Source organism: Asparagus officinalis, chromosome 7, assembly GCF_001876935.1.
Source record: "Asparagus officinalis chromosome 7, Aspof.V1, whole genome shotgun sequence".
Lineage (NCBI taxonomy): Eukaryota > Viridiplantae > Streptophyta > Magnoliopsida > Asparagales > Asparagaceae > Asparagus > Asparagus officinalis.
In genome coordinates, this window is record NC_033800.1 from 2,926,286 (window position 1) to 2,998,374 (window position 72,089).

The following is a 72,089-nucleotide window of genomic DNA, read 5'->3' on the forward strand; positions in this document are numbered from 1 at the left end:
CTGCTCGAATGATACTCTGTAACCGGAGTCAGTCAGTTGTCCGACTGATATAAGATTTCGCCTGAGATCTGGTACATGCCGAACATCATTCAACGTCAAGGTGGTCCCACCCTCCATCTTGAGGGTACAATTTCCCTTTCCGGAAACCTTACAAGGTTGATCGTCGCCAAGATAGACTGTCCCCAAGTCCTTCTTCACGAACGATGAAAGCAGCTTTTGTTGTGAGGTTGCATGAAAAGATGCGCCAGAGTCGATGACCCACGCATCACTTTTGTCTTCTAGGGATAGGAGAAGTGCATCCGAATCCGTCTCGTGCATGAGATTGGCTGCACCGTCAGCCCGATCATCCCCTGCTGATGCTTGATCAGTAACTCTGCAGTCCCGTGCAAAGTGGCCCTTCTTTCCGCATCTGAAGCACTTTCCTTCACCGTAACCATTCGGGTTAGACCCTTTAGACTTCCTTCTGGATTTTGATTGGCCTCGTCGTCCCCTACCCTTCTTCTGTGCACGCCCTCGTGCCTCGACATGCAGAGCACTCCCACTGCTAGAGGCCTCAGCTCCTGAGACTTTGCGGCGAGATTCTTCATCCAGAATTGCCCCAACCACTATGTCGAGCTTCATCTTGTCATTGCCATTAGCGTTGCTCACCGCCATCACCATATTCTCCCATGAATCTGGTAGACAAGAAAGTAGCAGAAGAGCTTGGATCTCGTTGTCGAACTTTAGATCTACTGCAGCAAGCTGTTGCACCACAGCCTGAAATTCGTTCAAGAAGTCCGCCACGCGAGCTCCTTGCTGCATCTTGAGATTGAATAGCTTCTTCATCAGGTACACCTTATTTGAAGCAGACGGCTTCTCATACAGCGCCTCCAAGGCCTCCATCAACTCCTTGGTGGTGGTCGCATGCGAGACGTTGTAAGTCACATGCTGGTGAAGGTTGAGCCTGATGGTGGCAAGTGCTTTACGATCGAGCACCTTCCACTTATCGTCGTCCATCTTCTCAGGTTTCCCCGCCTCTCCTTGGAGGGGTAGGAAGAGATCCTTCTGGTACAAATAGTCTTCTATTTGCATCCTCCAATACCTAAAATTTTGGCCGCCGAACTTCTCAATTCGAAGCCTGTTGTCTTAAACTGTAGAACCCATGACAAAAGATTACGTCTTTCCCGTATTCGTGAATAGTACAGTATTCGTGAATAGTACCGTATCTGTGAATAGTACTGTATCCGTGAATAGTACCGTATCCATAAATAGTACCGTATTCGTGAATGGTACAGTATCCGTGAATAGTACCGTATACGTGAATAGTGCCGTACACGTGAATAGTGCCCAATGCCTTAAAAGAGTAAATATTAATCTAACTTATTTTCTGATGTGGAGGATCCACTTTTAGTGGCAGCCACAGAACATACGATAAGCAGATATATATACTCTAAGTCAGGCTCTGATACCAGTTGTTAGGATACACCCCAATAATAAAGCCTCGAACGGAGACTTAATCACAAAATAAAGGCACAAGATCAACCAGAGTACTCACAGATATACGTGGTTCACTCCTTCGGAGCTACTCCACGGTGCAACGACGACGCCAAATTCTTTTATATCCCAAAAGAATAGATCCAAGAGAACACCCTCTTGATCAGATACACTCCAAGAACTCTCACAAACTCTCTCTGTGTTTTCTCTTACTCTTCTATAAGAGGAGTTGTTTCTGGGATGAGATTTCCTTAAGAGTTTAGGGCCCTATTTATAGTGTTTGGGAAACACTATGCACAAATAAAATATTATCAGTAGGACCCGCCACTAATAATAAAATATTTGTGGGACTCACATCCTTTATAAATTCTCAACAATGGCTGCCACCGAATTTGATTTTTCTTCTTGTGGGGCCCGCCTTTGTAGGCCCCACTTTTGTTTTGTTAGGCTGACAAAGCTGACCGTCATTAATGATAGTCAGCTCATTATGCAATAGGAGGGGGACACCTCACATGTCCCACTGTTGGTCTCATATTTTGGGTTCCTGTAGCAAAACTCATATTAGAATTTCGGGAAGGAGAAAAGACATTTTGAAAGTTGAGGATAAAATCAATGATTTCTAGGGAATTGAAAGACAAAAAATCGAAATCCCCAAGATGCGAAGGATAGTGGATTAAAATGAAATGGTGGAAATAAAGATAATTAGTTATTAAATTTCATAGCTCTTAGAATGTGCCAAGTAATAAAAATATATAACCAGGTTTTTACTTAATGAGTCATGTTACAGAGACCCAAATTCATTGGACAAGAGAGGGGACGGGTGAGGTGTCCCCTCCCAAAATTGCTCCATGCACTGTTCATAAACAGTACATGGAGCAATGGGGAGGGGACACCTCACCCGTCCCCTCCCTTGTCCCATGAATTTGGGTCCTTGGAGAATTTCCCTTACTTTATTAGTATAGTATTGATGAGCTGAAACTATTAAATTGTCTAACAGTGAGGAATTGGTCAATGAAATATGTTTTCGCCAAAAGTTGGTTTCGTTGTCGAATTCATTATATCTTCGGTCGATTACAATAAATTCAAAGAAAACAGCCTTTTTATAAGACTCTTTTACACAACAAAAAGAAAATTACAACTCTTGAGAAAATAAACGCAGGATCGTTGTTTGGATCACTGCTTTCGTGGGATCTTTGCCTGTGCCGGGAGCGCTTTGACTCGTGGACCACCAAATCACAGATTCTGATTGAACCGTGAGGGGTTTATGATTCTGACTTCGTTTATCGAAGTGAGAAATTGAAACGATATCTTATCGATGTAAGATAGTCGTTCTTCTTGAAATCAAGTCAAAGCCTGATTATCAAGGATTGGCCGTAAGATCAGCACCTCTGCTCTCTCTCTGCTCTGGATTGCTCTGGATTGCTCTGAAGTACTCACAATGATCAGCCCCCTGGAAAAATGGCCTTAGGAGGGTATTTATAACCTCCAAGAACAGTTGGCAGAAAACAGGTTCGCGAGACAGCTTTTGCTGTCTCGACGGGCGAGACAGTGTTTGCTGTCTCGGCCCGCGAGACATGTTTGCTGTCTCGCTGGCCGAGACAGTGTTTGCTGTCTCGCCCAGCGAGACAGTAAATTTGCTGTCTCGCCCAGCGAGACAGTAAAATACTGTCTACATTTCTGGCAGTTTTCGATGTAACTGCTTTCCCACGTTTCAAACTCCGTTATTTTGGCAGTTATCCACGTGATTCTCGCCCACGACGTTTTCCACGTTCTTGAACAGTTAGTGGCCACGTGTAGGGCAGTTACAAAGGTAGTTTTGACCATCTGAAAGCTGTCTCACGTGCGAGACAGTAAATTCTGTCTCGCACGGCGAGACAGCAAAGACTGTCTCGCGTGGGCGAGACAGTAAAAGTCTGTCTCGCCCGCGAGACAGTAAAGACTGTCTCGCGCGGCGAGACAGTCAAGTCTGTCTCGCACGGCGAGACAGTCAAGACTTGTGTTTTTTCTGCCTTTTTGGATGATTTCCTCTTGAGCTGTATTTGGATATCTTTCAGCATTTTTTGACGCCTACAGATACCCCCTCCAAAGTATTCCAGACTCAATCTTTTATAGAGGAGTTCTGGGATGCTTTGGATAAGATAGATCTTACTTACGATCCTTTCAATGCTTGGTTGAGTAGATCGTGTAGAGGAACCCGTAGGTGGCTTCAACTTTTGATCTCTTTGTCTCTCAATCTATTCAGTGCTTTGTAGAATAGTTAAGATTCTTCCCGGCATCGCGTTTATCGCTTGTCCATTGTAGAGATCTTGAATTAAAGCTGGAACTTGTATTTGTGAAATCAGCTCTTGTCGTCAAGTTGACACTGCATATACCCGTTTAGGGGTAGTCAGGTTATTCTCAAGAATATTTTAACTGATATTCTCCAGAAACTTCCTGTTGAGGGTGGGAATACAGTTTAGACTCGTGTACCCGTTGGAGTAATATAATCTCTTTTTTGTTGGTGGAGATAAACCCGAAATTGGAGAGGAAGAATTTTATATTCTATCTCCTGATCTCTTGTTTGTTGGTAGAGATAAACCCAGAAATTGGAGAGGAATAATTTTATATTCTATCTCCTGGTCACTTTTTTGTTGGTAGAGATAAACCCAGAAATTGGAGAGGAAGAATTTTATATTCTATCTCCTGGTCTCTTGTTTGTTGGTAGAGATAAACCCGATGATGGAGAGGAAGAATTTTATATTCTATCTCCTGATCTCTTGTTTGTTGGTAGAGATAAACCCGGAATCGGAGAGGAAGAATTTTATATTCTATCTCCTGGTACAAAGGAAATTTAAATTGGGATTTCTATTCAGAGAATCTGAATAAGGTTTGATCAATTGAGATTGGAAGCAATCTTAACTTTTATAGTTTTGATTGCACAAATCGAAGCTGGACCTCTCGTTCATGGAAGGAATCGAAAGGGGATTTTGGTTTTGGTCCTAACTGTAGTAAGGTTTGACCAAGTTGGAGTTTTGAGACGATCCTAACTGTTTAAAGGTTTGATCGTTCAATTTGTGGACCTCTCGTTCATGGAACGAATCGAGAGGGGATTTTGGCTTTGGTCCTAACTGTTTAAAGGTTTGACCAAGATGGGAATTTGAGACGATCCTAACTGTTTAAAGGTTTGATCGTTCAATTTGTGGACCTCTCGTTCATGGAACGAATCGAGAGGGGATTTTGGCTTTGGTCCTAACTGTTTAAAGGTTTGACCAAGATGGGGATTTGAGACGATCCTAACTGTTTAAAGGTTTGATCGTTCAATTTGTGGACCTCTCGTTCATGGAACGAATCGAGAGGGGATTTTGGCTTTGGTCCTAACTGTTTAAAGGTTTGACCAAAGGAGGGTTTGAGAGGGAAGATTGATCCAACGAAGTGATCGAATCTCATCTCAGCAAATGAATATTCGGAAATCACCGTGGGGATGTAGTGTTTAACACTTTGTTTGTAATGATCGGGTTATTCCTAAGAAAATTACATATAGCATTCTTTCGGGAACTTCCGTTACATGAACCATCCACCCCCAGCTTTTTCTTGTGAAACTGAGTTTATCATTATGTTTAGCTATATGATCGGGTTATCCTTAAAAGTACCATGCATGGCATTCTTCAGGAACTTCCCGTGAAAGAAAGGAAATAGTTTAGACTCATATACCTGTTGGAGTATTAAGGAGCAGTTTATACTCGTATACTTTTCGGAGTGAGGGGAAACAGTTTATACTCGTGTACCCAATGGAGTTTTATGGTCGTCTTTACTCGACTTCTTTCGTCGTTATGACGCCGGAGTCAATTAGGGCTTGGATCTTGTTTTTGAGTCCAAAGCAAATCTCAGTGGGATGAAGAACCCTTCTGTGGTACGCACAGTAATTTGGATCCATAATCATTTTAGCACCATCCTGATCTTTAATAGGTGGTAGCTCGATTTTGTCATTAGCGAGGAGGTATTCCAAGATGGCTGGAGCTTCATCATCTTCGAAAGAATATTCCTTTTGAAACCTCGGATCGAGAGTCGCATTCTCAATGATTGCAGATGTCATTGGTTGGCCTCTCTCAGCTTTCTTTCTTTTAAGAAAGTGCTCAGCTTGTTCACCCCGAGATTTTAACTCCTTCCAAGTTGTGGATGGCACGACCCCCAGAGCTTCCAGGACATCGATGGAGAGGTTATTGTGGCATGTTTGCAGGATGAACTCCTCTGTAATAGGATCTCTGCAATTCATCGCCATGTTACGGAAACGCTTGACAAAATTGTCGACTGACTCTCCGTCTTTTTGCTTCTCATCCAAAAGAGTTCCGATTGACACTTCGGTGTCATCATCGAAGAAGTTGCTGAGGAACAAACTTTCCATGTCATCCCAGCAATTGATGCTCCCTGGCTTGAGCCGTCGGTACCAATCGAAGGCGGGCCCACGAAGGGTGCCAACGAATGACCGGATCATTAAGGCCTCGTTTCCAGAGATTATGCCCAAATGAGACTTGAAATAAATCAAGTGTTGAATCGGCGAACTCTTCCCTTCAAACGGTGTGAAGTTAATCAGATTGAATTTGGTCGGGTATGGTATTGAATCCCATTCCCTCGGATAAGGACATGGAATACCCGTCTTCTTAACTTCTTGAGCCGTCATCAAAGCATTGATTTTGTCTTCAAGTTTTTGCATTTTCCCGTCATCGTCTTCATTTCTTTCTGAATGATGTCGAGTAAAGATAATTGGACCACCCCCAGTGAGAGGTGCTATTGAACCACCCCCAATATCGTTATTGGGAGGATCCGTTAAACCACCCCCAGCGTTATTGTCATTGGGAGGTGTATCAGCCATAATGACTTCATCCACCTCTGGATCACTGTCCTCTACAACATTCCGAGTGTGGTGGCTGGATTCAAGTCGCTGATTGGACTCAGGAGGTTGAGGCTGTTGAGTTAACAGTTCTCTCATTTGTTGGATAGCCAACTTCATTTCTGTCTTCACTTCAGCTCTAATTTCTTCACGTTGTTTGGCTAGAGCTTCCTGAAGTATTTGAGTGAACTGATCAGCAGTGATTGTGAATACTTCTCTGATTTGTCCTGTGCTAGACATTGTATCATCAGAAGCGATTGCAGAATAAGTGTCCGAGAATTCATCCTCCGAGGACATTCCTTCTTGCATTCTCTTGTAGTCTCTGCGTCTGATAGCTCCTAATTGGAGTCGAGACATCCTTTGAGCAATTCTTGGATTGACTTTTCCTTTCGGGGAAAAGTCGGGATTTGAGTCACTTGAATGCTGTTTAGACTTTCTTCTATCAGCTACGTTGATGGTGACTTCAGGGAATTCATCATTTTGGGCAGCTGATTTTCTTTTGCGGAAATGTCTCAGCTTAGGCTTTGATAATGCAGAGACTTTTCGTGGGATGATTTCTCGTTTGAAACAGTCACATTCTGATAATGCTGTTTTGACGAGTCGTGCACAGGAACAACGAGAGTTTATCTCTCGAATAACTCTCTTTAGAAAATTATTCACAACCTCAACTTGATAATACGATTCATCGGTATGATTGCCAAAAAATCGTATCGTCTGTTGGTATGATCTCCCAGGTATGACGATATCATTTGGTGAATGCGTCTTCTTCTGGGGGTATAAAACCTTGTTGGCATTCTCAGGACAATTTATTTTTTGTCTTTAAGTGATCCAAGGTTATGTCGGGAGTCGCACGTTTAGAACCACCCCCTTGTGGGTATGGAGTCTTAACGGGCTCCGAATGCTGATTTTGCATAAGTCCAGACTTCAGAATCCAAACTTGGCGGAGTTTTGGTGATTCTTTGGTCACCGTTTCCTTCCTCCTTTCTCGTCTTTGTTGTAGGAGAGTTCGGACATGAGCAGCATTTGCACGATGTTTTTGTATACGTTCTTTGAGGGTCGAACGAGCCCTTTTGACGAGTGTCCATTCCTCCGTTGTGAATTGTGCAGAAACGTGAGTAGTTCGTCGTTGCGTTGAACGAACCACTTGTTGTTTCCTCGACTCTAAGTCCGCATAATAACGAACTCCGTCGGTTTGTTCAAATGCTTTAGCTATTTGACGAGCACGACGCTGACGCTGTCTCTGACGAGCTCTTTTCGTCAATGTCGTCGGGCTTTGATTCGATGACTCTTTAATTAGATAAGAGCCATTTTGAGCAGAGGTGTTGCGAGTGAAATTCTCAGCAATAATCAAGCGAGAGTCTTCATTTTGTGACTTCTTTGGCATGCAACTCTTCCTCAATTGTGAGATCCTCTTGTACTTGCGAGATAATGAAGATCTTGAAGAGGATGATGAGAGATATTCCTCAAACTTGGTCTGGTCGAATTCTGTAAAACCTTGTTGGCATTCTCAGGACAATTTATTTTTTGTCTTTAAGTGATCCAAGGTTATGTCGGGAGTCGCACGTTTAGAACCACCCCCTTGTGGGTATGGAGTCTTAACGGGCTCCGAATGCTGATTTTGCATAAGTCCAGACTTCAGAATCCAAACTTGGCGGAGTTTTGGTGATTCTTTGGTCACCGTTTCCTTACTCCTTTCTCGTCTTTGTTGTAAGAGAGCACGGGCATGAACAACGTTTGCACGACATTTTTGTATACGTTCTTGGAGGGTCGAACGAGCCCTTTTGACGAGTGTCCATTCCTCCGTTGTGAATTGTGCAGAAACGTGAGTAGTTCGTCGTTGCGTTGAACGAACCACTTGTTGTTTCCTCGACTCTAAGTCCGCATAATAACGAACTCCGTCGGTTTGTTCAAATGCCTTAGCTATTTGACGAGCACGACGCTGACGCTGTCTCTGACGAGCTCTTTTCGTCAATGTCGTCGGGCTTTGATTCGATGACTCTTCAATTAGATAAGAGCCATTTTGAGCAGAGGTGTTGCGAGTGAAATTCTCAGCAACAATCAAGCGAGAGTCTTCATTTTGTGCCTTCTTTGGCATGCAACTCTTCCTCAATTGTGAGATCCTCTTGTACTTGCGAGATAATGAAGATCTTGAAGAGGATGATGAGAGATATTCCTCAAACTTGGTCTGGTCGAATTCGTATTCGACCATGGATTCAACTGGAATCTTGATCGGCTGCGACACGACGGTCTCGGCAGCGAGACCGTTGGCTCCCACTGTGGTCGCCAGCTTGTTTGCGTCAAAAGTTGGTTTCGTTGTGGAATTCATTATATCTTCGGTCGATTACAATAAATTCAAAGAAAACAGCCTTTTTATAAGACTCTTTTACACAACAAAAAGAAAATTACAACTCTTGAGAAAATAAACGCAGGATCGTTGTTTGGATCACTGCTTTCGTGGGATCTTTGCCTGTGCCGGGAGCGCTTTGACTCGTGGACCACCAAATCACAGATTCTGATTGAACCGTGAGGGGTTTATGATTCTGACTTCGTTTATCGAAGTGAGAAATTGAAACGATATCTTATCGATGTAAGATAGTCGTTCTTCTTGAAATCAAGTCAAAGCCTGATTATCAAGGATTGGCCGTAAGATCAGCACCTCTGCTCTCTCTCTGCTCTGGATTGCTCTGGATTGCTCTGAAGTACTCACAATGATCAGCCCCCTGGAAAAATGGCCTTTGGAGGGTATTTATAACCTCCAAGAACAGTTGGCAGCTGCATCGCGACAGGGTGTTTGCGTCTCGCCCCAGCGAGACAGTAAATTTTGCTGTCTCGACCCTGAGCGAGACAGTAAATACTTGTCTACAACATTTCTGGGCAGTTTTCGCATGTAACTTCTTTTCCACGTTTCAAACTCCGTTATTTGAGTTCCACGTGTTTATTCTCTGCCCACCCAGGAGTTTTCCACGTTTCTTGAACAGTTAGTGGACCAGGTGCTAGGGCAGTTAACAGGATAGTTTTGACGCAATCTGGAAAGCGTAGCTCACGTGGCGAGATCAGTAAATCTGTCTCGCACATCTCGCCCGCGAGACAGTAAAGACTGTCTCGCACGGCGAGACAGTAAAGACTGTCTCGCACGGCGAGACAGTAAAGACTGTCTTCGCCCGCGAGACAGTAAAGACTGTCTCGCACGGCGAGACAGTCAAGTCTGTCTCGCATGGCAAGACATTCAAGACTTGTGTTCTTCTGCCTTTTTGGATGATTTCCTCTTGAGCTATATTTGGATATCTTTCAGCATTTTTTGACGCCTACAAAATACTAAACAACCATTATTAATCCATGACAGAAGTTTTTGGCGAAGATGCTTATCATGTACTATACAGTATTGTAACAATTTATTTATCATCCATGGTCAATTTATCATCTCAGGCATTTACTATAGTATTGTAACTAAACAACCATATTATTAGAAAAATAATTTTTTTTATCATCCTCGATGTGACTAGCGTGATGGATGGGTCATATAATCACTGTATCTTTTGATAGCTCATTTAGCTAAATAAGTTATCGTGTTAGAATCAATATAAAACTATAATCCCTCATAACTTCAGAGTTTTGATATAATGGTTAGTAGAACTTTCAAATGGTATCAGAGCAATCAAAGTTCAAATCCACGTTTCAACCCATACGGACGCTCAATGTGCGGGAGCTTGTTAGAATCAATGTAATACTATAGCCATTATCAAGAAGCTACATTAATAAATTATATAAAAAAAGGTTGAGAAGCATCATTGGTCATTACACAATTACATTGATAGTTAGAATCAGTTCCTGCAGAAAAACCCTCATCCCCCCCTTGGTCACTACTCGCAGTAGTTCCCTTGAATTTGAGCTTAGTTTCACCGAGCTTCCATTTTCATCATAATATGAATTAGGTGCCTTTTTTAGCATAATCTTGATGATGAACATCGTAGGTAGGACAAGGCCGACAGCATCGATAATTATAATGTTGGCAACAAACATTGCGATGAACACAATGAGGAAAATGATAAGAAGCATAAGCATAATGAGCCATGCTAGTGGCAGTTTTAGGGGCACATAAATGAGTATCGCGACTTTATTTTATTATTATATTGACTCCTGCCTGCTCTCCCTCTCTCATTTATCAGCTAGATAAATAAAATTGGTTATGTTGAAACAGAAGCAGAAAAGCTCCGACGAAAAAAGAACTAGGTACCGTAATCACAATGAACATCTAAGAAATACTAAGAGTTTTTATGAATCCCAAATCAGTTCACTCTTTTTTTTAAATTCAGAGTAAACCCATAAATTAGAATAGAGAGGCCAACATTCTTCAAAGAAGTTTCATACCATCAATTAGCATCATCAGTTTTAGATACTACTTAAGAGTGAACAACTTTTTTCATATTTGGATACAAGATCTATAAAAATTAAGAGCCATTAAACCATCTACAACATTAGCTTTACTGTACACTTTTGCAAACCAAGGCTTCAAAGGTCCGAGCCTTAAACAACAGCAAATGCGTGGTGCAGATAATCGCAACAAGTTCCGACTCTCGCATTTGTACTTCTTGCATACATGCATGTCCCCGGCTGCGAGCACAAAAGCCACCTGCCCTGGAAAACAGTAGGATCAGAAAAATTAGGGATGGCTACAGTACACATCTCATTCTATTCTCAATTACCAAATAACTGCAAAAAAATGCTCAAAACATGAATCACATAGCTACTTGGCCCATTTCATTTGTGATGCAGTACAAGTGAAAAGTGACGGCTAGAACGATGCATGATGGAAGCAAGAATAAAGAAAATACTATAGGATCAGGAAGTAATTTCATTCTCAGGTGAAAAAAAAAAAAAATCTTAACCAGGCTATGATAGATACTAAGGTTCCCAAAGAGCCTTGGTCAACACTAGAATAGAATACTCTTGACTTGAATACAATCTGACAGTTTTCCTGCAATGACTTGAATATAATATCCTCCTTATGAAAGTTAAATACAAGGACAGATGCTTTCCATCTATGCGTTCAGATGCTGTACCACATTTCAGTTCAGTGCCACAATAGTCTTGTAAATTCGTTCAATGAAAACAACCGCATTATGAACTAATACAACACATTTTTCGTACGTTTAGAGCCTCCAAGCAAAACACACGAGTTAGTGAGCAAAGGTACGCCATAGTCGACTTGACCCATGTGTGGCAAGCTCAAATAAGTGTTGAATGTTTGGTACTGCGTGTATGCAACATGCATAGTGGAAGCAATTTGAACATCTAAACAAAATGGTAGGGTTATTATTTTGGGCAGGTTTTAGAAGGAATTTAGGAGGATAATATATGCCAACTAGCCCCAGATTGTACTAAGCCTTCAACATGGGAATCCTTTTTTCCGTGGAAATGGTGGAGTTGTCCTCCTCTGCTTCATTAAAAAGAGTAACGAAAGACAAGCATACTGACAAAGTGCCTTCCTTAGTCCCTAAATAAAAGATCTCTTTTTAGGAGAGTTTTCCATTTTTCACTTCTTGGCTAAAAAGCGAGACTACGAAAAGGTCCTGCTGAGAAGTATCAGGTAAGTTACTGAATATTGAAAGAAATATGACGCATGAATCCCCTTTCTCTCTCTTTTCCTGGTTCTGCCAATCAGTGAGTGGAGGCATGTGGAAAGCCAAAATAAGGCTACAATATGAACAGACAAGACATACTAATAGATACATGCACACTCTATAATGCAAACAAAAAATGGAAGTTAGAATGAATTTGCAGGTTACTCACAATATAAAAACATCAGCAGCAATGAGTTACAGCTCACTGTAGTTGCGCCATACTGCACGGAATTCCTCCCGAAATGTGTTCAGCCGTGCTTTCAGATTTGGTGATCTAAAGCTGGCATGGAGTACCATTGCTGCAAGAGAGATCCTGAAGACCATGAGTCTAGTGAAAAAATTGCCTACGTTAAGAAATGAGCATGGCTTCACCCTACCAAGAAGAGCAATCCCAAGAGCCCACAAAACAGTCAGGAGGCTACAAGAGGTCAGCCACAGGATGCAACTGGCTGTGGAGATAAAATAATGGAAGCAATCAAAACAATGATTTAAAACCATTAGGATCTCCTCAAACAGGGACAAAGTTACAAAAAAAAAATAACCTGATGAGAATGCAAAGACAAACACCCAGCGAGGCCATCCACATATAAAAATTCCTTTTTTCGAAGATGGACGTCCACGGATAACAGGCCTTTGCAGTAGAGCCGAAAGCAACTTTAGTTCATAGCATTACCACAAGATAAAAGTGGCTACGCATAATAAAAACAACTTAAGTGCACTCACGATATAGGTGGCCTCATCTTTGCAGCTAAATGCGGAGAAAATTGTCTAACCATCCTCGTTACTTTTTCGTTAAAAGTAACTGCAAAGCTGCAACAACACGAATATTGTATCATAAACCAAAACATTATGGATCTAGAGCATTGACAAAAAAGTGATGCAAGCTTCAAGTATAATGTACATAGCTGGGTATTGCAAGGTAAATAGACAGAATATAAGTATCAATGACCCAACAGTAATTTAACAATCTGCCACACATATACACCTGTTCAATCTGAAGCTACGTTTGCTAACTAAAGTGGTGCATTAATTCAAATATTTTTAAAAAAAATTGAAATGTATTGTTAAATAGGGAATGGAACATAAATAAACTATTTCCAGGATTCTAAAGAATCAATGATCATCAACCATCTATGAAGCCTTTCCCAGCACAAGGGAATAATTATCGAAGTCACGTCTGCATACTGGAAGGCTCTCAACAAATGTTCAGACCCAACCTGACACCAAATCTTTCAAAGACAGTAGAATAATTATGATTTCTCCCAGTAGATTATTACACTTGTCCTCTTCCAGTTTCTTGGATATCCCTCTACTGCACATTACATGCAATGTACTTCAGGATTAACCTTAGTGGATAAGATTAGCTGAACTTCAACAAAAATAACAAAGCAATATACTAATATCTTTGCAAGGAAGAAGGTTATGATTTTTTGTATTAACCTCCAAATTATAAGTATTTGGAGATTAGATCTCCTCCCTCCCTCCCTCTTCAGCACCCTGGATCAGTAACCAAGATCAATGCAGGGTCTTCAACACTTGTGGATTTTGCAATTTTTTTCAGGGGAAACCTGACCATTCCAGTAAGTGTTAGATAAACTAAATTCTAATTTGATTGATCTTGCCATAGGCTAGTCGGAAAAAATGAAGAACAGAATTGGATGAGACAAGAGGGATGCAGGTTAAGGTTACAATTGGCAAGGGTCTCAATATGTTGAGAAGAGATGGAAATGTAACAAGGAAGTGATTGGGCTTCACGTATAAGTTCACAGAATGATGAAGAAAGGATGAATTAATAATGAGAGGGTTTGAGGGAGAGATATAACCATTGGCAAGGGTCAACTTCATGAGGACAAATAAGCTAACCGGAGACAACGTTCAGACTTAATAGAATACTCTACCTAGTAGTGGGGTCCGTCCAACTTAAAAGAAGGGAAACTTTCAAAAAACATAAAAGACTAGGGATCTAATTTTTAAAACCATGAAGATTTAGGGGTATAATATCAAGATACTTGTAGTTTAGGGATATGATATAAAAAGAAACAAATTATACGCCACCAAAATAACCTATGATTTCTTAAATTGAAACCAGAATGACAAGTGATAATGTAATATCCTAACATTAACTTTTTTATTATAAAATGCTTCGATTGATAAATTAAAGTAGTCAAAAGTTATGTGTATCAGTCTCCCAATATATTGTACTATATCATTAACTAATATATAATCATCCCATAATAATTATTATGCTTACAACAACAAACTCACAAGATTACGGACAAATAGGTCCTGGGTTTGGATCCAGAAGTCCCTCATATTGGGGTGACTAGAATGAAAAGAATTCCTCTCTCTCTCTCTCTCTCTCTCTCTCTCTCTCTCTCTCCCCCTTCTCTCTTTTTCCTATGTTCAAGGTTATAAGGCCATGAAGTAACTTCAAACTGTTTCCTACTAGTTTTTATCTAGATTACGGGAAGCCTTTACAAATGAAGCAAAGTAGAACACGATTGTTCTAACTCAAGACTACCCTCAGATCAGATCTGAACTTGTATGCCAATCCCAAAGAACTATCTTTCTAGTAAGACTTGATCTTAGAAGAGTGAATAATACTTGTCTCAATTACAATAACAAGAACAGCAACAAATCAGCCTAATAGATGGGGGGAATATATACTAACTTACATCATAATAATACAAGAACACAATACATTTCCCAATGCCTTGATATATATATATCAATGCATTCTACATTAAAACACTTCCCGCGAGGATATTACATTATCACTTCTCATAGTTCCGGTTCCAATCGTAGAGTAATCATAGATTATTTTGGTGATATGTAATTTGTTTTCAACTTACATGCATCAAACTTGACCTAACTGCCTCTGTTATTGTGCAATCAAATCGTCCGCAATAAATACATTTTCTTGCAAGGAAAAAAAATACTAACTTGAAGAGGAAACAATGAGGTTCAGAAAATTGGAGACGGAACAATTTGGAAGCTGCGCCGTCGACCGCGAGTGGCGCGGTGGTCAACCACGAACGTGCACAGCACAGGGAAAAGTCACTGGACTTTTGGCGGTCGACCGCGTCAACTGGCGCGGCGGTCGATCGCGAGACACTGTAATTGATTTTTGGGTTCTGTCGTTTGCCACAATCGACCGCGATGGGTTCGACGGTCGACCGCGGGTCGGGTCTGGGTCTGGGCCTGGGCTTGGTTTCCCGTTCTATTTGCGATTGGTGTTTGCTATAAATACAAACACACGTTTTATGGTTTCTTTGGCTTTGATTGGAAATTGTTTTGGGGATATTAGAGCACAGAAAAGAGAGATCTTTCAAAGCTATTGGTTAGGGTTATTGTTTGAGAGATTGAGAGCTTTGTTGGTGAGATTAGGATTGGTGAGATTGAGAGCTTGTTTCGACAGCACTTCTGGTGCACAATAAGAGAGTAAGATCATAACTAAATCCATGTTTCACAAAGGAAACAAGAACCGAAAGTGATATATCTCAACAAAGTGGGATATACACTCTTCCTCTCATCAGTTCAAGGACTGATTTATCGAGGGAACCTAAACAAGCTATTACAAATCACAGCAAGACAAACTATTTTTACGTGGTTCGACAAGTTATCTACGTCCACGGGGTAAGGAGGGGGAAGATCTACTATTAGAGAGAAAGAGAATACAAATAGAGTTTATAAACACACAAAGTCTCACAAATAAAACCCTCAAACAAGCTCTTAATTTCTCTCAAAAGGATGCTCAAACCCTCTCAAAGTCGGCGTTTTTTCTTCACTAAGAACAGCCAAAAAATCTCTGTTGTTTTCCCTTCCGCGCCGCTTTTTCGCCCCTGCTCACAATCCTAGGAGAAAGACGTTCCTATTTATAGCTGGCCCGCACGTGTTGAAAAGACACGTTCAATTCAACGCGCTTATCGGAAGACGCATCGTGGGGTGTGGCCCCCACGCTCCCACGAGAAAACGCGTCTCGTGGGGTATGGTCCTCACGCCCGCGTTTACAATTCTTCACATCGGTGAAGTTTCTCAAAACTGAGCCGACACCAAAACAACCAAATGTCCCACTTGTTGCGTTCAGTATGAAGTGGAATAAATTCCACGACAACGGACTCAATCCACAACAAGTCGGGAACCCGAACGAGAGTCCAAACAATCTCCCCTATCAAAATCTAACAAATCCAACCGGTTGTATTAAACATGACTGCCTATGTATCCTCTTGTCCAAGGAATCAAGTCGAACGTAGTTTACCCAAACGACTTCCAAAGGCCTCAATATCGAAGAATGTTTAAAAGCTTCAAACAATGACCAAACTTGATACGAGTCGCCGTGCGAGCACCTTTGATCGCGGAATTATCAAAGGTGGGTTGAGAAGAGGATGACAGAAACACAAGAATAATTCAGTATGTGGCGAAGGAAAATACCATCTCTAGATTATGAGTATGATAAGATTACAATCCCTCTCTCACAATCTCAATAGAATCGAGAACAAGCTCTTAATTCACTCTAAACCCTAATCTCTCTTGATTAGAATCTCACTTTGATTACATCTGATTTTCTCTCGATTAAAATAGATCTCTCTTAGACCTAATCTCCTTAGATCTACATCTCTAACAATCTCCTCTTCTTAGAAATCCTAAAACAATCCCTATTTATAGGGTTTACAACGTGGTGGTAATCTGGTAAATAATCAAAACCAAACCCAGCTAGGATTCCTTCAAAACAGAAACCACATCTGCCCAGGAAACCTCGACAAGTCGACTCATGATGGTCACATGAGTTGACTCATAACATGTCAAGTCGACTCAAAACGTGCACAAACTATGCTGGACTGCATGAGTCGATTCATGATTTTATGAGTCGACTCAGCAGAACGTTTTGCTATCTGGAGGCGATTTTGCAAGTCGACTCATCAACCCGTCATTCGACTCATCAGGCTGATAACTGAAATCTTCGATTCTTCGTTCTTTCGACTCGCTTCACACTCCATCCTGTGTTTCGTCGTGTCGCTTCACACCACTATTCTTAAGATATCATAAGAATTACCTATCCTCAAGCTCCTATGAGGATCACTAAGCTCCCGAAACAGAGAAGAAGATACACACGTATCAAAACTTAACACCTGAAATAACTTTGATCAATATATCCGTAGGGTTATCCTTTGTGTGGATCTTCTCTAATATGACATCACAGTCATCCAAAACATCACTGATACGGGTGTATCTTCTCTTCGGAACTTAGCGATCCTCATGGGAGCTTGAGGATAGATGATTCTCATGATAGCATGAGAATAGAGGTGTCAAACAGTACAAGAGAACGCAGGAGGAAGCGTGGAACGAGACGACGAGCAAAATCGAAGTATCCAGTTTTCAGCCTGTGAGTCGACTCATAACAGTCATGAGTCGACTCATCAGGTTGAGTCGACTCATGACTGTCATGAGTCGACTCAATGCTGGTTTTTGAGTTTTGTCCACTTTCTGACGAGTCGACTCATCTCAGTCATGAATCGACTCATCGAGGGTTTTCTGGTTCGTTTGGGTTTCTGTTCACACGAATTCCTGTTGGATTTGGGTCTGGTTATTTACCAAATTGTCATCCACGTTTGTACATCTATATAAGGGATTGTTTTAGGGTTTAAAACAATCAGAGAGTTTAATCAAGAGAGATTAAAAATTATAATTGAGATTTGGAGAGCCTGTTCTTCAATTCTAGAGTGAGATTGTGAGAGATTGTAAATTGCATACTCATAATCTAGAGAAGGTATTTTCCTTCGCCCAAAACCTGAGTTATTCTTGTGTTCTTATTGTTTTCTCCTCTACCCACCTTTGATAATTCCGCGATCAAAGGTGCTCGCACGGTAACTCGTATCAAGTTGGTATCAGAACTTCAGATCTGGTAAAGGAGCATCCTGTGTATGGTCCTTACTCGATCACAGTACAAGAAGCTTGGCGAGATCCTTACTTCCTTGGAAGGAGCCTAAGATTTAAGGAATGAGAATATGTCTGAAGCAGATAACTCAACAAGACTTGATGCCATGGAGAAGCAGATCGAGACGATTGGTTCGACGCTCAGTCAGCTCGTAGGTCTCATTAACAAAGGGGACAAAAAGGAGGAATCTTCTTCGAAGGGTAAGAAGAAACTCGTCGAGTCTGATGAAGAGAGCGAGAAGTCTGATTCAGATGGAGGAACTGAGACTGTTAGGACTGCTGGACATCAATGGGGTAAAAATAATTACCAAAATTTAAAGATAGATTTCAAAGTGGAGATTCTTGTCTATGATGGGAGTGTCAATGTGGAGAATCTCGATGATTGGATTGAGCGTATGGAGATGTACTTCACCCTCTACGGATATTCATCTAAGGAGAAGATCGTGTTCGTGACATTGAAGCTTTCAGGGCACGCGTTGACGTGGTGAAAATCCTATTGCAAACAGGAGAAGAAGACAGCGTCGTGGAACAAATTCAAGGAGCTACTTAGGAAATAGTTCTATCCGGTGAGGTTCCTTGAGGAGCGTTGGTACAAGTGGTACGGCTTGCGCCAAAGGTTCAATCAGACCGTTCAATAGTACACGACGGAATTCCAGCAGCAGGCGATGGTCCTAAACATCGTAACGGAGGAATACTCCATCTTCATGAAATACATGGCGGGTCTGAATGAGTACATCCGGAAGGAGATGAAACTGTTCATGGTCGAGACGATTGCAGAGGCGAACGTGAAGGCAATTGCTATTGAGGGCAAACAGAAGAAAGGTAAAGAAACGAAGGGAGATTCCAAACAATCAGGAGACAAGTCTAGTGGCTCTCAACATAAGGAAGAGAAGAAGAAGGGTGATTCAGGAAAGACAGGATTGACATGCAATCACTGCAAACAGACAGGGCACGTGACTGATCGTTGCTGGGAGAAGTACCCTCATCTGAAGCCGAAATTGTTAAAGAAGAAGGAGAAGAAGAAAGCATACGTGATAGCGCAGGGTTCGAAGGAGGTTCCCGAGATGACAGAGCCCAACAGTAGTCTCAACCTTATGACGAAAAAAAAGACCGCGAAAGAAGACGACGACCCGAGGGAGCAACTCTTTGTTTTGAAGTTGTAGATCAAGACTAGCTTAGTGGATACCATTGTAGATACAGGGAGTCAGAAGAACCTGATATCTGAAGTGTTGGTACAGAAGCTGGGATTGAAGACGATGAGACATCCGAAGCCCTATCCATTAAGGTGGATTCAGAAGGAAGCGGGATTGAGTGTGGTGAACCAGTGTACGTTCAGATTTGCACTCCATGAGTCGTATATTGACGAGGTCACATGCGACGTGGTTCCGTTGGATGTTTGCCAAGTCATTTTGGGCAGTCCTTACTTGTGGGATAGACACGCGGTATATGATCGACGGGCCCAAAAATATACGTTCACCAAAGATGGCGCGCAATTTATTTTTCGTTCGGCATCTCTTCCGCAGGAGACGAGTTTGGTGACGATGACTCAGGCTAAGAGGTTGGTGAATGCGGGCAGGAAATTCGTTTTGTTGTTCATTCGGCCTTATGAAGAGCAGCTGAGTAGGATATACTTGTCCACTTTGAGCAAGCTTCAGGAGGGAGATCTTGACAGTTTAAAGGCCAAGTATGCAGACTTGTTTGCGAAAATCACGGGACTACCACCACGGCAAGGCGTAGAGCATGAGATTATGTTGACCGGTGAGAGTTCCTTGCCAAACATAGGCGTACACCGCACATCAGTACAGGAGTCCGATGAGATCAAGAAACAAGTTCAGGAGCTCTTGGAGACGGGAGTGATAGTGCCGAGTTGTTCACCTTACGGGTCGCCGGTGTTATTGGTGCCCAAAAAAGATGGAGGCTGGCTCATGTGCGTGGATTACCGGGCGCTCAACAAGATAACGATCAAGAATCGTTACCCACTACCACGGATTGATGATCTTATGGACCAGTTGGAGGGAGCGAGGTTCTTCACGAAGTTGGATCTGAAGTCTGGCTATCATCAGATGAGGATTCGGGAGGAAGACACTTGGAAGACGACGTTCAAGACCAAACAGGGCCTGTTCGAGTGGTTGGTGATGTCGTTTGGGTTATGCAATGCTCCGGCGACTTTTATGAGGCTTATGAATGATTTGTTGTGACCTTTCATAGAGGATTTTGTGATTGTGTACCTTGATGATATTTTGGTGTATAGCAGGACCTGGGAGGAGCATCTTGTTCATGTGGAGAAAGTGTTTAGAGTGTTGCAGGACGGACAACTGAAGCTTAACGGGAAGAAGTGTGAGTTTGGGAAGGACGAGTTGGTGTATCTCGGCTTCATCGTGGGAAAGGGCCAGAGGAGGATAGACCCGGGTAAGGTGACGGTGATCACGAAGTGGCCGACGCCGAAGACAGTGACTGAGGTGAGAAGCTTCATGGGGGCTTGTCAATATTTGCGCAAGTTCATTCGACATTTTTTAACTTATGCGGCACCGTTACATAGCCTCACAAAGGCTAAGGTTCAGTTCGAGTGGGGGAGGACGCATGAGAAGGCTTTTCAGTTGCTAAAGAGAAAGATCTCGGAAGCACTGGTGTTAGCTTTACCGAATTTACAGCGGACTTTCGAGGTGGAGACTGACGCGTCTAGTTATGCGATGGGCGTAGTGTTGATTCAGGATGGGAAGCCAGTGGAATACCATTCTGCGATGTTTACGGGTGCTATTGCGAACTACCCGACCTATGACAAGGAGTTCTATGCACTTTATCAGGCGATTAAGCATTGGAGGGTGTACTTGTTGGGGAAGGAGGTGGTTGTGCACTCGGATCATAAGCCGTTGGAGTTCTTACATGCTCAGACGAAGCTACAGCAGACGCGGCACATGAAGTGGATGTCTTATTTGATGGCTTTCAACATCATTATTAGGTACAAGAAGGGGGCGACAAACAAGTTGGCCGATATGTTATCTCGTTCGTCGGTAAGGGCTTTATTGGTGACGACGCGTATTCAGCCTTTGGTTCCTTTGGAGTATGTACAGTTGTACGCATCCAGTAGAGACTTCGATAATGTGTTCGAGCAAACGAAGGCTGGTCAAAGGGGGGAGTATGCACTTGGAGAAGATGACTTGTTGTATCGGGGAACATCACTATGTATTTCGGAGGATGGTGATAGGTTACAGTGAATTAGAAAGGCACATACTTCACGTGTGCAAGGACATTTTGGAATTCAAAAGACACTTCTCAATCTACGATGACATGTGTTTTGGCCACGGATGCTTGATGATGTGACCAAGTATGTTGGAGGGTGTAAGTTATGTTGTATTTCGAAACCTTCTAACAGGAAGAGGAGATTGTACCTATCACTACTGGTTCTTTCTAGGCCGTGGGAGAGCATATCGATGGATTTTCTAGGAGGGTTGCCAACTACCAAGTGCGGGCATGACTATTTATGTGTTGTAGTGGACCGGTTTAGTAAGATGGTGTTTTTGATTCCTTGTAAGAAGACCGTGACGGGAGCGGGTGCAGCACAGTTATTCTTCGAGCATGTGTGGAAGCATTTTTGGTTGCCGAGTTCGATAATTTCGGATCGGGATAGCCGTTTTCTCGGTCATTTTTGGGATTCTTTGTGGAGTTTGATGGACACTAAATTGAAGAAGAGCACGACCTTTCATCCATAAACAGACGGACAAACGAAGGTAGTCAACCGGACTATGATGCATATGTTACGGGGGTATAATTCCAGGCATCCCAAAACTTGGGATGAGAGCTTACTATATTTGCAGTTTGCTTTTAATCGGGCGATTCATGGATCTTCGGGAAAGTCATCGTTTAAGACTTGTTATGGATTCTTACCGCCGAGTCCGTTTGATCTTGTGTTTTCGAGTGAAGCTACGACGGACGGCAAGAAGGGGAATGAAAGACAACGTGCTCAGCGATTTCTGGAGAAGATTGCGCATATTCATGCCTCAGTTGAAGCATAATTGAAGAAGTCACAAGCAATGTACAAGGCGAAGCATTGCAACATCGGGTTCCTTATAACTTTGGCGTGGGCGATATGGTGTGGCTAAAATTGAGTAAGGAGAGGCTCAAGGGAGAAGGGAAGAAGTTGAAACCGATACGTTATGGTCCATTTCGGATTCTCGATCAGATTGGCGACAACGCTTTCAAGCTCGATTTACCACCTTACTTAGGCATGTATTCGGTAATCAATGTCGAGTACTTGAAGTTGTTTGAACCTTCATTACTGGATGATGAAGGTGATGACAAGGAGATCTTGTCGCATGTTGAAGACTTGTGGTTTGATAGAGAGGAGCCGCTGAAGGAAGATTGCATTTTGGAGCGAAAAACGACCACGACGAGGCGGGGAATGAAGGAGTCGTTTCTCATTAGACGTCAAGGTCAAGTTCCTAGCAAGGCTAAATGGTTCAACAAAGAAGGAGGGGCTCGCGAATTTCCTCAGCTGAAGTTCTAACTTGAACGGGACTTCAAGTTCCTGAAGGGGGGACCCATGATACGGGTGTATCTTTTTTTCGGAACTTAACGATCCTTATGGGAGCTTGAGGATAGATGATTCTCATAATAGCATGAGAATAGAGGTATCAATCAGTACAAGAGAACGCAGGAGGAAGCGTGGAACGAGACGACGAGCAGAAGAATCGAAGTATCCAGTTTTCAGCCTGTGAGTCGACTCATAACAGTCATGAGTCGACTCATCAGGTTGAGTCGACTCATGACTATCATGAGTCGACTCATTGCTGGTTTTTGAGTTTTGTTCAGTTTCTGACGAGTCGACTCATCTCAGTCATGAGTCGACTCATCGAGGGTTTCCTGGTTCGTTTGGGTTTCTGTTCACACGAATTCCTGTTGGATTTGGGTCTGGTTATTTACCAAATTACCATCCACGTTTGTACATCTATATAAGGGATTGTTTTAGGGTTTAAAACAATCAGAGAGTTTAATCAATAGAGATTAAAAATTTTAATTGAGATTTGGAGAGCCTGTTCTTCAATTCTAGAGTGAGATTGTAAATTGCATACTCATAATCTAGAGAAGGTATTTTCTTTCGCCCAAAACCTGAGTTATTCTTGTGTTTTTATTGTTTTCTCCTCTACTCACCTTTGATAATTTCGCGATCAAAGGTGCTCGCACGGCAACTCGTATCAATCACGAACAAAATACAATCTGACATCAATGTGCTTCATGAGTGCATGATAGACTTGGTTCCTTGCCAAATAGATAGCCGACATGCTATCACAATACACCCGAATGGTCTCCTGTGCAATCCCCAAGTCCTCCAACAATCCATGCAACCACAAAGCCTCCTTCACAACTTTAATCACTGTCATATACTCCGCCTCTGTAGTAGAGAGAACTACTATAGACTGAAATGTACATCTCCAACATACTGGTGCTCCTGCCAATGTGAATACATACCTAGAAGTAGACCGACGCTCGTCAAGATCCCCCGCATAATCTGAATCTACGTAACCAATACAAACATGTCATGTCTTCATATTTTTCTGAAATACCAAACTAACATCCACGGTACCTTTGATATACCGAAAAATTCACTTCACGGCCTCCCAATGACCCTTCCCAAGGTCGTACATGTACATGGATACCATGCTCACGACCTGTGATAAATCTAGCATCATACACACCATAGCATACATCAAGCTACCCACCGTACTGGCATACGAAATCTTCGACATATATTCTCTGTCCTCAAACATGTGACATCTTAGCTGAAAGCTTAAAATAGGGAGCCAATGGAGTGCTCGCTGCCTTTGCATTGCCATCAAAGCTGAATTTCTTCAACATCTTCTGCAGATAACTCCTCTGTGTTAGCTTCAATCTCCCCTTCACTCTCGATCTCTATACCCAATATCTTCTTTGCCTCTCCAAGATCCTTCATCTCAAACTCGGATGACAACTCCTTTTTCAACTTTCAAATAACCGAAGAATTCCTAAAGGCAATAAGCATATCATCAACATATAGTAACAAATAGATGTGCTCACTATCATGTAGCTTGTGCATGTAAACACATGGATCCTATGGGTTCCTCGTGTACTCTCGACCAATCATAAAACCGTCGAATCTCTTGTACTATTGTCGCGATGATTGCTTCAATCCATAAAGAGACTTCTTCAGCTTGCACACTAATTCCTCTTTTCCTGCAGCTTTAAACCTCATAGGTTATGTCATGTAGATCTCATCTAAATCTTCGTGTAGAAAGGCTGTCTTCACATCCATCTGGACCAAATCCAAATCCAGTTGTGTCACCAATGCTAACAAAATCCTAATCGACGAGTGCTTTACAACAGGTGAGAATATCTCGTTGTAATCAACGCCCTTAAGGTGTGCATATCCCTTGGCAACCAATCTGATTTTGTACCGAATGTCCCCAATAGAAGATCTCTCTCTTTTTGCATACACCCACTTGCATCCAATAGCCTTCTTACCCTTCGGTAGCTTTGCAAGTATCCAAGTATCGTTCTTCTGAAAAGAACGCATCTCCTCCTCTATAGCTTCCCTCCACCTGATCGAATCAGAGCTAGACTTTGCCTCCTTAAATGTAGAAGGAACCAAATCAACGACCTCTGCTGATAAGGCATATGCAACCATGACATCATTATATCTAGCTAGTTGACGAATCACTCTTCTGGGTCTGTTTGCTGCAATGAACTCCTGAACATGACCCAGCTCCTGAGTCTCACCATTCACTGTATCCTCTAAATATCCGGCTGTCATCTCATCTCCTTCCAGTGTCACCTCTATAGAAGCCTTAATGGATATAATGTTATCTGGAGTGAGTGGAGTCGCATCATCCTCCACCTGCTGCGATATCCCTCTTGTCTGGTCTCCCTCCACCTGCTGAGGGACTTGAGGCCTCATCATGTACGCCTCATCGAATGTAACATCTCTGCTAATAACTATCTTCTTATCCTGTCGATCCCACAATTTGAAGCCTTTTATTCCTTCTGTAAAGCTCACAAAGACTGATTTCTTCGTCCTCGGATTCAATTTATCATCACTGACATAGTAATAAGCTAGACACCCAAATATTCGAAGCGACTCATAGTCACTAGCTACCGAACCAGACCAACACTCCATAAGAGTCTTTTCCTGTATCGCAGTACACGGTAACCTATTCACGAGATGGCTCGTATAAACCAACACCTCGGTCCAAAATGATCTTAATAATCCACTCTGTGTCATCATACATCGTATCTTCTCCAGTAATGTACGGTTCAACCTTTCAGCCATCCCGTTCTGTTACGGTGTCTCACGAACTGTGAAGTGTCGCCTAATGTCATGATCCCGGTAAAACTACAGAAACAGATCACTCTTATACTCTTCTCCATTGTCCGAACGAAAAGTCTTCACCTTTCTATCTGTCTGCAGCTCCACTTTCTTCTTCCACTCCACAAAAATATCCAGGACCTCATGTTTATGCTTCATAAGGTATACCTAATTTCTCCTGGAATAATCGTCAATGAAAGTGACAAAATAATTAGCCCCACTAAGTGATGTGTGCTTAGAAGTGCCCCAAACATATGTGTGAATGTAATCTAATATACTTTGGGTATTATCAATAGTGGTGCCAAACTTCACTCTCGTCTTCTTCCTAAGTACACAATACTCACACAGCTCCATCTTGCAGGTCTTCGCACCTTTCAATAGCCCATGTTTCGCCAATGCCTGCAGGAAGTTATCACCAGTGTGTTCTAAACGTATGTGCTATAAACTGGTAGTGTCCTCTGTAGTGATAGAAGCTGTCAGACCCCATGTAATTGTCTTGCCCTTCAAGTATATAGACTGTTTTTCCTGACACCTCGCATCACCACCATGGACCCCTTCGTGACCTTCAGAGTGCATTATCCAAAATCACCCGATAGCCAGCTGCCTTCAAAGTTCCAAGTAAAATAATGTTTTTCGTCAACTGCGACACAAACCTTACTTCCTTCAGCTCCCGAGTCACCCTGTCACACATACGGATCCGAACTGTACCAATACCATCAATAGGACATACATGATCATTACCCATAAACACGACACCCCCTCTTTTCAACTCCCCAAAACTGGAGAATCAATCCCTCCTAGGATAAATATGATATGTAGCATCAGAATCCATCATCCACTCCGTAGAGTCAGCATAACAAACTGACGATAATGTTGAGCATGAAAAACCCGAAGAATCCGTATCTGAATTATCGTTACTAGCATTGATAACATTCACTTTCGAAGTTTGTACAGTTTTCCCTTTATTCTTCTCGGCTTTATCTTTTAACTTTGGGCACTCATTCTTCCAATGTCTTTCTTCTTTACAAAAATGACACTGGTTCCTACCAACACTCTTATGACCACTTCTATTCCTCGATTTTTAGCGGTTGGACTGCCAACGGTTTGGAGTACGACCTCAAACTGCTAATGCATCTCTCGATGCCTTCTCGGAAGGTTCACCATCACTCTTTCTCAACTCATAATTTACCAACGCTGAGGTCACCTCCTTATAACTAACAGTAGTTCTTCCATTGATCATAGTGAGAACGAACGTACCATAATTATCCTCCGGTAACGAACACAAAAGTAGCATCGCCTTCTCTTCATCCTCAACCATGATGTCCACATTGACCATATCTGAAAGGAGCTTCGTGAAGTTATTTACATGCTCCCTAATGGAAACTCCCCTCTTTATCTTGAACTGGTAAAATCTCTTCTTCAAGTGAAACTGATTCCTGAAAGGAGCTTCGTGAAGTTGTTTACATGCTCTCTAATAGAAACTCCCCTCTTCATCTTGAACTGGTAAAACCTCTTCTTCAAGTGAAACTGATTCTCAATGCTCTTAGTAAGATACTTTTCATTGAGCGTTTTCCATAATCTCTTCGTCGACGTCTCGTTCATAACATCATAAATAAGATTCAGCATCAAGCATGACCGAATAACTCAACAAACCCTACTGTTCATCTTCTTTCAAACATTGTCCTCCATGTCTACAGGTTTCTCTTGTAACTCAAGAGGTTTCTCTAAATTCTGTGCATCCAAGACATCCATCACCTGGCACCTCCACAAACCAAAATTGATCTTGTCATCGAACTCCGGAACATCACTCTTTGTATTATTAATGTTCAAACTCCGTATCGCCTTCGAAAGAGATGATCCTGATGTGCTTGTTTCACTCATGTTGTCGATCTAACTCTTCAATTAGGAATCCTTCAGAAAATCCTTCAAACAAACTCCAAGCCTAACCTGTAGCTCTGATACCACTTGTGCGCAGCGAAAATTTCGGTAACTTCTGATGCACAACAAGAGAGTAAGATCACAACTAAATCACTGTTTCACAAAGAAAACAAGAACCGAAAGTGATATATCTCAACAAAGTGGGATATACACTCTTCATCTCATCAGTTCAAGGACTAACTTGTCGAGGGAACCTAAACAAGCTATTACAAATCACAACAAGATATTATTTTTACGTGATTCGGCAAGTTGTTTACATCCACGGGGCAAGGAGGGGGAAGATCTACTATTAGAGAGAAAGAGAATACAAATAGAGTTTACAAACACACAAAGTCTCACAAATAAAACCATCAAACAAGCTCTCAATTTTTCTCTCAAAAGGATGCTCAAACCCTCTCAAAGTCGGCGCTTTTTCTTCACCAAGAACAGCCAAAAAATCTCTGCTATTTTCCCTTCCGCGCCGCTTTTTCGCCCCTGCTCACAATCCTAAGAGAAAGACGTTCCTATTTATAGCTGTCTCGCACGCATTGAAAAAACGCGTTCAATCCAACGCGTCTATCTGAAGACGCGTCGTGGGGTGTAGCCCTCACGCTCCCACGAGAAAACATGTCTCGTGGGGTGTGGCCCCCACGCCCGCATTCATAATTAGTTGATTGATTTGAGTGATCTTGTAATCTCAGTTTGTACTTTTCTTCTCTATAGTGAAAAACACATCCCCTTTCTTACCCCGTGGACGTAGGCAACTTGCCGAACTACGTTAAAATTGGTTGTTTGTGTTTTTTGCCATTATTTTTGGTTTATTTGGCCTTCTCTTGACGTTTGTTTTGGTTTTTCGAATCACATCGGTTTGGTTTTGACTTCCGTCGTGCACAAGTAGTATCAGAGCATAACAAGTGGTATCAAAGCTCGGGTTATGCTTGGGCTAATTGGAGGAGTAGATCGCTTTGAAAGTTCGTCTAGGGCTTTAGTTGATGATAAAGGTGGGATTTTTTCCTATTTGTGGATCTCGTTTTCGTCGTGTGGGGTGAGATCTTTCGGAGACTCTTGCTAGGATTTCAATTGGAGGTAAAAAATCTCTCCTTTATCAGTTTGGATCTATTTTTCGTTTGTTCCCCTTTGGTTTGTTGGTGCTTTAAGAATTATGGCTGAGAAAGAAGGATTTGAGGCTGGGATATTTGATTGTTAATACGATGCATTGGATTATTAAGAAGTGCATTGACCTGCATATTGAAGTCCTATGAGCACATTGGTATGAACATGGTTTTAAATATCGGCCGATAATTTGATATCATTGCTGAGTTATCGGATTTAGGAGCTTTCCGCTAGGATAAGTAGGAATTTTAATCGGTTATCGTTTTTTGAGATTTATCAGCGAGTTATCGACGATAAAGACACTAATCGGCCGATAAGTAGGCTCTAAATATCGGCTTTATCGGCTAATAAGTATGATTTGAGAGCTTTTACTTTCTTTTGGATTTGCTCTTTGAATGTTTACAAATTATGAAGTATTTGTTATTTTTGGAACTTGATTGATTGGTGATTAGCTTATATTTGTTTATGGATATTGATAATGGCTCATAACTATTAAATATCAACTTAATAAGTTAGTTTATGAATCTCATGATTAAACAATAATTATGTAGATACGTAGATGGTTCTTCATTCTTGATGTTATCTTATTATTTGCTTGTTTATTATTTCATTTTGACTAACATTAAATTTTTTTTCAAGCTTATGTTTGTTTATTATTTGCTAGTATATTACTCCAATAAATACTACGTATCCCCGATATATCCCCGATTTTCGCTATGCGATAAGAATTTTGACCGTCCGATAAATCCCCGATAATCGATATTTAAAACCTTAGATATGAGCAAGAAAGATCGAGGTGGAGTTTAGCACTTCTATCATTCGATCGAGGGGTCTTTTAGGTGGTGTTCATTCAGACATTTGGGGATCTTCCAAGAAGGCATCATTGAGAGGTAATATATATTTGATTTCCTTAGTTGAAGACTATTCTAGACATGTTTGGGTTGCAACTAAATCCCGTTTGGATAAAGTCCTAGTAGTATCCAACAGTTTGAAGAAGTGTAAGATAGACATAAAACACTGTTATAAATAACGATAAATAGCCCCGTAATAGCGACGCTAATAGTGTTAGCGGTCCCTTCCCGCGACACTATCGTCCGCTACACTATCGCACAATAACGGTGACATATTACGGAATATGTTTGTTCGTAAAAACGGCCAACAGTGTGTCATAACGATAAATAGTAAGCGATTGCATTTGAAATTTGCTTTTTGACTGCTATTTAAAAGCGGTTTGAGGCTTATTTTTTTTTAAATTAAACTCAACCATTGACCATTATATTACACCGTCTCCTGTGATTTTCAGCATACTCCCGCCACCTCTCATAGTCTCTGGCACCTATCTTGATACTTCCTCTCACCTCCTTCATCGTGAACTCCTCTTAGGGCAGTCCTGTCACCGCTAAGCTCTTCTTCTCGAAGACGATGATTTTTTGACTCTTCCGGTCATCTTCGGTATTACGTGGTGGTTACATGTCTATTTCATGTTTAGGATCTCTTTAAATCATCCAATATGTACTTTTAGATTTCTTAGATTTTTCTTTAATTTTTTTTTTAGTATTTATCATATCTAAATTAGACTGCTATTTGGCTATGCGCTTTTTATCGCTATTTTGCCGTAATAGCCCGAAATAGCCTTAACGATACTTCACCACTACGCGACGCTATCCGCTATCGATAACCTTGACATAAAGATGAAGGTACTTTATTCTGTTTTTAGTGGGAGGTACAAAAGGGACTTGTTTCTGCATTTGTGCCGAGCTCACGACAGTTTGAGACACTTCATTGGAGAGGAAACATTAGGACAACGAGATGAGATGATATTTTTGATTGATCGTTCCTTTCTGAAGGAGGATCGACGTTTGATGTCAAGCATTGATTCTGGTATTGAGGCTTCGATATGTTTGGATCATCTTAGTTATAGGTTGCCAACTGCTACGTTTGGAGATTTAGGATCTGGTGGAGCTGCTTCAGATTTTGGGTTGCGTCGGATGTTTGCTTGCCCAGCTTTTGGTCACATCGAAGATATGAGATTTGATCCGATTACACGTTTGGGATTCAGATGCTCATTTGGTTATCAGTTGGGAGCTTCTGATTTTATTCTGAGCAGTAATGTCATATTTGACTCTCGACAAGTGAAGAGTATTGATCAGATCGTTAGGATATCACAGTAGGTGGAGTGTGATGCTACTTCACATTGGGTGGAGATTACTCCACATACTCGAGATCATACTGTATCGTTTGAGATTCCAGCTGATGTGACACAGTTTGGGGGTCATTTGAATTTGGATGCAGATGATGAGTTGATTGATTCGAGTGCAGCTGGTGAACATAGTTTGGATTTGGATACGACCATTGGTTCATCTTAGATGGAGGTATTTGATTTGTTTCATTTTGGGGCCATTGGGAGAGCTATCAGTCACAAATTTGTTGGTGAAGAATTGTGAACTCTTCTATTGGATTGAGTGTCTTTGGAGGCCATTTGGGAAACAATGTGAAGGCTTGATTCCTTGAACAAGAGGATACATAGACAGTCATTTTATGATACAGCCGATTTGGTAAGTTAATACCAACGTTTGGAGAGTGATCACATTCTCATTTGGGTTTCGACTTGTTGTGGATTGAATTCGTTGTCGTGAATTTGTTTACACTTCGTACTGGACGTAATAAGTAAGACATTTATTTTGGTTGGTGTCGGCTCAGTTTTGAAAGAAACTTCGTCGAGGTGGAGAATTAAAGAGGAAACAACGAGGTTCAGAAAATTAGAAACAGAACAATTTGGAAGCTGCGCCGTTGACTGCGAGTGGCGCGGCGGTCGACCGCGAACGTGCATAGCACAGGGAAAAGTCTTCGGACTTTTAGCGGTCAATCACGTCGACTGGCGCGACGGTCGACCGCGATACACTGTAATTGATTTTTGGATTCTGTCGTTTGACACGGTTAACCGGGATGGGTTCGGCGGTCGACCGTGGGTCGGGTCTGGGCCTAGGCTTGGTTTCCTGTTCTGTTTGGAATTGGTGTTTGCTATAAATACAAACACACGTTTTAGGATTTCTTTGGCTTTGATTGAGAATTATTTTGGGATATTGGAGCACAAAAAAGAGAGATCTTTCTGAGCTATTAGTTAGGGTTATTGTTTGAGAGATTGAGAGCTTTGTTGGTGAGATTAGTTGATTGATTTGAGCGATCTTGTAATCTCAGTTTGTACTCTTCTTCTCTATAATGGAAAACGCATCCCCTTTCTTGCCCCGTGGGCGTAGGCAACTTACCGAACCACTTTAAAATTGGTTGTTTGTGTTTTGTGTCGTTATTTTTTGTTTGTTTGGCCTTCTTTTTGTTTTGGTTTCTCGAAACACATCGATTTGGTTTTGTTTGTTTGGCCTTCTCTCGGCGTTTGTTTTGGTTTCTCGAAGCACATCGGTTTGGTTTTGAATTCCCCCGCACACAACATAACTTACATCATAATAGCCGGAATATGCTTTAAACTGGTAAGTTGGTTACAAGGAGCATTAAAAATAATGCAAATTGCCAAGACCGTTACCTATCATTCAAGAATGCGATGCTCAATCCTGTCAAAAGCGCCGCAACAATCGCAAGCGGTTTCCGAAGAAATCCAATCCCTAGAACGAATACGATCATGATGAAGTAATTCGTCCTGTAGCTGAAACAAAAACAAAAGAAATCACAGAATTCAACAACAAAGTTTGAAACTTTACAGTCATTTGAAAGAATTGGGGGTCGATCGTACTAGTAAAGATTGCACTTCAGTCGGCTGTTCCACTTGGAATAAGATCGAGGGACGGTGAATCTCGAGAAGAACTCGGAGAAGGGACGAGGAGGAGACGACCACTCGACCTCTCGAAGGGCGTCGACGAGATCCTCGGCGGTCACGTTTCCCCAATCCATAGCTGGTGATTTGAGGAAGGGGAAACCCTAGAATTTGGGTGCTTTGGCCTTCGTTGAGCTCTGGATTTGCAATACAGAGGAGAGAAAAAAAAGATGAAATTTTTTAGAATTTGGGGGTTGGAACTGGAAAATGTTCTTCGATTGGGATCGTTGATGTTTCTTGTTCGCCCCGTATCGGATCAGAATCTCGTACACGGCGGAGTTCTAGCACACGTGTCCTTGACCTATTACATATTTCATAAAAAAAATAAAGTACGAAATACTTTGCCTGGGTCTATTACATATTTCATAAAAAAAATATAGTCTGTGATTTTGTGTATGATGTGGCAAGTTTAATGCTATCAAAAGATAGCATGATTTAACTCACCCTACTAGTTACATAGAAAAAAGTACACTTCACCGTCTTTTGTCTCTTTAATAGCTTATTTAACTCAACCTGTTGGTAATTTATATGTACATACGTGCGATCATACCTTATGAGGTTACTTGGTATCATGCTGTCATATGAGAAGAATGTTCTTATGTATACAATTATACGGTTGAAGTGTGATTATGAGATATCCATCCTCTTTCTTTGCTCACTTGGTTGAGACTCGTTGACGTCAGTTTATATCGGATATTCCTCTTTCATATGATACATACGGATATCCATTACTATTAGTGGTGATGTCTCTTCATAGTTTAGTTGATGTGGTGTTGATGATATGAATTTTTGACGTTCTTGTTTGTCGAAGTTCTAGATTTGTGTCATATCAGTAGCACATCAGCTACCTCATTGAAGTTTATTTACATATACATGCGCGCGTGTGTACGTCTAGACATGTATGGCTGACAAGTTATTTTTATTTAAATGAGCTTTCAGAAGATATCTAGTGCCAAGACTTATCTTTGTTAGTGCAGCTAAAATTATCACCTTCAAGTGCTTCCGGCAATCCGACGCAGGAGAAAATGATGGTAAATAATTTCGTTCCTTCTCTTACACAAAGATAGAGATGGGAAACAAATTACGGCAAGAAATTAAAAGAAGAGTGAGAGAGAGAGGCTATGTATCCTCTGGTTCTCATGCAACATGATGCATGAGTGGTCTCAATAGCCAAAACGTGTTGGCTTAGCTTAGTCTGGTTAATTTGCTCTTGACCCAACTAGTTCACCTGTACTCCATCCTTTTCCTCTTCTTGTTTGTTGTTGATGTATCGTGATGGCAATATTCAATGAAGGACAAAAATAGCAGCGTGCATACATGTGTGTTCTGTGGGTGTGTGAGAAGGAAGGAAGGGGAGCTTTCCGATCTACGTACACCCTAATTAAAGCCGACCGGATAAAAACCACGTTGTCGTGTTAGAGTAAAAAAAATTACAACCCTGAATCCTTACCACAATTTCAAAGTTTCCGCGCAATTGAAGAGATATTTAACACGTAATCAAATTAATCATTTCATATTCGAATTATAGATCAAATACCCATTAATGATGAGAGGGGTAAATACGGGACACTCCTCAATAAAATCATCACCGTGGAAATTGCGACCGCATTAAAAAGATGGGCGAGTTCAAAGTAATAAGCAAGTAGCGCCGAGGACTTTCCTACGTACGGACATCCAGTTTTATCTGGACGGTGAAGAGTGGGCATCTGTTACTAGCTAGGATCGCAACATGCTAATCCGCACAAAGAAAAGGGAAAACATGCACATCCACTGATCATTATTACATTATTGCCGACCTTCTACATTCACATTAATCATAGGATTCGCATACCATGGCAATGGGCAAAGTGACGTGTGGATATAATTAATTAAAAAGTAAACTTGATCTTAGGAGAGCCCTCCTCGCTTATGATACTTAATAGGATCTAAATAAAAAAAAAAGTAAGAAAAAACGGAAAAAGAAAGACCGAGACGAGGAAAAATTTTTTGTTTAAATAGAGATTTTATATAGTAATTAATCAGGACAAAAAGAGTTTGTGTTTGCTTTGCTTTCCTATGGGTTTACTGGAAAATTAATGAACTTTTATTTTGAAGTAAAAATATGGCAAGACGCCCTATCATTGTATAAAGTAGGAAGTTAAAAGTATTTGTTGGAGAGCGTGAATGGCTGAGAGATTATAAGATCCAGTGGATCTTTTGAGGGGCTATGACTTTGAGCTGGACAAAGCAAAAAGAAAAACCATGTGAAAAGATCAAGTCGGATCTTTTGAGGGGCTATGACTTTGAGCTGGACAAAGCAAAAAGAAAAACCATGTGAAAAGATCAAGTTCTCAAGGAATAATGACAAAGCAAAAAGAAAAACCATGTGAAAAGATCAAGTTCTCAAGGAATAATGTGTGAAGTGATAAGAGCGAGCGGACAAAAGCCACAAAACGTGTGGGAGGCTAAGGCTCTTGAGACGTCTAGTGATAGATCCGCAGACAAAGCCCACCCGATATATCTTTTCACCCTGAGCTATATATATCTTTGTGTGATGACCTAGGTCTTCGTGCAAAAGTGGGGGTGCAAGGCAGCGTGCGAAGGTAGGGGCAAAGGTGCAAGTTGAGGGCTTCTAATTGCGGCTGCAGGCGTGCAAGAGCAGAAGAAAAAGGTGCGGCGGTTGTGCAAGGCAAAGGCGTGCAGTTTGTTCCTATGGTTTGTACTGCTTTAGAGAGATTTTTGTGTGAGGGATTTGAGAGTTTGTTTGAGGGTTTAGGTTATGAAGTTGTAAACCCTAGTTGTATTCTCTCCCTCTAATAGTAGATCTCCCCCCTCCTTGCCCCGTGGACGTAGTGTAAACCCTAGTTGTATTCTCTCCCTCTAATAGTAGATCTCCCCCCTCCTTGCCCCGTGGACGTAGGCGATTTGCCGAACCACATAAAATTGGTTTGTTTGTGTTTGTGGCCATCGTAATAGTTTTTAGGATCCCTCGATAAGTCAGTCCTAGAACTGATGAGAGGAAGAGCCGATATCTCACTTTGTTGAGATATTCGCTTCAGATTCTTGTTTCCTTGGTGAGACGGGAATTCTTATTGATCTTTCTCTCTTATTGTGTACCAGAAACTCTGCTGAAATTTCCGATGTGCACAACAAGTAGTATCAGAGCCAGGTTCCAGATCTAGGGTTTGGTTAGAGGAGTAGATCAATTTGGAGGCTCGCTAGGGCTTCGTTTGATGATAAAGATGGGATATTTTGGTAAAGACTCTATCTTTTCAGTTTTGGATCTATTCTTTGTTCGTTGGTGCGTTGAGTAAGATGTCGGGGAAAGAAGGTGCTTCGGGTGTCGAGGGTGGTACTTCTGGCGCGAAGACCATTCAAAGTCTGAATATCCACTCTATGAAGTTAGATGTGGAGAAGTTTAATTAATGGCACAAATAATTTTGGATTATGGAGATGTGAGGTTTTGGATGCGCTGAACGCGCAGAATTTAGAGGATACCTTGGAGTTAGATAGCAAGCCAGATGACATTGAAGAGAATGTTTGAAAGAAGATGAATCGAACGGCGTGTGGTGTGATTAGGTCTTGTTTGACTCAAGATCTAAAATATGATGCGATGAATGAGACTTCTGCAAAGAAGATTTGGGAGATTCTCGAAAGCAAGTATCTGACAAAGAGTGTTGAGAACCGCTTACATTTGAAGAGGAGACTTTATCGTTTCTAGTTGAAGAAGGGAACCTCAATTAGAGATCACATGAATACCTACACAAAGCTTCTTACGGATTTGACGAATGTGGATGTCATGATTAAAGATGAGGACAATGTGTTGTTGTTGTTGAGTTTCTTGCCCGATGAGAAATATGAGACCTTCGTCCTTACTCTGATTAATGGGAAGACATCTCTTTCTTATATTGAGGTCACTGCTGCACTGGTGAATTATCAGCTTCGGAAGAAGGATAAGGAGACTTCGACTGAGTCAGTAGCAGAGGCGTTGGCCGCAAAGAGGGAAGGGTCCAAATCGAAAGAATTAGAAGTCACAGTCTAGAGTAGGACATCCTACAATTAGAAAAGATCAGTGTGCTTGGTGCAAGGAGACTGGTCATTGGAAGAAAGACTGCCCAAAGCTCGACGAATGGATGAAGAATAAGCAGAAGGGAAAAGGGAAGCAACCATCATCAGAAGCAAACATCGTATCGGATGATAATATTTCTGACTCTTCTATTTAGAAGCAAACATCGTATCGGATGATAATATTTCTGACTCTTCTATTTATTCGCTTTCTATCAGTCCTACATTTGAGCTATTCGGAGGAATCCGAGTGGATGTTGGATAGTGGTGCGACCTATCATGTATGCCCTAAAAGGGAATGATTCTCTAGTTTTGACAAGCTGGATAGTGGTGTGGTGTACATGGCTGATAATCATGCATGCCAGATCCTTAGGATAGGAAGAATTCGCATAAAAATATTTGACGGGACTGTTAGGGAGTTAAATGATGTGAGATATGTTCCTTCTTTGAGAAAGAACTTGATCTCGATTGGAGCTTTGGTTGGAGAGGGTCTGAATGTTCGAATTGAGGACATGGTTCTCAAGATTATGGAAGACTCTCAGATTATAATGAAGGGCGTCATGAGGAATAACATGTATTACTTGACTAGAGGTATAGTGGCAGGTGGAGAAGTGACGACTTCTATTGATTCAACTAGACTGTGGTATTTGGGGCTTGGCCATTCCAGTATTGATTCCTCACATAGATTGAAAGAGGGTGCGAAGACCTGCAGTTTGAAGTCCAGTGAATATGTTGATGTGAGCAAGAAGACCGAGGTAAAGTTTGGCACCTCTATTCACCGTGCTAAGGATCGTTCTAGAGGAGTTCACGTGGATGTTTAGGGGCCTTCCATGGGGGCATCATTGGGAGGTAATAGAAGTTTGGTTTCCTTTGTTAGTGGCTGTTCTAGGCGTGTTTGGGTTGCAACCAAATCCTCTATGGATAAAGTCCTAGTAGTCTCTAACAGTTTGAAGAAGTGTAAGATGGACAGAAAGGTGAATGTACTTCATTCTGATTTTGTTAAGAGGTACAAGATGGACCTATTTCTGTATTAGAGCCGAGCTCACGGCATTGCGAGACACTTCGTTGGAAAGGAAATCTTGGGGCAACCAGATAGGATGGCAAATTTGAAGAACCGTGCCTTGCTGGAGGAGGATCAGTGTTTGTGGTCGAGCAATGGTTTGCAGAAGAGATTCTGGACTGAGGCTTCGATATATTTGAGTCATCCTATTAAAGAGTTGTTAACTGCTGTGATAGGAGGTAAAACTCAATTAGGTGTTTGGTCTGTGTAATACCCCAACCCTTGAGAGGGTGATGTGATTAGTATTGATAGATTTGATTGGAATACTCATACCACCAAGATGCATCTTCTTTTCGGGAACCCAACTCTTAGAAACTCCAAAGTTAAGTGTGCTTGGCCTGGAGAAATTCTAGGATGGGTGACCCCCTGGGAAGTTTTCCAGGGAGCGCGTGAGTGAGGACAAAACGTGCTGAAAAGACATGTGGTGGTTTGTGAGGCCAGTCCATCAGATCTAATAGCGTACCGACTCCGGGATTCCGGGGCGGGGCGTTACAAATAGTATCAGAGTCAAGCCAACCGGAATTGTGAGAGCTAAGTGCTATGCGGCGCAAAGTGCTACGTCAAGAGGGCGAGAGCCACCTCTTGAGGCCGTAGGAGACACCTCTAGAATCTCACACGGATGGTACGGTCTTGGATGATATGGTTTGGCACAATGAGGACGTTGTGAGTTTAAGTAGGGGAGTATGTAATACCCCAACCCTTGAGAGGGTGATGTGATTAGTATTGATAGATTTGATTGGAATACTCATACCACCAAGATGCATCTTCTTTTCGGGAACCCAACTCTTAGAAACTCCAAAGTTAAGCGTGCTTGGCCTGGAGAAATTCTAGGATGGGTGACCCCCTGGGAAGTTTTCCAGAGAGCGCGTGAGTGAGGACAAAACGTGCTGAAAATACATGTAGTGGTTTGTGAAGCCAGTCCATCAGATCTAATAGCGTACCGACTCCGGGATTCCGGGGCGGGGCGTTACAGTCTGGTAGTGTCACTTCGGTTGAGGCTTCGATAAGGGATCTATTTGACTCTCAGCAGGTGGAGAGTTTTGGACAGACCTTATATGTATCGCAGCGGGTGGAGTATGATGTTACTCCACATTAGGTGAAGATTACTCCATATCATACTGTATTGTTTGGGATTCCAGCTGAGGTGACACAGCTTAGGGATCATTTGGATTTGAGTGCAGATGATGAGTTGGATTTTGATTCGAGTGCAGCTAGCAGACATAATTTGGATATGACAATTGGTTCACCTCAGGTGGAGGTGTTCGAGGCCATTGGAGGTGCTATCAGCATCATAATTGATGATATTGGAGAAGGGTTGCGAACTCTTCTATTAGAGTGAGGTCGTTCGTGGCCATTTAGGTAAACTACGTGAAGGCTTGATTCCTTAGGCAAGAGGATACGTAGGCAGTCTTTCAGATGCAGCCGGTTTGGATTAGTTGGTTTTGATGGGGGTGAGACCGATTTAGTAAGTAGATACTAACATTTGGAGAGTGGTCACATTCTTATTTGGGTTCTCGACTTGTTGTGGATTGAGTCTATTGTCATGAATTATTTCACTTCGTACTGGACACAACAAGTGAGGCATTTGTTTTGGTTGGTGTCGGCTCAGTTTTGGAAAAACTTCGCCGAGGTGGAGAATTGTTGGAGAGCGTGAATGACTGAGAGATTATAAGATCCAGTGGATCTTTTGAGGAGCTATGACTTTGAGCTGGACAAAGCAAAAAGAAAAACCATGTGAAAAGATCAAGTTCTCAAGGAATAATGTGTGAAGTGATAAGAGCCAGTGGACAAAAGCCACAAAACGTGTGGGAGGCTAAGGCTCTTGAGACGTCTAGTGATAGATCAGCAGACAAAGCCCACCCGATATGTCTTTTCACCCTGAGCTATATATATCTTTGTGTGATGACCTAGGTCTTCGCACAAAAGTGGGGGTGCAAGGCAGCGTGCGAAGGTAGGGGCAAAGGTGCAAGTTGAGGGCTTCTAATTGCGGCTGCAGGCGTGCAAGAGCAGAAGAAAAAGGTGCGGCAGTTGTGCAAAGCAGAGGCGTGCAGTTTGTTCCTAGGGTTTGTGCTGTTTTAAAGAGAGTTTTGTGTGAGGGATTTGAGAGTTTGTTTGAGGGTTTAAGTTGTAAAATTATAAACCCTAGTTATATTCTCTCCCTCTAATAGTAGATCTCCCCCCTCCTTACCCCGTGGACGTAGGCGATTTGCCAAACCACGTAAAATTGGTTTGTTTGTGTTTATGGTTATTATAATAGTTTTTAGGATCCATCGACAAGTCAGTCCTAGAACTGATAAGAGGAAGAGCCGATATCTCACTTTGTTGAGATATTCGCTTCAGATTCTTGTTTCCTTGGTGAAACGGGAATTCATATTGATCTTTCTCTCTTATTGTGCACCAGAAACTCTGCCAAAATTTTTGCTGCGCACAACAGTATTTACATATATTTATATCTAGTTGTGATTTAACGATAGATCCTGAATTGGTACAGGAGCGGACCTATATCGTCACTCTACACAATAGAGGAACAAAGTAAAATCACCCATAGATATACAAAAGAATATGCAATAATGCGAAGAGTTTACCACCCGCAACCTATAAGTTTAGCACACCAAAAACTTGTTAGTAAGTCCGCTAGGGGACACTATCATGTGCACAGAAATCCCAAAAAAACTCTCAAACATCAAAGCTGCAAACAACCCTACTAGTCAGCTGCTCCCCCGTTGCTGTCTTCACTTGAGGTGACCAGGTCCAAAATCCCCCTTTCCCGAACAATAGCCTTGAGCTTGAGAACTAGTTTGGAAGTCGCCGAACCTGTACAGAAAGTGATGAAATAAGCTATCTTGGATGCCAGTTGATGGTGATTTGGCGTGGCTCCATTGAATATGAGATTATTACGAGCAGTCCATATAACCCAGCAGATGGTAGGAAAGGCAAATCTCTACAGTAGCTTCGCTGCAGGCGCTATGCTTAGTTGATAAACATATCAAAGAATTCGTGTATGGATGTAGGAGGAACTTGGATACCATTGATTGGGAGAAAAATGTCTCAGGTCTGTTTGACCAACTGACAGTGGATGAAGAGATGGTTGTGGGATTCTATGTCACTTAAGCAGAGGGAGCAAAATAGGTTATCGGTCCACCCTTTAGCAGTGAGTCTGTCCTTGGTATTGAGTTTGGCCATAGAGAGAATCCACGTAATGAATTTGACCCTACTAGGGAAAAGGTTGTGCCAAATAATAGAGTGATGAGGGTTGCGGGTGCCTCCATCTGAGATGAAGGTGTAGAAGGAATTCACAGTGAAACTATCCGAGCAATATATCCAGGGGCCAAATAACTTCATCTATAACAGGGGTAGGGGAGAGATTAGTAGATTCTATCCATTGAAGAAGTTCTTGAATTTAGAGTCTGTCATGCTGGCTGGTTAATTGGATACCTCAAATTGGTTTTCAATGCCAGATCCCTCTTATGAATCTTTCTTGGGACTCAATGGAGGCTTTCTTAGAGAATGCCAGATTGTAGGCCAAGGGGAAGAGACTAGCAAGGGAGTTGTTACATGTCAACTTATCCTCCCAGAAGAGAATCCTAAAACCATAACCTAGACGCCATTTTACTATAGCCACAAAAGCAAGGTAAGCAGAGTAGACATCATTTTAAAATTTAGAGTTGTTACCTCTAGGGGGCGTGCTATGAGGGTACGAAGGGTAGGTGGATTGAAGGACCCGAGCAACGTGGTTGTTGTTAGTGAAAATTTTCCATAACCATTTGGCCAGGAGAGAGATGTTGAAATTCTCAAGGTTAGAAATGCCTAGGCCCCCTCCTAATTGACTAGGGATTTACCTCCTGCATTGATGTCTCCTCTCTTCTAAAGGAAGTTACGCCTGATTTTATCCAAGGTCTTGATCAGCTATTTAGAGAGCTTGAAGAAGAACATGTAGTATAAAGATAGAGAGAAGAAGACTGAGTTGATGAGGACTAAGACGACCACCACCGAATGAAAGATGTCCGAAAATTAATGAACTTAAAGCTGACATTATTTGTTGGTGCGCCGAAACGAGCTCATGTGCATGCAGCCGGGAGAAGAGAGTAAAAGACAAATAAAAACAGCCATTCTTAATAATGCAAATAACTCAGTTAATTTATAGCCCTACACCTGTCAAAAGAGTACTTGTCCTATGGTTTCATGAACCAACACAGCATATATGAAAATCTAGCGGTGAACATTAATTAACTTCCAAGTTTACCCAGCATGCGTGTGTGTTTGTCTGACTACAGGGTCCCACAAGATTCAGGTCCTCCCCGTGAAAGAAAACACTGAATTTTACGGTATATAATTGTAATCGTCTGTTATTTCATGTATAGTTACGACTCTGTTGGATAGCAGTATTCCTAATCTATTTTGGTAACATGAAGTTATTAGGATTCCTAATCTATTTGGTAACATGAGGGTGTTAGGATTCCTAATTTGTTTTGTTTTTGGTTTTAGGATTCCTAGTCTGTTTTGGTTTTAGTTTTTCTATATATATGGAGATTAGAATCAATCATCAAAATAGAGGAGAGTTGTAATCAGAGATTAAAGAGACTTTTGAGCATTGTGAGAGGGAGATATTGTGAGCAAGTTGAGAGCTTTGGTTGAGGGTTAGTTTGTGGGTTTTGTGAGATTGTAACCATTTGTACTCTCCTTGATTTAGTGGAATCTCCTCATCCTCTCCCCGTGGACATAGGCAATTTGCCGACTCACGTAAAATTGGTTGTCTCGCTATTTGTGTGATTTGTAATAGTTTATTTAGGTTCTCTCGACAAGCCAGTCCTAGAAATGATGAGAGAAAGAGCTGATATCCTACTTTGTTGAGATATTTTGCTTAATATTCTTGTTTCCTTTATGAAACGAGAATTCCTATTACGACCTGACTCTCTTGTTGTACTGCCGAAGTGCTCCCGAAATTTTTGCTGCGCGCAACAAGTGGTATCAGAGCCCAGATTCCAGATCTAGGGTTTTGGCATTAGGTGGAGGAAGATTCGTCGTGGAAGCTTGGTTCTTGGAGCTCTAGGATTCGGTGGAGATAGGATTTGAAGTTGCCGTTGGAGATTTCGCTTTCCTCGTGTGGACAAGAGATCTATTTGGAATCCGATCTAGGGTTCAATTGGGTAATTCTTAATTTCTATCAAAGTTTGATTTTTTTCTACAACTTGGAGTTAGTTTGCAATGGGAGAAGAAGGTGAAAGCATCAAGTCGATGGCGAGTACAGTTCAAGTTGGTTTTCAGAACACCAAAATTAGTATGATGAAATATGACGATAAAATCAACTTTGGTTTGTGGATGAGCGACATACATGATGCACTTAATGCTCAGAACTTGGAGGAGACCATCATGGTCCACGAGAGACCACTAAAATATGAAGAGGCGATATGAGAAAATATGAATCAGAACGCTTGTGGGGTGATCAGGTCTTGTTTGGAACAGGAGCTGAAATATGATGTGATTAGGGTGACGTTTGCGATGAAGATGTGAGAAATTCTCAACAATAAGTAGCTTACGAAGAGTGTTGAGAACATGTTACATTTATTGCGTAAGTTATTCAGATTTCCGATTTCTAGAGGCACCTCGCTTGCGACTCATGTGAACAACTATACGAAGTTGTTGTCGGACTTGGCGAATGTTGATTAGAGGCACCTCGCTTGCGACTCATGTGAACAACTATACGAAGTTGTTGTCGGACTTGGCGAATGTTGATGAGAAGATATCGGATGAGTACTATACGAAGTTGTTGTCGGACTTGGCGAATGTTGATGAGAAGATATCGGATGAGTACAATGCGATTATCTTATTGGGCTCCTTACCGGATGAGGAGTATGACACATTTGTGCTCACTTTATTGAACGGAAGATCTTCTATCAGCTATAGTGAAGTTACTAATGCATTGACGAATTATGATTTGAGAATGAAGGACAAGGAGACTTCCCGCGCTAGTACTTCAGGAGAGGCATTGTTGACGAGAGGAAGAAGCTCATATCCGAAAGGTGGTAATAGAGGAAGGTTAAAGTCAAGAGATCGTCACCAGCTAAGAAAGAACCAATGTGCATTCTACAAGAAACAGGGACATTAGAAAAGAGATTGTCCAAAGATCAAAGAGAAGGAGAATAGCAAGAAAAAGGGCCCGAAGGCCAATAGGGTGAATATTACGAAAGGCGATGATTCCGATGATTCGAGCTTTTCTCTACTGATTACTCCGGAGGTGAACCACTTGGATGCATCAGATTGGATGTTTGATTCTGTTAGACCCTAAAGGGGGGTGATTAGGGTCTTATGCTAATCTAATCCGATTTTATGCCAATTAAAATTAATAACAAATTATTCTTACAAGAGAGATATACAATATGTTACAAGCAAAAATAATCAATATGAACATAGAGCAATATCCTAGCAATGAGATATACTATGAGATATATTCAAGGATATATAATTAACACAAGGGTAAACAATCTAAACTAGATAGTGGGTAATATAATCAACAAGCAATATACAAAGGCGATATAAGATATGAACATAAAAATAAGTGTGCTAATGCAATCACAAACAAACGATATGATTACGGAGTTCGGTCCCCACGACTTACGTCTCCGCTCCTCACCTCGAGGAGATCTCCAATATCACAACCGGGTTTTATACGTTTACCCGAACAACGTTTACACCTCACACTTGGTTTTCTAGCTAACCGAAAACTTTACAATCACCACTCTTGTAATCCCACTCTACACTCTCTTAAGTGTTGGAACTAGACATATCTCCCTCAAGTGCTCGGATATAACCTCTCCCTAGGTTCGTCAACCGACGCCACTCCTCTTGGGACGATTCCCGACTCACACCACACACTTCTCTCGGTTTACAAGTGTATTACAAAGTGTATCCTCACAATTAGGCTCAATACAATAAATGTTTGTTCTCTACTATGGATGAGAACATAATAAAAGCTCACACTCAATTGTTACAACTCTCACCAACCCAAATATACTATGTATAAAAATACAATAAGCTCAAGTGGGTGTGTGTAGACAATAAGTGAAATAAAATCTAACTCAAATAGCAAACTAGAAATAATAAGAATTTGAAAATCAATAATAAAATTGCTAGAGAAAAGAATTAGAAAACTTCTTTATAAACTCAAAGGAGAGGATGAATAAGATTGAGAATGAATCCTTCAATTTGCAATGTAAGCTTCCTCCTTTGTAAACAAAAACCAAACTTAAAACAAACTGTAAAACCCTCTTAAACTTGTTTAAAACTTTCTCCAATTCTTGTTGGTAGAAGAGGGGTTGAGGGGTTTTTATAGGAAGAGAAATCAACAGCCAAAACCCCAAACAAAACAACAAAAATCCTAAAAAATCAGAAATATGATTCTGTACCTAATAAAGCCGTTAGGCTATCGGCGGTCGACCGTGAAATTCTCGCGGTCGACCGCGAGGTACTTTTGAACCTGAGAAAACTTTCAGAGAGTTCGATGGTAGACCGTGGCGGCCGACCGTGAGAATTTACAGCTTGACGGTCGACCGTGACGGTCGACCGTGACGGTCGACCGCGAAAGTTTCTGCTACCTCCTGAGGAAAAAACAAAGGCGCGGTCGACCGTGGCGGTCGACCGTAAACTGACATATGAGAAAACAAGTTTGAAAGTTAATTTTCTAATTTTAAAACCGTGTTTAAAAATATCAAATAAATTCCAAAAAATATAAAACTTTGAAAAATGATTGTAGACATGATAATAAATATGCTACAAAGACTGGTTTTTAAAAAGAACCTCCCAAATAAAAATATCATCATTTTACAAAATAGTCCAAAACATGAAAATGTAAACATATGAATGTTGACATTTTGGCTAAACCATGTTTTGAAACAATACAAAATGATTTTGTAGACTAAATAGAAGATGTAAACTATTGTTATGAAGTCTATAAATAATGAATATAGTATTTTCACAAATACAATAGAATATGAAACATATGAGTATGAATATGAATATATATTTATTTCATATCAATGAAATTAAACCAAACCAATTTATCCACGTAAAAACCAACATGTTTGAATATAAATATTTATTTATATGCTAGTAAAAACTTTGTTTGTGGATAAACCAAAATCCAAAATGTGTACATATATATATAACTATATATATATATACATAGAAACCAATAAAATGTGTGTATATGATATTGAGCTTAAAGTACTTAACACACATAATATAACACTTAAACTAAATTACTCAAGCTATGATCTTGATTTTCAATAAGCTCTTCTTGGTAATCTTACGGATGAAGCTTGAACTTGGATCTTTAACTTGAATTGTATGGCTTCACTCCATAATTCCGCCAACCTCCATTGGATATGATCGTGAATGCGTAATTCCATCCATCCTCTAACTCGTTATTTGCCTAGAATAAATACGAAAACACAAACACTAGACAAACAACATTAGAAGTAAATTGTTTGTTAAACATCATCAAAACAAGAAGGCTAACAATCTCCTCCTTTTTTATGATGATAAACAATTTACAAAAAGGATATATGCATGAAAAGAAATGAATATACAAAGTATAATATATCATGTATATAAACAAGAAAGAATATACTCACAATATTTCTCCACCTTTGACAACATCAAAAAGGGGAAAACAAAAGAATGAGAGAGCGAAAGCTCCCTCTATTAATATGCATGGGTGAGTATAAAAATAATAATAAAAAAGGGAAGACTCCCCCTATCAAAATACCTTAATGAATATATACAATGAATGCTAAGGCATACATATGTGAGCAAGCAAGAAACATGCTAAACACAACTCACACACAAAAAGATAATGAGAACACATATAAATATGTCAATATAAAAATAGTGTCTCATTAACACAAAAAATATAAAAAACCATATAAAAGAATAGATTTATGAAAACAAAAGAAGAGGAACATGAGAATCATGCAAAAAGTTTTTAAATGAAAACAAATCAACCAAAAGAAATCATAAATCAAAGTTTAAATCCAAAAACGATGTTTGATCAATCAAGAGAATTTTCTTTGTGTGATTTGATCAAACCACATATGGAATACATTATAAGGCACGAATAGATGATCCATAAGAACAAACACATAAATATCATCATATAAGTAAAATATAATGAATTCAAAGCAATAATTCAAAACAAAATCTTTGATAAAAGAATTTTAAGAGAGGCAACAATATATCAAGCTCTTAAGCTTGTTCCAACCCATATAATCATTCTAGCATCCGATAAACATAATTTGGGAATAAACATCCAATAAACCTAGAGGGTTATATAAACACAAACCTCTCATCAAAATCAAAACTAATAATCATGAAAACAAAAGATTTGATAAAAGAAAAATTATTTTCATAACCAAAAGATCTTAAAACATAATTTTCAAAACCAAGAAAAGGAAAAAGAAAAACACTAAAATACTTGGTTTTTACAAATCAAATTTATTTTGGTACCCAAGTAATATTGGTACCAAAAGGTTTAGGGACATGACCCCTATCATTTAAGCTCAAAGCCCTAGGGTTATGAACCCTCTTGGGCGTATGTGATGCATGGGATCGGTCATAGCAATAATCATTCAAATGACCCTTTCGATTGCAATATGTACAACGGAAAGAAAGCATTTGCTTATGTTGACAATTAAAAGGTGCACGTGGAACATTTGCAAACAAAGGTAAATTATTTGAAGCTTTTTGCAAATATAAAACATTATCAAAACAAAACTTTCCTAAGTGGCAAAATCTATCACAAACATTACATTTATAAACATGTGGTCTACTAGAAACAATTGGCAAATGAGATTTATTTTTCAAATTAAAACAATATTTGGCCAAATGACCAAAACGATCACAAATATCACATTTAAACACATGAGCATGCTTATGATGAACATGATGAGTATATGCATGTGTATGTGATGAAGAAGCCTTATGAGATGCACAAGAAATGCTTATGATGAACATGATGAGTATATGCATGTGTATGTGATGAAGAAGCCTTATGAGATGCACAAGAAGCATTAACCTTAGAAGATTTGTGTGAGTCATAACAAAATTTAGCAATGTGGCCTTTATGACCGCAAATTGAGCATTTGTAAATTTTGCTATACAAGTGTGCATAGTGTGTAGGTGATTTTGGAACACTAAGTTTAGCACACTTGTCCATAAGTTTCTTATGGTTAATAATGCATGAATTAAGAGTTGAGTCTAAAGATGAAATACGATTTTTAACAACATTCAACTTATCATTTGGCACATTGTTTGCGGAGAAAATTGTTTGATTCATTGCGGTATTCATTACAAACTTCAGACGTTTACAATAAAAACAAAAATTAGTCTTTTTATAATACCTTTACACAATAAAAACAAAACAAAAATACAATTCTCTTCAAACAGTACAGAGATCGTTTATCAATTTTCTGCTTGTGTGGGATCTTGGCCTGTGACGGGGACGTTGATATCTGTGGACCACCATCGATCTGATCTGATTGCTGAAAAATCAGGCAGAGCTTCGTTGATTCGCGAAGGAATCAAGAAATCGTAGCGCTTATCTCGGCAACAGCGAGATAATTGCTCTTCTTAAGATCACCACAACGGGGTAATCTTAAAGGACGAACACGAGAACTACAGATCTGACGAGCTCTTCTTCTTTATGCCGACAAACTCGATCAGATCTCTACTCCTCCTCCTCTCTGAAATTCGTGCACTTTTGATCTTCAATCTGGCAGGGCTTCGCCAACACTCAAGAATTCCATATCTGAAAAAATAAAGGTCCTCGGGCTGTATTTATAGGCTCCGGGGAAGTCCGGGCGATTAAAACCGCATAACGGCCAGTTTTTAGGGCTGGAGACACCCTTGGGTGTCTCAGCAAGGCCGAGACACCCTTGGGTGTCTCGGCCTTGGCCGAGATACCTTGGAGTGTCTCGGTTGGGCCGAGACACCTCGGGGTGTCTCAACTTAGGCTGAGACGCTTCGTTTTGCACACTTGTCCGTTTCTGCCATAACTTCTTCATCCGAACTCAGATTTGAGTGATTCAAAGTGCGTTGGAAAGCCAGCGAGGAGTTATACAAGCTCCAATGATTAGATTATTATGGATTGAGCTAGGATATGAGCGACATTTAGCCTTTTGTAAGCGACGCGGGGTTCCCGATCAGTTCGTGTCTTCGTTATTCTAAAACTCCATTACTTCACGTAGTTCATCGATTCACTTTAAGCGTTCATCGATGTCAATCAAGCTTCTGTAACTTAGATAGTGATGTTCATCGTATTCTCTTAGCTTTGAGCTGCTCGTGGAAACCTATATGTAATTTTCAACGCCTACAGATACCCCCTCCAAAGCGTTCCAGACTCGTTTCTTTTATAGAAGAGGCTAGAATACTTTGGATGTGATTGGTCCAGCCTTCGGTCGGCGTAGAAGACCTGTAGTTAGCTTCAATTCTTGACTCCTCTGATTTTCAATCTATTCGATGCTTTGACGAACAGCTGAAGTTCTTCCGACGCTGCGTTTATCGTCTGGCCGTCATCAGAGTCAAGAATCTAAAACTGATGAGTTGAGTTTGGCTCGTGTCATTGAGTTGACTTAGAACGGACTATTTCCATCGCATCATGCTGACTTAGGGTTTCAGATCGCCGTACGTTGACTTTTTGTCATAACGCGTTGGCCGGCGTTGACCTAGGGTTTCGGATCGCAACGCGTTGATTGGCGTTGACCTAGGGTTACGTGTTGACAGGCGTTGACCTAGGGTTTCAGGCCGCAACGCGTTGATTGGCGTTGACCTAGGGTTACGCGTTGACCGACGGTAACCTAGGGTTTTGGATCACCCGATGTTGACACAGTTTATACCCGTACGTTTGCTGGAGTATACACAGTTTAAGCTCTTAAGGTATTGGAGCATGACGGTCCCAAGCGTCGGGGCTACAGGACCAACTGTTAAAGCTGATTCATCTGCATGTACGGATCTTATTATGAAGTTGTTGGATACTCAAGTCACGAGACTAACTAACAGAGCTGGTGCGTCAATGACTCGTATTTATAGAATTTTTGGCAAATTCTCAGCCATCAACGGGTTTGATTAGCCTTTATCGACTACCGTTTGAGTGGGGCTAGCATGTAGATTGTTTAAATCCGTTCTACACATAACGTTGTGCTAAAAGAGTTAACTCTTTTAGTGCTACGATATTGAATACGTAGACTTCGTCTTTCTCCTGTGAAAAGACTAAACAGCGACGTGTATCAGACATTGACTTAGGATTTTTGGCAAATCCTCAGCCCTCAACGGATTTGACGTGCTCTTACCGATTACCGTTTGAATCGGGCTTACATGCGGATTGTTTTAAGTCCGTTCCGCATGTGACGTTGTGCTAAAGGAATAAATTCCCTTAGACTTGATGCTACGATATTGAATACGTAGACTTTGTCTTTGTCACGAGAATAGACTACCCGGCAATACGTGTTAGGCGCTGACTCATCCTTATTTAGGATTCAGGATAAAAGTCCCCAGACTAGAATTCTGGTGTCTTCTTCAATCGGTAAAAGACTAAACCGGCAACGCGTGTTAGGCGTTGGCTTATCCCTGCTTAGGATTCAGGATAAAATTCCCCGTGCGTGTGAAGCACGGATTATGGTGTTATTAATAACAACCTGCCATAATGTCGAATATGTGGGCTTTTGTCCTTTTTGCGGTTAAGGACTAACCGACAACGCATGTTAGACGCTGACTTATCCCTTCTTAGGTTTCGGGATAAAATTCCCCAGACTTAGACTCTGGTGTCTTTTTCAATCGGTGAAAGACTAAACTGGCGATGTGTGTTAGACATAGACTTAGGATTTTTTGGCAAACCCCCAGCTTTCAACGGGTTTGATGTGCCTTTACCGACTACCGTTTGAATCGGGCTAGCATACGGGTTATATAAGTCCGTTCCGTATGTAACGTTGTGCTAAGAGAGTTAATGCTCTTAGTGCTACGATATTGAATACGTAGACTTCACCATTTCTTATGGGAAAAAGGTACCCAACAACGCGTATTAGGCGATGACTTATCCCTTCTTAGGCTTCGGGATAAAATTCCCCAGACTTAGACTCTGGTGTCTTTTTCAATCGGCAAAAGACTAAACCGGCAACGCATGTTAGGCGTAGGCTTATCTCTATTTAGGAGTCGAGATAAATTTCTCCGGGCATAAAGTGCGTGGATTTGAAGTTGAGAATTATATCTTTTCTTAGGGTAAAGACAAACCCGATGCTGGAGAGGAAGAATTTTATATTCTATCTCTCAGCACTGAAGAGGAAGAATTTTATATCCTATCTCCAGTTGGAAAAGAAACTCGAAGTGGGATCTCCACCCCCAGAATCCGGAAAGATGAAACTAGGAGTGGGATCTCCACTCCGAGAATCGGAAAGATTCAAGCAACCCTAACTTTTATAGGATTGGTTGCTTGATCCAAGAGAAGAGTTCCTCATTTATTGAGGGAAAATTCCGATTTCGACCCTAACTCTTATAGGTTTGACTGAAAAGGAAAAGATGGAAGTTTTTTTCGTTTATCGAAAGGGATAACTCAATCTTAGTCCTAACTATCTGCAGGTTTGACTAAGTAAGGTCGGAGACAATCCTAACTTTTATAGGTTTGATTGCTCAAATTGGAAGTGGACCTCTCGTTCATGGAAGAAATCGAGAGGGGACTTTGGTTATGGTCCTATCTGTCAGAAAGTTTGATCGAGCTGGAAGTGGTAGTGGGAGTACAAATCATAGCGTGAGTGTTGACTCGTACAAATCACAGTGAGAGTTTTGTGTTTATCACCTAATTTGTAATGATCAGGTTATCCCTAAGAAAATTACATGTAAAATTCTTCTGGGAACTTCCCATTACATGAATTACCCACCCCTAGTTTTTCTTTGCGGAACTGAGTCTAACATTATACTCAGTTACATGACCGGGTTATCCTTAAGAATACCAGGCATGACACTCTCTAGGAACTTCCCGTGAAAGCAAGGAAATAGTTTAGACTCGTATACCTGTTGGAGTATTGAGAAGCAGTTTATACTCGTATACTCTTCGGAGTGTTGCCGTTCTCATTTGGCTTATCCTAGCGTTATGACACCAGCCTCAACCAAGTTTTGGATGCTATTCTTTAAAGTAAAGCAAGCATTGGTGGGATGAAGGATCCTTCTGTGGTACGCGCAGTACTTCGGATCCGTAGTATTGTCAGCTTCCTCCTGATTTGTGATGGGTGGCAGCTTGATCTTGTTGTTTTCAAGAAGGGTCTCGAAGATGGCTAGAACGTCTTCGTCCTTGAATGAGTACTCTTTTTAGAGACTCGAATTCGAAGTCTTCTGTTGTCTTCGGGGCTGCTGTTGCGACGTCTGATTAACATCAACAACTGTTATAGGTGCCTTCCCTTCATCATGGGAAATGAGACTCGGATTCAGAGGGTTAGCCATCGGTTGTCTTCTTTTGACCTTCCTCCTTCTGAGAAAGCATTCGGCCTGCTCTCCGCGCACCTTCAACTCTTTCCAGGTATTGAGCGGCTCTACTCCCATAACGTCCAAGATGTTAATGGACAAGTTGTTATGACAGGTTTGCAAGACAAATTCCTCCGTGACGGGATCCTTGCAGTTCATTGCCTGATTGCGAAAGCGTTTGATGAAGGTATCCACCGACTCTCTGTCTTTTTGTTTCTCATCGAAGAGTGTCCTGATCAACACTTCGGCATCATCATCGAAGAAATGAGCGAGAAACATGCTCTCCAGGTCCTCCTAGCTGTTGATGCTTCCGGGCTTGAGACGATGGTACCAATCGAAGGCAGGCCCGCGAAGGGTGCCAACGAATGACCGCACCATCAAGGGCTCGTTGCCAAAAATTATTCCCAAATGAGACTTAAAATATATTAAGTGCTGAGTAGGGGAACCATTTCCGTCAAACGGCGTGAAGTTGATCAAGTTGAACTTTGCCGGATACGGAATCGAATCCCACTTTCTTGGGTAGGGAGACAGAATACCGGTCCTTTTTATCCCCTGAGCAGACATCAGCGCGTTGATTTTGCTCTCAAGGTCCTTTATTTTCTCGTCCTCATCTGTATCAGATCTTGGACGATTCATGAGAGGAATAACGGGGCCACTCCTAGTATTGTCATCTTCGGTGGGACCACCCCCAGTATTGTTGTCTTCGATGGGACCACCCCCAGTGTTCTGGTCGAAGGGAGGGTTCTCAACATTGAGACGTTCATCCACCTCTGAATCATTACCTGCTTGGTTAGCAAGGTTGCGACGGCTGGATTCACTGAATTGATTGGACAGGACCCGAATTTGTTGATCATGCTCTTCCCTCATTCGCATCATGGCCATTTCCATTTTGAACTTGAAGTTCTCTTTTTGTTTGGCCAAGGCATCCTCAACCATTTTGGCTACTTCCTCGGTGTTAATCACAAACACTTCACGGGATTGTCCCGGACTGGATACCGTATTATCAGAAACGATTGCCGAGTTAGCATCCGATGCTTCATCATCCGAGGATAACCCTCTCTGTATTCTCTGATAATCCCTTTGTCTAATAGTTCCTGATCATAACCGAGTTAGACGATGCGATACAAGCGGATCAGATCTAGAAGGTCGAATCGATTTTCCTTTATCAACCATATTGATGGTAACCTCTGGGGGTTCGTCACCTTGAACGACCGATCGTTTCTTACGGAGACGCTTTGGATTAGACTTAGCCTTTCCGTTGGAGATCCTCTCTAATACCGAGACCCTCTGCGGAGCGGTCTTGGGGCAGCTACACGCTGATAATACTGTCCTGATAATTTTGATACATGGACAGTGAGAGTCCTCTTCCCGGGTACTTCTCTTTCGAGATTTATTCGTACCCCCGGCCCGATAGTACAACTCATCGACGTTGCGGTCAGAGCAACCTATTGGCTGTTTACATGAATTCTCAGGTATAACGCATTCTTCTGTCTGACGCATTTTCATCTGAGTAAACATCGCCTTGTTTGCGTCTACAGGAGTCACACGCTTGGAATCACACCTTTGTGAGGGTGAAACCTTAACGGGCTCCTGATTTCCAAGCGGGCCGTTGTAGAAATTAATTTGTTAGGAGGTCGCGTACGACCCCCAGTCCGGATGTTTGCTCGAAGCTCCTTCAACGGTCTCAAGCTTTCCTTAACAGGCACTTTTCCTCGATCCTCGGGTAGAGAACCGATGCGATCCTTCAATGGGACTCTAGATTTGGGGAGATCCACGCTATCATAGGGCTTCATCGGAGGTGCGGGAGCAATAGGAGCGGGATCTGGAGTTGACAAAGGCTGAAGAGCAGCCTCGGATGCTTTTGCCTTAGGCGCTGATTTGGCCTTTGGCATCCAAACTTGCTTAGATCTTGGCGATCTCTTAACTGTCTCTTCCTTTTGCATTTCCTGTGCTTTTCGCACAAGGGTCTGGGCATGCGCAAGCAAGGCGTGGCGCTTCTGGATTCGTTCCTCGAGAGTTGAACGAGTTCGTTTGACACGAACTCATTCGTTAGTATGTGGTTGGGAGAAGGTTCCCAAAGCTGGTTGCTGGAACACTTTGCGCCTTCTGAGTTTCAGATCCGCATCATAGCAAATCCCGTCAACAGGCTCTAAAGCCTTGGCAAATTGACGCGTGAGATGTTGACGGCGCCTTTGACGAGCCCTCTTCGTCAGCACTGGTGCACTTTCAACGGGCAACTCCTTGACTTTCAAGGAGTTGTCACGAACGTTGGATCTGGTTTCTTTGGAAGCCAGAGAGGAATCTTCCACTGCATTCGGGTTTAGATCATCAGCCTTGGTTTTTGGATCTGAAGTCACGTTCTTCGTAGCACCGGTTTTTCTGCGTTTGCAAGAAGGAGATCTGGAGGAGAAGGAGGAAATATATTCCTCGAATTTCTGCTGGTCGAATTCGTATTTGACCTCTTCGAACACCGGGATCTTGATCGTCGGCTACGGCACGACAGCCTCGGCAGCGAGGCTGTTGGCTCCCACTGTGGTCGCCAGCTTGTTTGCGGAGAAAATTGTTTGATTCATTGCGGTATTCATTACAAACTTTAGACGTTTACAATAAAAACAAAAATTAGTCTTTTTATAAGACCTTTACATAATGAAAACAAAACAAAAATACAATTCTCTTCAAACAGCGCAGAGATCGTTTATCGGTCTTCTGCTTGCGTGGGATCTTGGCCTGTGATGGGGACGTTGATATCCGTGGACCACCGTCAATCTGATCTGCTTGCTGAAAAATCGGGCAGAGCTTCATTGATTCACGAAGGAAATAAGAAACCGTAGTGCTTATCTCAGCAACAGCGAGATAATTGTTCTTCTTAAGATCACCACAACGGGGTAATCTTAAAGGACGAACACGAGAACTGCAGATCTGACGAGCTCTTCTTCTTTATGCCGACGAACTCGATCAGATCTCTACTCCTCCTCCTCTCTGAAATTTGTGCACTTTTGATCTTTAATCCGGCAGGGCTTCGCCAACGCTCGAGAATTTCAGATCTGAAAAAATGAAGGTTCTGGGGCTGTATTTATAGGCTCCGGGGAAGTCCGGACGGTTAAAACTACATAACGACCAGTTTTTAGGGCTGGAGACACCCTTGGGTGTCTCGGCCTTGGCCGAGACACCCCAAGGTGTCTCAGTTGGGCCGAGACACGTCGGGGTGTCTCAACTTAGGCTGAGACGCTTCGTTTTGTACACTTGTCAGTTGGGCCGAGACACGTCGGGGTGTCTCAACTTAGGCTGAGACGCTTCGTTTTGTACACTTGTCCGTTTCCGCCATAACTTCTTCATCCGAACTCGGATTTGAGTGATTCAAAGTGCGTTGGAAAGACGGCGAGGAGTTCTACAAGCTCCGATGATTAGATCATTATAGATTAAGCTGGGATATGAGCGACATTTCGCCTTTTGTAAGCGACGTGGGGCTCCGGATCAGTTCGTATCTTCGTTATTCTGAAACTCCGTTACTTCACGTAGTTCGTCGATTCACTTTAAGCGTTCGTCGACATCAATCAAGCTTCTGTAACTTGGATAGTGACGTTCATCGTCTTCTCTTAGCTTTGAGCTGCTCGTGGAGACCTATAGGCAATTTTCAACGCCTACACACATATGCATTTTTGTTAGAAGTAGAACATAAATAGTCATTTATAAAAGAAGTAGTATCATTTTTTATGTTCTTTACTTCTAACATGGTATTATTTTTGTCATGAGTCAAGTTAGCAATATTCAATTTCAAATTATTATTTTCTAAATTTAACATATTATTGTTTTCTTGAAGAGCAATACTTTCTTGAGAAATGATATCAAATTTAAAAGCTAACTTCTCATGATCGGATTTTAAATCTTCATGCTTGCTTTGCAAATCAATAAAATTTTTATGCAATATGTTATAGGCATGCAACATTTTTTAACTAGCACAAGCAAGTTCATCACTAGATAAATCATTGATGGATTCGAACTCGCAAACTTCACTAGGGCTATCGCCTAGTGGCCATGTGCATGATGAAGCTCCAATATCACTTGAGGAAGAATCCTCCAAGCCATGTCGGATTTCCTCCAAGTTGCCTTTATGTGCTTCTATGAAATTCCATAAATTATAAGCACTATTAAAATAAACAAATTTGTTAGAAAAAGACGAGTCAAAGGCATTAAGCAAATATTCTAACAAAAGCTTGTTCATATTAAGCATTCTTTTATCATTGTTACTCCACTTGGATTTTTCCGAAGTGGATATAATATAAGCATTTTTAATAACTTCCCATAAATCGAATTGTTTAGATCTAATAAATATGTTAAATCTAGAACACCATTGGTCATAGAGGAGATTATCTAATTTAGGGGCAACAATAGGATCATAGCCTAAACAAGATGCACAATGTATGTCCATAATAAGAAAATATATGCAAGCAAGATACAAATTAAATCAAAACAAGATTGGCACAACAAGATAACTTGGATCTTTAACTCAAGGTGATTAGACCTTAAATCAAAGAGTACTAAGCTCTGATACCATTATTAGATCCTAGAGGGGGGGGTGATTAGGGTCTTATGCTAATCTAATCCGACTTTATGCCAATTAAAATTAATAACAAATTATTCTTGCAAGAGAGATATACAATATGTTACAAGCAAAAATAATCAATATGAACAAAGAGTAATATCCTAGCAATGAGATATACTATGAGATATATGCAAGGATATATAATTAACACAAGGATAAACAATCTAAACTAGATAGTGGACAATATAATCAACAAGCAATATACAAAGACGATATAAGATATGAACATAAAAATAAGTGCGCCAATGCAATCACAAACAAACAATATGATTACGGAGTTCGGTCCCCACGACCTACATTGTTGGACCCTAGAGGAGGGGGGGTGATTAGGGTCACGAGGCTATAGTTATGCAATAAAATTAAGACAAGCAAAACACAATATCCAAATGCAATCAAAATAGAGGAGATAGGGTTAGGAATCGTTATCCTGTGATGCGCGATGTGTTAGCGAGGTTCGATCCGCTGACCTACGTCCCCGCTCCCCACTCTAGAGGAGAAATCCACTACATAACCTGGTTTGGAAGCCGGAACTTCGTCTACACAGCGATCCCCTCACGATCTCACTCTACACAGTTGATCTCACTAGATCACACTCCCACACAATTAATCTACACAAGATCAAACTCTCAAACAGTAGAAATAGTGTAAGAACCCTCTCTTTACAATGTCCCTATGGCAAAGAGAAGATCACACTGAAGCTGGGATGTGAAACATAAAAACTCAGACAGAAAACAGGTTTAAAAATTGAGCTCTTTAAAAACGTTCTCTGAAGATATTTTGAAAGAATTGGGACACAGAGGAAGAAGAAGAAGATGGGTTTATATAGAAAAACACAGCTGTTTGAAACCCATATACAATCTCCCAAAACCTGGAAACAGAACAGCACCAGATCGTGTGAAATCGGCGCTGAGATCTGTACCAAAAATGTCGTTTGAAATATACGACGGTCAACCGTGAGTTTTTCACGGTCGACCGCGAGGCAGCTCAGAAACTCACTAAAAGTCCAGAGACTTTCGCGGTCGACCGTGGCGGTCGCCACGGGGAAATTTTTTGCTCACGATCGACTGTGGCTGTCAACCGTGAAAGTTTCTACTGCCCACTGACGAGTGAGCTCAGGCGCGGTCGACCGTGGGGGTCGATCACAATCTGATACACTCAAAAACAGATATTTTGACTCACTTAAAATATTTGTAAAATATTTATTTGACCTCTGAAAATTGTGAAACTTTGTAAAATATTTTTAATACCAAAACACAGGATTGCTTTGCCCGAAAAAGGAATATTTTGCAAATAGCGTCCTCATACTTGTAGAAAATAGATTTTTAGCTGAAAACCGACTCAAGAACTATAAGTATGAAAAAGTGTGTGTTGATATCCCAATAGCTTCAGATGAAATCTAAACATATTTGCCTACATTTAGCAGCTAGAGAGAAAATAAAACTAGCTAATATCCCTCACGAGAATACAGATTCTTGAGTCTTGAAATAGCTTTAAGTTTGATGAAGCTTCTTTATGAATTTGTTGTTCTTGAATTAACGTTGCTTCATCATTATGCCTCCTCCTCCTTTGGATATCATCGTTGTAGCGCATATTCCATCCAATCCTCCATTTGTGGCACTAACATGCTTGATATATGTATTCACTACATTTTCACTCAATAAGCAATTAGTACATGATAATGGTGGTTGTAAAACATCATCAAAACAAAAGGGCTAACAATCTCCCCCTTTTTGATGATGACAACCAACCATTATATAAGAGCAAATAAATATAGCTTTTAGATAGGTGCTCCCCCTATCTATGAGCTCCCCCTAAATATATGCAACAAATGAGGAGAATGAGGAGATTTCTCTCCCCCTTTGTCACCATCAAAAATGGGGTAAAGAGAAATGCATGCAAAAATGCAACTAAACAAGCAAGCAAATAGAACTTTCACATATTGCATAAGCCGAAACCATTTCTTATGCGACAAAAATCCAAAGAGGCTTAGTAAATATATCCGCTAATTGAGATTTTGTGTCAACAAACACTAGGGATACATCTTGTCTGAGATTTTGTGTCAACAAACACTAGGGATACATCTTGTCTTTCTACATGATCGCGTAAGAAATGATGGCGTACATCAATATGCATCTTGTCTTTCTACATGATCGCGTAAGAAATGATGGCGTACATCAATATGCTTGGTTCTAGAGTGCAAGACCGAATTTTTGGAAATATTTATAGCACTAGTATTATCACAAAAGATTTTTATATTTTGAAAATCCAAATCATAGTCAACCAAGCTTTGTTTCATCCACAAAACTTGAGCACAACATAAGCCGGCGGTAATGTATTCCGCTTCTGTAGTGGACAATGCAACACAATTTTGTTTCTTAGAAGCCCAAGAAACAAGTGAATTTTCTAAGAATTGGCATGTTCCACTCGTACTCTTGCGATCTACCTTACATCCGGCAAAGTCGGCATCACAAAAACCATATAAATCAAAAGAGGTGTTCTTTGGATAAAATAAACCAAGATTAAAAGTTCCATTAACATATTTAATGATCCTTTTAACCGCAATTAAAAAGATTAAAAGTTCCATTAACATATTTAATGATCCTTTTAACCGCAATTAAATGAGATGCTTTAGGAGAAGCTTAAAAACGTGCACATGTACACACACTAAACATGATATCGGGTCTACTAGCGGTGAGATAAAGAAGACTACCTATCATACCTCAATATAGTTTTTGGTCCACGTCCTCACCACTTTCATCCGCATCAAGCTTTACACTAGTACTCATAGGAGTAGGCACATGCTTAGAATTCTCCAAATTAAATTTCTTCACCAATTCCTTAGCATACTTGCTTTGAGAAATGAATATCACATTCTTAGTTTGCTTGACTTGGAGCCCGAGAAAGAATGTAAGCTCTCCCATCATACTCATCTCAAAATAATCTTGCATCACTTTAGAAAATTCCTTGCACAAAGATTCATTAGTAGCACCGAAAATGATATCATCAACATATATTTAAACTAAAATGAAATCATTTTTCCTTTTTCTCACAAAAAGAGTGTTATCAATTGTTCCTTTTGAAAAAACATTTTCAACAAGAAAACTAGATAGGCGAGCATACCAAACTCTAGGAGATTGTTTCAACCCATATAAAGATTTTTGAAACCGGTAAACATGATTAGGAAAAGCATGATCTATGAAACCGGGGGGTTGCTCAACATATACTTCCTCTTCTATAAAACCATTTAAAAAGGCACTTTTAACATCCATTTGAAACAATTTAAAAATTTTAAAGCTAGTAAATGCCAAAAACATCCTAATAGATTCCAACCTTATAACCGGTGCAAAGGTTTCATCATAGTCTATGCCCTCCTCTTGATTGTATCCTTGGGCAACCAAACAAGCTTTATTTCTAGTAACAATGCCATGTTCATCAAGTTTGTTTCTAAAAACCCATTTTGTTCCAATTACACTAGCATTGTTGGGTCTAGGAACTAGTTTCCAAACACATCATTTCTTTTAAAATTGTTTAGTTCCTCATGCATAGCTAAAACCCAAAATTCATCATTTAAAGCATCATTAATCTTTTTAGGCTCTAGTTGAGATAAGAAAGCAACATTACCACACTCACTCAAAGCTTTTGAGCGAGTAACAACTCCTTTTGAAGGGCTTCCAATTATTTGTTCCTTTGGATGGTTTGATGCGAATTTTCAAGCTTTAGGAAGTTTAACTTGTTCATGAGCATTGGAGCTATCCACATCCTTTTGTGCTTCTATAGAGGGTGAATCATTGATTTGTAAAAAGTCCAATCTTCCCTCAACATCATCATCATCGTCTTTCGTAGGTAAAACAACTTGAGAGTTAACATTAGTCTCATCAAAAGTAACGTTTATAGATTCTTCAACAACGAGAGTTCGTTTGTTGAAGACCCTATAAGCCTTACTTCGAGATGCATAACCTAAGAAAATGCCAACATCAATTTTGGAATCAAATTTGTCATGATGATCTTTTGTATTTTTGTGGTGTTCTAGGAGCGGAAAACATGTGAGTTATACCATGATGATCACAAAATTCATAGAAAAAATCATTTTGAAATTCACCTCCATGATCACTTCTTATTTTAACAACTTTCAAATCTTTTTTATTTTCAATTTTTTTGACATGATTAGAAAATTCTTCAAAACAATCATTTTTATTTGCAAGAAATATAGTCCATGTAAACCGAGAAAAATCATCAATAATCACAAATACATAGTGTTTGCCTCCAAGAGAGGTAACACGCATAGGACCAAATAAATCAAGATGAAGTAATTACAAAGGTTTAGAAGTCGATACCTCATTGATGGATTTGAAAGAGGATTTTGTTTGTTTACCTTTGGCACAATCTTCACATATGGTATCTTTGATGAAGTGTAAGTTAGGTAATCCTTTTACAAGATTTCTCTTAGACAATTTTGATATCAAATCCATGTTTGCATGTCCAAACCTTTTATGCCAAATCCAAGGGTTTTCATCAATTGTCGTAAGACACTTCACATCTTGATTCACTAATTCATTCATCTCAAAAATGTACACATTAGATTTGAGATTAGCAACAAAAACAATTTTTCATTCATACTAATAATGCATTTGTCCGGTTTAAAGGAAATATCAAAACTTTTATCACTTAATTGGCTAATACTAAGAAGATTATGATTCAAACCATTAACCAAATAAACATCTTCTATAACGGGTGAGGGTTTCTTACCAATAAAACCAATACCTACGATTTTACCTTTCTCACCACTACCGAAGGAGACGCTACCTCCTTCAATCCTTGATAGGGTTGCAAATAACTCTCTGTTGCCCGTCATATGATGAGAGCAACCACTATCAAGGTACCACATCTCTCTACGTTGTTGTCGTGATGTTCCCTACAAGAGAGGAAGATGTAATAACTTTAGGTACCCAAAACTTGGGTCCTTGGTGGTTAGTAAACTTGGTACCTTTGGGTACCCATGTCAATCCATAAAATTCATAATTATCTTTAATTCTATAATGAGTAGAAATATGATCATGTTTCATATAATATGTGCACACAAAATTTCTTTTGTATGTATGAGTATGAGAACCATGAAACCTATTTCTACCATGGTGATGATGATTAGCATAAGCATGAGTGGGTCTAATCCTACCACTTTCAATTTCAAGTCTTTCAATCTTAGATCTTAATTGCTTATTTTTAAAATCAAGATCTCCTAGCAATTCATCTTTTAATGCAAGAGAGGTTTGTAATTGTTCTAGCTTAATATCACAAGAAGCATGCAACTTTTTAAAAGAAGAGAATTCTTTTGACATTCTTTTAAATTCGAAGTTCAATTCTTCTAAAGCCGTAGCTAGATCACATTGCATGTAAAATGATTCACTCTCAGTGTTGGATATTACCTCATGTTCAAGAGCCATGAAGCAAACATTGGGATCATGAAGAGCAAGTTTAGCTCATTCTTCAATACTATCCGAATCATTTGGTTCGGATTCCTCCCATCCGACATACATAGCCTTCTTCTTCTTGTATTTCATGTACTTCTCCTTGAGCCTTAGGCAATCCTTAGCGATATGGCCCGGTTCATTGCATTCAAAACATTTTCCTACACGTGAAGGAAATTTATTGTTAGATCGTGGGTTAAATTTCTTGTTCATTTTTATGAGTCTAGAAATTCTTTTAGAGAGATGAGTCACTTCTCTAGAAAAATCAACTTCACTATCCGATGACGAAGAGGAGTTGTCACTAGCTCCTTTGAGAGCTATGGTCTTTAATTTTGGTGATGGCTCCTCAACTTCCCGTGAGGGCACTTCCTCCTTCTCCTTTCCCTTGAGCTTCTTCTCATGAACCTTAAGCTTGCCGATGAGGCCATCGAGAGTTAGAGTGGTGAGATCGTGAGCCTCCTCTATGGCCGTAGCTTTGGGTTCCCATGTCGGAGTCAATGAACGAAGGATCTTCAAGACCATGTAATTCATTGATAATGTTAGTGAAGCGAGAAAACATAGCATCAATTGATTCATTTGGAAGCATTTGAAACAACTCATATTCATGCATAAGTCCGCTAATCTTGGATTCCTTAACTTGGGGGGTTCCTTCGTGTGTGATACACAATTTCACCCATATTTCATATGCGGTTGCACACGTTGAAACTCTATTGTATTCATTTGGGGAAAGACCACAAATTAAAGCGTTCATAGCTTTAGCATTGAGATTAGCTTGGTGCCTTTCTCCATCGGTCATAGTCCCAACTTTGGACTTTTCTACATATTTTTTCTCTATGAGTTCTAGGATGTCAAGGTCAATGCAACGAAGGTAAATTCTCATCCTAGTCTTCCAATAAGCAAAGTTACTACTGGTGAAGAGTGGTGGTCTAGTGGTGGATTGTCCCTCTAGCATATGCACATTCATTGAAGCCTCCATAAGATCTTTTCTCTAAGGTGATTAAACCAAAAACTAATATAGAGACCAAGCTCTAATACCAATTGTTGGACCCTAGAGGGGGGTGATTAGGGTCACGAGGCTATAATTATGCAATAAAATTAAAACAAGCAAAACACAATATCCAAATGCAATCAAAATAGAGAAGATAGGGTTAGGAATCGTTATCCTGTGACGCGCAATGTGTTAACGAGGTTCGGTCCACTGACCTACGTTCCCGTTCCCCACTCTCGAGGAGAAATCCACTACACAACCCGGTTTGGAAGCCGGAACTTCGTCTACACAGCGATCCCCTCACGATCTCACTCTACATAGTTGATCTCACTAGATCACACTCCTACACAATTGATCTACACAAGATCAAACTCTCAAATAGTAGAAATGGTGTAAGAACCCTCTCTTTACAATGTCTCTATGGCAAAGAGAAGATCACACTGAAACTGGGATGTGAAACACAAAAACTCAGACAGAAAACAGGTTTGAAAATTGAGCTCTGTAAAACGTTCTCTGAAGATATTTTGAAAGAACTGGGACACAGAGGAAGAAGAAGAAGATGGGTTTATATAGAAAAACACAGCTGTTTGAAACCCATACCCAATCCCCCAAAACCTAGAAACAGAACAGCGCCAGATCGTGTGAAATCGACGCTGAGATCTGTACCAAAAATGCCGTTTGAAATATACGGCGGTCGACCGTGAGTTTTTCAGAAACTTACCAAAAGTCTAGAGACTTTCGCGGTCGATCGTGGCGGTCGACCGTGGGAAAATTTTTGCTCACGGTCGACCGCGGCGGTCGACCGTGAAAGTTTCTGTTGCCCACTGACGAGTGAGCTCAGGCGTGGTCGACCGTGGCGGTCGACCGCAATCTGATACACCCAAAAAATGATATTTTGACTCACTTAAAATATTTGTAAAATATTCATTTGATCTCTAAAAATTGTGAGACTTTGTAAAATGTTTTTAATACCAAAAACAAATTGTTTGAAATTTTTTTTGCAAATAGGTCCTCATACTTGTGAAAAATAGTATTTTGTGAAATACGTTCAAAACTATAAGTATGAAAAAGTGTGTGTTGATATCCCAATAGCTTCAGATGAAATCTAAACTATTTACCTACATTCTAGCACTAGAGAGAAAATAAAACCTAGCTAATATCCTCACGAGAATACAATTCTTGAATCTTGATATAGCTTGAGTTTGGATGAAGCTTCTAATTGAATTTGGTGTTCTTGAAATAACGTTGCTTCATCACTATGCCTCCTCCTCCTTTGGATATCATCGTTGTAGCGCATATTCCATCCAATCCTCCATTTTTGGCACTAACATGCTTGATATATGTATTCACTACATTTTCACTCAAAAAGCAATTAGTACCTGATAATGGTGGTTGTAAAACATCATCAAAACAAAAGGGCTAACATACATCTCTGCTCCTCACCTCGAGGAGATCTCCACTATCACAACTGGATTTTCTACGTTTACCCGAACAACATTTATACCTCACACTCGGTTTTCTAGCTAACCGAAAACTTTACAATCACCACTCTTGCAATCCCACTCTACACCCTCTCAATTGTTAGAACTAGATGTATCTCCCTTAAGTGCTTGGATACAACCTCTTCCTAGGTTCGTCAACCGACGCCACTCCTCTTGGGACGATTCCTGACTCACACCACACACTTCTCTCGGTGTACAAGTGTATTACAAAGTGTATCCTCATAATTAGGCTCAATATAATAAATGTTTGTTCTCTACTATGGATGAGAACACAATGAAAGCTCACACTCAATCGTTACAACTCTCACCAACCCAAATATACTATGTATAAAAATACAATAAGCTCAAGTGGGTTGTAGGCTGTCTAAAAATCACAATAGATAGCTGATCCCCATCAAAACACTGATGATAGAAGTTATAATCTGACGACTTTCAGAAGGTTACAATTTGAAGACTTTCACGTAGACTGATGAATGTTACAATCTGACAACCTTCATAACAACTGATGAAAGTTCTAATTCAACAGCCTTCACAATCAACATCGGGAGTTATAAATTGACGACTCTCATATTATCAAGAGCTAAATGTAAGGATTACAATCTGACGATCCTCACAAAAGTTCAAAAATAAAAAAAAGATTATAATTGACAATCTCTTCAACGCGAAGGTCGCGTTTGACCATTTCAAATCCTTGAAACGGTCCTCCACTTAATAGGGCAACTAACCTCCATTATAGAGCTAATTAAGGGGGGTAGTTATACCCCTTAAACTCCTACAAATAGGTGGTTTTCACAGCAAAATAGGGCTGGTGGTAGAGGGCTACACGAAATTAAAAGAAAGAGAGAACAAGAGAGGAGAAAAAAAGTCAGATTTGCGCAGTTGTGATCGGAATGACGATCGGACCCTCATCCGTGGTCCGATCGATGTGAAATTTGGAGGGTAGCTTCTACACTCGTCTTTGCTAATTCTGAACGGTGGAGATTGCTTTCTATCGGTTAGATTTGGAGATATAAAGGTTTTACCGAAGCTGGTCGTTCCAGGAGTGCAGAGAAAAGTCAGATTTGCGCAGTTGTGATCGGTGCGACGATCGGACCCTCATCCATGGTCCGATCGATGTAATATTTGGAGAGTGGCTACTACACTTATTGTTCCTAATTCTGAACGGTGGAAATTGCTTTCTATCGGTTAGATTTGGAGATATAGAGGTTTTACCGAACCTATAAAGGACTGGCGGAGCTTTTTTGAGATCGGCCGAAGAGAGAAAGAGATCAGCTACTCTTTTGAAATGATTGAACTTGCTCGATCAGAGTTTTAAAACTTGTTTAGCAAGTTCTTCTAATCAACAATTGATCAATTATTCTTGGCTAAAAGGATTATTAATCCTTTCTGAAATTAACTCTTTCAAAAGAGTTTCTTAACTCGGCTAGAGTTTCAAACTTATTCAGATAAGTTCTCTTCGATGTCCTACAGGGGTTGATTGGTTGCTAGCAGAAAAACCGCATAGGGTTGAAGTAAGCTGGCATTAAAACCGCCTAAGGTCAACAAATCTCAGCAGTTCAACAATACGAAGAAGAAGATCTTTTGAAGATCAAAGAACTGATCAACGATCAGTTAATCGAATCCCGGAGGATTTCTTCATCAACGGCATAACCCACTTGGCAATTAACCGAATCTTCGGTTCCAACAACTCTGTCATAGAGTTTTAACTCGCTCTGAGTTTATTTCTGAAACTCATTTAAGAGTTAATCCAAATTGTAATCGATTTTGAGAGAATACAAGTCAAATTTTCTTTCTTTGTCTTTTTACATCAAATTTCCTACCAACAAAAGATGGCGACTCTGCTGGGGACTAGCTTCTCTGACGAGGAAGTGGTGGCGCAATCCGACGTTCACCTCACAGGAACCACCGTCGAAACTCTCGTCGTAGAGTTCGACCAAGCCAAGTATGAGGAGGTCCTCTCCTCTGGGTCCCTTAGCCCAAAAGCTAGGCGTGATACCCACAGGACCTCTACGGAGGTCAACACTACTGCTGAGATGCCAAAGAAAGCCCTCTCCTTTGGCCAAGACCTTAAACTCGCTCTGCGAGTTGAAGACTCCTCCCCCGTATCACTACGGCACATAATAGGTCAAAAGAGACCTATGTCGGAGGAAAATCCAACCAACGCCGACGATGCCGCGGCCAAGGCCTTGAAACAGGCTAAGAAAAATGCTGCTCGACGAAGGAGAAGATCCTTACGGCGAGCATACTTGCGGAACAGCCAAGCTACTGCCCAACGCAAAGACTGCGTTTCTGAGCCTGTGCCCGAACTGTGCGTTTCTGCTCCAGAACGCACACTTCGTGGCAATGAACCCGACTATGAGCCTCGGGTTATCCAACTCAAACGCGACCCTCAGTGGTGCGTTGTTCAACATAGACGCACACCTCAAGAGTGCGTCCCAAAACGTGGCCTCCAAAAGCACGTTCAATCATTCAAACGCACGCCGTGCGTTCAGTCAGAACAAGACCCTCAAGGGTCTGTTCAAACAACCAAACGCACACCACAAAGGTGCGTTCATCCAAAACAAGACCCCCAGGGGTCTGTTCAATCATCTAAACGCACACCACAAGTGTGCGTTCAATCAAAACCCGACCCTCAGGGGTCTGGGTCATCAAACAAACGCACGCCACAAGTGTGCGTTCAATCAAAACCCGACTCTCAGGGGTCTGGGTTATCAACCAAACGCACATCACAAGTGTGCGTTCAAACAAAGAACGATCCTCAGGGGTCTGTTTCATTATCAAAACGCACATCGCAAGTGTGCGTTCAACCAAAACAAGACCCGAAGGGGTCTGTTTCAACATCAAAACGCACACCACAAGTGTGCGTTCAATCAGGACAAGATCCACAAGGATCTAGTTCATCAATCAAACACAGGCCTCGGCCTCGTGTTTATAAACCTAAACGCGACTCTTGTGTTTCTTCTCAAGAACATGACACGGTCCGTCAGGTTCAAAAGGGACAGCATGGATTTAAGATTCATGCCCAACCCATCCAAGGGCAGGGGGTTCCATCTCCACCTTCACGAGATCTTTCCCAGGTCTCCGACTTGCGTGAGCTATTAAACACAGCAAGTAGCTCATTCATGCCAGTGTGAGCGGCTCATATCTGCTGTCCTCTCTGAATGCAGTTGTTGCTCACCGACGCCTAGGCAGTCGGTGTTCAATAGATTGACGAATGTCGCTAGACCTGCTAAACGACAGCGTCGTCACAAAAAGAAGACCTCTGAAATCGAATATCCCGAGGTCACCATCAACATGATCGGTAGAGGAAAAGCCTCACGTTCCGATTCTGACGAGTCACAAAGAAGTAATTCCCCAACTGTTAGGGAAATTTGTGATCAGTTCGAAGGAGTATATAAGCATACTCGGACCCGGACAGGAGCTATTCGCCCGGTTGACTATCAAAAGTTGGCCAGAGGAATTACAACAAGTGATGAGCATTCGGCAATAGCCGAATCTCAATCTTCGAGCTCGGTCGGACCACAAGAGGTATCTGCTTATATGGCGGGAAATCCTGAAGATATAGCCAAAAGAGTGGACGAACATCACGTCGTGCTCCAGGCGCAGCAGGAGACACTTCTCCAATTAAAGGATATGATGGCCCAACTTATTGCTGAAAAAGGCCACAAACCCGAATCTTCCCGGAGGACAACCTCAAAAGGGAAGCAGAAAGCGACCGAGCATTCGGATCGTGAGACTCTCAACTTGGGATCCTCTTCTGAAGGTGAGAAGGAGGTGGAAAAAGAACTGCATCCTCAGTCCACTAAAATGGATGAACTGGAAGCTCGCCTCAATGCAATCGCCAACAGAAGTGAGCTCCACGAAGAAGGAGTGGTGAGGCCTTATCCTGCTGAGTGGGATATAGCTCCATACCCACCGAAGTTCAAAGCTCCAACCTTGCAACCGTTCGATGGCACAGGATCGCCAAATCAACACATCTACTATTTCAAATCTCAAACTGGAGATGTGGTGGCGAACGATGCCATCCTGACACGCTTGTTCATCGGCACTCTTAAAGGGGTGGCTTTTGAATGGTTTATGAAACTGCCTGCTGGATCTATTCAGAAATGGGTAGATTTGGAAAGGCTTTTCTTGACTAGGTTCTTCGAGGACGATACGGAAGTTTCTGTCACAACTCTTCTCGCCACTAAGCAGAGGAAGGGAGAATCCATCAAGGCCTACGTGAAGAGATTCCACAGCATGGCATTGCGATGCCCCTCAGGTATGACTCAGTCAACCCTGGTTGAAACTTGCAGGCACAACTTGCAGACTCAGCTCCTCGCCCAGATGGAGGTAGCGGAGTGTCGCTCCTGGAGACAACTTGTTTCGCAAGGAGAACAAGCTGAAGAGATTGTCGCTCGAGTGAGAGCCGAAGAAGCTGCACAGCCTAAACCGCAACAGCAGCAGCAACGCAACCAGGACAACGCCCAGCGGTCTAAGGGAAAAGAGACCCTAGCAGCCGACTACTCTCAAGTACCACCGCCCACGAAGCAGGGCAAAGCTTCCAATAAGCAAAAAGTGCCCAAACAGTATTCCTTCAAGGAGGAGCATGTGGACACCTTGTTCCAGCTACTGCGGAAGAACAACAAGTTACAGCTTCCTGAAATTAGGAAGCCAGAGGAGGCAGGAAAGGTAGATGACCCTAATTACTGCCGCTATCACAGGTTCCTGGGGCATCCTACCAGAAGGTGTTATATCTTTAAGGACATCCTCCAGAATTTGGTGGACGCTAAAGTGCTTACTCTGAAACCTGAGCAGAAGACTGTTTCTACCAACATGATAGCAGTCCAGTTCGGTGACTTCCCTCCGGTGGCGACCGCAGATGGTGTTGTCCCAATCCACAAGGGAGAAATGCGTCTGAAGAATACTGACTTGCACAGTCAGAAAGATAAGGGGTTGATACCCCTCACCACCTCGAAAGGAGAAATCATGTGGGTTCACCCTGATCTAGTGGGAGATCAACAGTGGACGAATACCTCGTCCAAGAAGAAAGGAGGCAATGCTAAGTCTTCCAACATGATTAGCCCCTCCATTACTGAGAATGATGATCACCTCAAGACCCTCACAGATTCAGAGGAAGAGAGGATTGCCCTGGCTGCATACCCAGGAGACAACCCTGGTACTCGGTCTGGAAAGACTTACTTGAAAGACTACGGCCAGAATGCCCAAGAAGTTGAGGAATAGCCCCAAGACGCTGGGGGTTCTGTCCCCAAAAAGCCAGTTGATAAGGAGAAACAAAAAGAACTCCGGTTCAACAGGAATCTCCACCAGGAACACGGGGAGTCGAGCAATCCCTTTCAATTCAATGTCATGGCACAGTTGGCCAACATACCGGCCAGAATTACGCTATATGAGCTCTTAAGGTTGTCCAAAACCACCAAGGAAGCTCTCATTGAGGCATTGAAGAATACAGAGAGCTTCATCACCCAAGTCATTCCAATTCCTGAAGCTTCGGAAGATCAAACTTGTCGGCAATGTCTTCAAAGTACTCGACCCCTGGGGAAAATCAAACTCAGGTGTCAAATTGGAGATCTCAAGTCTGATGTGACTTGTTACATTATAGATGCGGACACGTCCTACAATCTGTTGTTAGGACGACCATGGATACATGCAAATCGCATTGTCCCGTCTACTCTACATCAGGTCATGAAATATGCCAATGATGAAGGAGAAGTTCGAACCCTAATTGCGGAAAAGTATCCTTTCCGAGGGGTGGAAAACTTTCACACCGATTCTGTTTTCTACTTGGAATCTCAGGAGAAAGAAGATGTTGACAGTGGCAATGAAGCTGATGTTGAACCAGATCCTGAAGAAGATTGTCCATGGGAATTGAACTTAGATGTAATGGGTCAGGATGAGAGTAATAATAATGTACCGAGCGAGGGTGAATGGTGCATTAATGAAGACTTTCTTTTAGCGTACTTGCCTGATGTGTCCTCTAAAAATAAACCAATAGAGAATGATTCTAATGCAGGTACCAGCCCATGGCATGCACTGTGCACAGAGGCATCACTTACGTTGCCTGTCAAATCTTTCTTTGCTTCAGATGAAGAAGCAGAAGACGTACAGAAGGCTTTCTTCAAAGTCTCATCCAAAAGGAAAGGGCAGAAGCCGATCTGTTTTGGTAAAGTCAAACCCGAACAACTCAAAAGAGGAAGTTCAGAGGAAGACGACGGAGTTCCCCAATTCTATTATCACGAACCCAATTCTATATACTTAATGAAACAAATGGGATATAACTTTAATGAGAAACAGGGTCTAAACTTCGGGAAAGGTAGGCGAACCCCAATCCGGATGTCTCTAACCCCTGAAGGAAAACCTCCGGATTATTATCAAAAAACCGGAAGGGGCTTAGGTTATGTCACAACTCCCCCTGCCTCAGAAAATGAGATCAGTAATTATCTGCGTCGAGATCATTCGTCCGGAACCTCTTCTTGGGAATCCGACGTCAGTGTCGGACCTTTCTTTAAAAATTTGACTGTGAACATGGTTTCAACTAGTCACCCTGATGAAGATGCAGGGGGTGACGAAGAGTTAATCGAGTCACCCAACGATCCTTGGATCAAACGTCTTAACATATTGTGGGATATGCGATTCAAACAACGCGAACCACCCACTGAAGATAAAGTAATTCAGGTCAACATGGGAGATGAATCTGATCCCAAGCCTATCTTTATAGCTGAAGACCTATCATCATCCGAGAAGGAAGACCTTATATCTCTCATCCGAGAATATATAGATGTCTTCGCTTGGAATTATGAAGATATGCATGGCCTTGACCCGAAGGTGGCCATGCACCGTCTCAACATCGATCCGGATGTAAAACCCGTTAAACAGCAACAACGCAGGTTTCGTCCAGAGATCATGGAATCAATTGAGTCAGAAGTTAAAAAGCTTATAGACTCAGGTTTTGTTAGGGAAGAACAACACCCTGACTGGGTGGCCAACATCGTTCCAGTTGGTAAGGTCCGGATATGCATCGATTTCCGCGATCTCAATGCCGCCTGTCCGAAAGACGAATTCCCACTCCCCATCACGGATGTTATAATTGACAACACCTGCGGGTATGAAAGGATGTCTTTCATGGACGGATTCTCTGGGTACAATCAGATAAAGATGCACCCGGACGATGAAAGACATACTGCTCTTAGAACACCACTTGGGGTGTATTGCTACACAGTGATGCCCTTCGGCCTGAAAAATGCAGGTACGACTTATCAACGTGCAATGAACACAATCTTTCATGAACACCTACGAAAGAAGATCTAGTGCTACGTTGATGACATAGCAGTAAAGAGCCAATGTAAAGACGATCATCTTGCAGATCTGAAGACAATGTTCGAAATCATGCGAGCACATCAGCTGAAGATGAATCCGACAAAATCATTCCTCGGAGTTTCAAGTGGAAAATTCCTAGGATTTATCGTTACTTCCAAGGGAATCTCTCTTGACCCAGAAAAAGTGCGTGCCATCCAAGACATGCCACCTCCGAAGAATCTCAAAGAGCTCAGAGGTTTGCAAGGCAGACTGGCCTACATTCGAAGATTCATATCAAATCTTTCAGGGCGCTGCCAACCTTTCTCTAAGCTTATGAAGAAAGGAATATCCTTTGTTTGGGATACAGAGTGTCAAAGAGCATTCGAGGAAATTAAGAGATATCTAACTCAACCGCCAGTTCTCGTGGCCCCGATATCAGGAAAATCATTCCTGAGGGCCATGGATCATTCTCTTGGTGCTTTGTTGGCCCAAAACAATGATCAAGGTCAAGAGCAAGCCAGTGACGTCTGATGTGCGTCCAC

General features: G+C 41.3%; 1 protein-coding gene across 2 annotated transcripts; it reads right to left on the reverse strand.

Moving 5' to 3' along the window:
* Positions 10,688–32,355, reverse strand: LOC109850777 (PRA1 family protein A1-like). 2 transcript variants are annotated; one of them, XM_020420849.1, is made up of 7 exons: positions 32,007–32,355; positions 31,800–31,919; positions 12,685–12,771; positions 12,504–12,592; positions 12,339–12,410; positions 12,131–12,260; positions 10,688–10,970 (listed from the first exon to the last, which is right to left on the reverse strand). In XM_020420849.1, the coding sequence occupies exons 1-6, from the start codon at positions 32,162–32,164 to the stop codon at positions 12,157–12,159; spliced, it is 630 nt and encodes a 209-aa protein (XP_020276438.1). In that variant the 5' UTR covers positions 32,165–32,355; the 3' UTR covers positions 10,688–10,970; positions 12,131–12,156. The 2 variants fall into 2 exon arrangements, with proteins under 2 accessions (XP_020276438.1, XP_020276437.1); XM_020420848.1 differs by having other exon boundaries at positions 10,688–10,975.

Excerpts from the sequence above, each read along its gene's own strand:
- LOC109850777 (XM_020420849.1), bottom strand. The coding sequence starts at position 32,164 with ATGGATTGGGGAAACGTGACCGCCGAGGATCTCGTCGACGCCCTTCGA. Across the intron at positions 31,920-32,006 it reads CTGAAGTGCAATCTTTACTA|CTACAGGACGAATTACTTCA; the intron begins GTACGATCGACC and ends TTTTTGTTTCAG. Across the intron at positions 12,772-31,799 it reads ATCGCATTCTTGAATGATAG|CTTTGCAGTTACTTTTAACG; the intron begins GTAACGGTCTTG and ends GTGTTGTTGCAG.